Here is a 72,089-nt window from a genome sequence, read left to right on the forward strand (position 1 = left end):
AGTGGGTTGCCATTTCCTTCTCCAGTGCATGAAAGTGAAAAGTGAAAGTGAAGTCGCTCAGTCATGTCTGACTCTTAGCGACCCCATGGACTGCAGCCTACCAGGCTCCTCTGTCCGTGGGATTTTCCAGGCAAGAGTACTGGAGTGGGGCACCATTGCCTTCTCTGTACCTACACCCTACTCAAGGGAATATGCTTGCCCCCTGCCCCTTAGGCCAGAATGGCTCCGCCTGCTAGTTTATTAAAGGAAAACATACGCCCTCATGACAGTTGTTAACCTGCGGGGCGGGGGCTATGAGGGAACGTGTCTCAGCTTCTTGTTTCCCTGGTAACTAATGAGCCAACCTGACATCAATTCCCTTAGAAATGGTAGCCTCCTTCTCCCCCAGGTAGCGAAGACCACTGCCATAGCCTGCCTACCATCTACTGAGGGGTATTGCTCTAGGACCTTTTTGCTTCAAGTGTGTAAGATTTCATGTCCAATAAACTGTTGATGTCTCTCTGTCACTGTCTCTGGGCTCTTTCTTCCATCTTGAGGCTGGTCATCCACAAGGCTTGTAGGATGCTGCCTAGCACTACCTGATAGAACTTTTGAGAGCATTTGAATGAAATTATACCTGGAAAAAAAATAGTCCAGTTATTGGCACACAGTACGTGCTAAATAAATGTTAGCTATTAAGGAAATAACCATAGCTCTGACCCAGTACAGTGACTATCACAGCTGCACGTCATACCTGAGGTGTTTCTTTTCCAAAAATATTCAAGCTGAGGCCCAGCTGCAGACATTCTATGGTAATTGGTCTGAGACAGGACCCAGTTTAGGTACAAGTGAAGATGATTAAGAAGGTGATTCTGATGTGCAGCCAAGGTTGAAACCCATTGGCTTAGGAGGTCCAAGGATAAGGCCAGAAACTGTAAATTCTTATCACTGGCTAAATACCAGGCAGACGCAAAGAGAGAGGAAGAGGGGGAGAAGAAAACTCAAAATACTTCAGTAAGGTTTTAAAAGAAGCTTGAAAAATGATATCTTTTGTAAATAGCATGTGTGTGGGAGCCACAAAGGATAAATAAAAATGACCAACCTCACTGAAATGATTCTCACCTGTCCAAATGGCTAGGGAGACTTACTGCCATGGCTGAAAGATAGAAAAACACACCCAGATTAACAAGGAGGCAGTCATTTAATGCAGAGATCTGGTTAACATAAAGGGACAGGTTGAACAACAGATAGGACTTCAAACAATACTGCATAGTATTACAGGGTAACTCTTCCACGGTTGGTCTGTTTCTCTTATGATTTTGATTCCAGTACAAAGATGGAGAAGAGACTTCAATTAAAAATAAATAAGGCAACAGAAGAATCTTCCTGTGACAAAAAACATCAACAAATAATGCACAAATATTTGGAGCTGACACAAGACACCATTAGGACAAGTTCTGAAGGTGCGGCATTAAAATTTAACAAGCATGGTACAACAACAAGAAAATTATACTCGCTTTGTTATGAATCCTTTTGCAAATAGAAATGACTCTCGGGTAATTGTTATATACAAACTTTCTGAAATAAGTGGCAATCGTACAAATTTTTCCATTGCAGTTTCCTCTCTTTCTAAACTGAGAAATGTTCCATGGCACTGTTCCCTACTCCTCACAGTCAAAGCATAAATAGTCATTAAAGCACTTGAATCCACAGTAGTCTTGTCCTTAGAAAAGTATGGAGGTTTTGCATGATTTGATATCAGTCATCCACAAGGGGCTGGCAGGCAACAGACTGGAATGTCAAAGACGGTGTTTGTGCTTGGGATCCTGACTCAAACTCCGCTCCGTCCCCTTCAAGAGTTGTCCGCACTGTGGACGGGGCCACCAAGGAGTGAACTTGAGTGTGGACAGTCATACAGTGGAGTCCCTGCCAGACTTTAGATGTGCAATCTTGGTCCGGCTGATAAATGGGTAAGCAATGCAGAGACCTCCAGCTGCCACAATAAAGCCTAAACTGCACCAGGCACAAAAGATAGACCAGCTGTAGCCGTGTTCCACATCATCAGGCAGGCTATAAATTAGCTTCGGGAGCCGGTTCAAATCATAGGAGATGCTGGCAGCGTAAGTGCAGAGGGAAATGGTGCAAAATATTCCTATAAATAATACAAAGAGAGCAGAGTGATCCGTTACAGTTTTGCCGGCTACAGGCAAATGCCAGACAGGCCTTTGTGAACATCAGATCAACAGATGAGATGATGAGTCCAAATTAATAAAAGAACCACAATCCTTTCACTTGAATTACTTCATTCAACAAACATTGGCAAAACCTTTATGTGCCAGACTGTATGCTAGGTTCTGGAGACACAGGAGTGAAAAAGACAGATAGGGGAGAATTCTGGTAACTTGAATTATTCAGAATTATCTAAATTACACAGTATGTATATATGAATTTTTTTACTCTTAAAAACTTAGAAATTTTGATTATTTTTAAGGAAAAAATCTTCTATAATCACTCAACCCTAATACAAACAATTTTACTTTCCTTTGTATTATTTTTATTTATTTTGTTTTTGGCTGCACTGGATTTTCTTTGCTGTGTGCAAGCTTTCTCTCACTGCAGTGAGCAAGGGCCACTCCCTAGGTGTGGTGCTCGGGCTCTAGGGTGCCAGGTTGGTAGATGTGGTGCTCGGGTTTAGTGGCTCCAAGGAATGTGGGATCTTCCTGGACCAGGGATTGAACCTGTGTCCCCTGCATTGGCAGGCAGATTCTTAACCACTGGACCATCAAGAAAGTCCCAAGTCTCATGTCCCTCTGTTCTATACCTAAGTTGACGCATTTTTAGAGAGCTGCAATCATACCAAGTCTTTCTTTTTCAATTAACATTATCCTTGAAATTTATCCAGTTGTCTGTGAATAATATCTTAAATTAATTTTTACAAGTTTCTTTTAAGGCACAGAGCTTGGCACATTCTAGGGCCTCAAAAATCTTTTTTTTTTTTTAATGAATGGATAAAAAAATTTTAAATAATGTAAATTAAATCCGAGAAGCTGGAGTTGATGTAAAATAGCTGACATCATATATAGGAGATCTATAATTCAACCACTCAGAATGCAGGTAATTTGGGTGGCCTAAGGAAAACGAACAATTTAACTTCTTCATGTCAACACGTTATATACAATTGTCCTTTCAGAACACTAAAATCAGCATTCTGATAAAAATGCTGCAAAAGCCCAAAAGACAGGATTCTTAGTACTCAAGGATGTAGATGCTTCTATTTTACCACAGTGGACTCCTAAGGACGCTCCTTTCCGGTAGGCATGGGGTTGCAATAAGGCAGTTGCTGAGCTGAAGGTGGGTAATAAATACAAAAACCCTGTCAAGTATAAGAATGTTTCGTTCTGTTCTGAGTCCTACACATCTCTTTTTAGTATTTTGGTTTATCCCCGTGTACAAAGGAGGTTATATCCATTTGCTGGAAAATTGCTTTGGTAACCTTAGGGATCTCTGCAGCATCTCCGTAGGATTCGGAGACAGGTTTGGAACTGTAAAGAGAAGGTGAAAAGTAACAGATCCCCACATCCCTTTTTAATAGAGCTTTGGGGATCAGAAACACCAGAAGAAAACAAACTCAGAACAGGCACCAACAGGGAGGAAATAAAGATCACCTTAATGCCTCCTTTTTCCCCTTTAATGACATTTTTAAGTGCTAGAATGTGCCTGCACTTAAATCGCATAAGGACACATTGCCTGAATCCTTTTCCAAATGTGCATTTAGAAATGCTTTAAATTAAAAGGACACTTGATCTGAGGTGATTTAATATCTCCTACTCTTGGCATAATTCTATTTTTAGACTCTAAAACGATTACGTTTTATAAAATCTTGTTTTCTGACTTCTTGCTCCAAATTATTATGGTAAACACATTGCTTTTTGCGTTCACTAAAGAAAGATCATGATGGAAATAAGTCTTTCATAAAGGATTGGTCCAATTAAAAACAGACTACTACTCTGCTTTTTTCAAACCATATAAAGAGCAAATGTTCTTGCATCTACATGAATGTTTTCACTGGCAGCAAAACAAAGACAATGTTTTATACGTAACAAGGTCTGTCTAATGAGTGCTGGTAATAGGACAATAGGCAGAAGAATTGGATCTCTAGAGTATCAACAGGTAAAATATTAAAAATAGAACAGTAACCTTCTCACAGGAGAACAAACTCTAATCTGCATTTATCTGTCTGCACACAGCAGAGTGCTTGAAAGTGAAGCTTTTTACGAGTAACAAATTTTTAATGACCTCAGAAAGTATGAGTTCAAACTAAGACTCTTAAGCATCCTTTGATGTCCAAATGCACTGGGCTGGGATGAAGGTAATATGTATTCTGGTCCCCAGCTCTACTACTAATCACTGTGTGACCCTGAAATTACCTAACCTCTCTGAGTTTCATCTAGGAAAAAAAATGGGGGCTTGGTTCCTGAAGTCCCTCGCTGTGTCAATTTTCAGGGACTCTACTATTCCACAATATAGCATAGAGCCAGGTCATTTCCCAAAATTTCCTAGTGAATCTCGTACTCAATATTATACAGCTAAATAAGAAATTGAATGAGTCATGAATTTTTCTTTCTGCACATACTCCTTTTGATTTTATACTAAACTTATATTTTATTAGCATCTCTCCCCTGCCATCACCCAAAACTGCTTTGAGTGAAATGAACTTTTTTCCCCCTGGGTTTCTCCTCATTTTATTATATAAACAATGATCATACAACAATTAGAAATAATATACATAATACAATATAGTGATGGTTTTTGCCATACATTGACATGAATCAGCCACGGGTGTACCTGTGTCCCCCACCCCCCATCCTGAACCCCCCTCCCACCTCCCTCCTCATCCCATCCCTCTGGGTTGTCCCAGTGCACCAGCTTTAAGAGCCCTGCTTCATGCATCGAAACTTGGGCTGGTCATTTATTGAGTGAAATGAATTTTAGCATAACAACACCAGCTCATACTGAATAGAAAAAGATTATAACCTGAGGATTTAAACTCTCTCTGCCCTGAGTGTCATGCCCAGGGGACTTTGTTTGTGTTTACCTCATGGACACTGTGAATGATATCACTAATACAAGGTTTTGTTTTGTTTTGTTTTGTTTTGTTTTTTTCACCAAGTTGCCAGAGAGCTGAAACTCCCCTAAAAGGTACATTTGTACCCACGCCCCACACCCAGGAGCAAAAACTGGCAAATTCATGGCATGCTTTTCGGCTACTGACCTCACCCTTGGATCCATCTTGCCTCGCAGACTTGATTGCTCCTTTGTCTTATTTGTATTCCTTATTTTTATTTATCTTATCTTGAAATATACACATTTCTGTGCCACTTAAGTTCTTCCTGGAATAGGGCATCACCAAACCTTGATGAAAACCTGCTTTATTTCCTTCTGCCTTTACTCTCTCAGCTGAGAGGGGGTAGAGGAGACTCCATGAGCCCATAAACATGCCTGGTGTCTGCTCCTCTCCCTCCCCACAACTGTCCCCAGAGGCTGCTCTTCTGGGGACATTTTTTTCTCCCTCCAAGATGCTCTTGAAGTGGTTCTGAGTGAGAGAAAAGTAAAGACGAGCCAAAGAGCATATCTAGGAATTTCCCCTTTCTGGACCCTCACAGCTCTAAGGAAGTTTGCACATACATAGCTGCCATAGCTCTTCTTCATGGGCTGGGCAATATTATACAGCTTAAGAAGAGCTCTTAAGAAGAGGAAAGAAAAACCCTTCTAACTTCAAAGATGTTAAGGAAAAGTGTTTAAAGGATGAAAACATCTTGTGTGTAGCTAGATTAGTAGTCTTAGTCAGTTTTGACCCTGTTGAATTCTATTTTAGTTCCCTACACATGTCTTATAGTCTTCATGTGTGTTAGTTGCCTGGGCTGCCTTAAGAAAGCAGCAGCAGACTGGATGGCTACAACAACAGAAATTTACTTTATCACAGTTCTGGAGGCTAAAAGTCTGAGATCAAGGTCCTAGAAGGGTGAGTTTCTTGCAAGGCCTCTCTCTTTGGCTTAAAGCTGGGGGTCTTCTCCCTGTGCCTTCACATATGCTTCCTCAGGTAACTATCTGTGTCCAAATTCCTTCTTTTTTATAAGGACACCAGTCACCTTGGATTACGGTCCACCCTAATGACCTCATTTAGATTTAATTACCTCTTTAAAGACCTTGTCTCTAAATATACTCACACTCTGAGGTTCTAGGGGTTAGAACTTCAACATACAAATGGGAGGGGGGCCACATGATCTAGCCGATAACATTGTGTGCATGTGTTCAATGTATGAAGTACATTTCTATCCCTTTTAGAGGCCTAAGCAAAACTTTACTATTTTAAGAGTTATTTACTCAGTTTGATCCCTGGGTTGGGAAGATCCTCTGGAGAAGGGAAAGGCTACCCATTCCAGTATTCTGGCCTGAAGAATTGCATGGACTGTACAGACCAATTGCATGGTGCCTCAAAGAGTCGGACAGGACTGAGCAACTTTCACTTTCTTTCTCTTTCACTCAGTTGCTCAAGAGTTATTTATAAGTGGAATTCCCTGGAGGTCCAGTGGTTAGGACTCTGCACTCCCACTGCCAAGGACACAGGTGATCCCTGGTCAGGGAACTAAATTCCCACAAGCTGTGTGGTGTAGCCCAAAAATAAAAAAGAATTATTTGTAAGCCCCTCCTAGGTTCCAGACCCAGTTCTGATTATCATCAGAGGTAGCTGAGTTGAATGAGTTCTTGATGGTCACAGCCATCATTTTCTTGACACTGACATGATCATGAACCCCAAATGTTCTTTCCATTCACTTCCAAGCACGCATCTCAGGGAAAAGGAGTAGAGACCCCTCCCTACCCCAGACTTCCTGTAAGTTTCACACGGGGCCTAATAGCACTGAGGACATGGGAGTCAGCAAAACCTGCTGAACAGAACTGAGTTCTGCAATGCAGTGAGTTCGACACACTGAAGAACCAATTCATGCCAAACTGCCCTCTGTAAGATTTACCTTGGAGAAGGAAATGGCAACCCACTCCAGTACTCTTGCCTGGAAAAATCACATGGACAGAGCAGCCTAGCGGGTCACAGTCCATGAGGTCACAAAGAGTTGGACACGACCGAAGCGACTTTTAGCATGCGAGATTTATCTAGATAGCAAGTTATTTCAGATAATTTTGCTTTTTTGTCAGTAGCAACTTAGTTAATGCAAGATATGGGATGAGGACATTGAAAGATAAGGTACCAGCCTTGCATTTCAAAGTTCTAAATCAAATGATCCTTCTTAAAAAGCCACGAGAAGAGAGGTCACCTCTCCTCCCTCTTCTCTTAGACATTTCCTTCCTTTTCCCCTCTCTCCTGACCAACCAGGAGCTCCCTGGGGCAACCACCACTGATACCCTTCAGCCCAGCTGGTGGTGCCAAGGGAAAGGAGTTTATAAGTCCCAAGCCTCTGTCCTGGCTATTGCTGGTGGCATCCTCAAAAGGGTGAATAATTACTGGTTCTGAAGAGCCCTGTACGCAGTTACTTTTCTTATAAAATATTAAAAGGTTTTCTGCCAAAATTCTTAATTAGAAGATACGGTGATATCACAGAATTACAAGACACAAAGGGATAGTTTCGGATTGGGAAAGAAGTGAATGTATGCTGCATCCCAGATCATCAACCTAATTTCCTTCCTTAAACTCTTCTCAGTGCCCGTGGCCAGCCAGTACAGTGTAATTAGGGTAACTGGGCCCACTCTTCTGACCATCCTCCTTTGATGTGCTTGAAAGGCAGAAGAGAGCGGAAGTTGCTGCATTCTGGTTAGCCTGTTTGATAAATAACGTAGCTGCAACACCCAAAGGCATAAACATTGATTTTTTTTTTCACTCCTTCAAAAGATGGCCTGCCCATCATTCTGGTCTCTGCAATTCCACACACACACACAAAATGCCTCACGCTACTTTCACATAGATTACTCAAAGAGCCATTGCTAATTTGCCTTAACTAAATGACTGGGCAGGACTAAGAGAGACAGATGACACGTCTTGAAAAAATCAAATACATGGTCCACAGTCTGCAACTACTAAACCCAGAAAGCGTCCAATCTTCTTCTGAGAGAATGCAGCAATGTCACTGACCAGCAAATCTTGGTCTGATGTGACACACGGCTATTGATAGTCCTTATTGATCCTGCCTGGTGTGAATATTCATATGTTTGGCTGCAGAAATGTTAATGTATTTGATTTGAGACCCTGCCTAGGGTGTTAGATAATACAGAATACATGCACTATATTACCTTTCTAAAAATATAAAAAAAATATTTTTTATATCCTGAATTCCAAAGTGCACCTGGCCCTAAGAGTTTCAGATATAGCATTAAGAACCTATAGTTTTAGGTAATAATCAATGGATACCCTAGATAAGTCAATACACCTACAGAGGACGCCTTTTTTAAAAAAAAAAAAAAAAAATTGAATGTATTGAAGCAAAACAACGGGTTGCCTAATGTGGGTGTTACCCACCCCGAGCTGGGCTGGGGTGGCCTGGACTGCTTCTCCTTTCTCTGCTGTCCCAAAAGCCCTGTGTTGTTAGCAGTGGTCACTCCTGGCACAGCCTATGAAGGGGAATGGAGGCCCCAAAATATTTGCATTGAATAAATTAACTTTTGAAGATATTTATGTCTAACAAACGATAATCATCATTCTATCACAATGGTGATCTAATGAAAGCATCATTTGAAGCTGATGCACATACTCACTAGCAGTGCCCGAAGACAGTGCTGTCTGGTCAAGGGCAGCCCCTCACCCTGGATCATTAGTCTCATTTCCTTAGTCCTCTGCATACGCCTCGGTGACAGGGTGTGTAACCTCAGAGGACGCGAAGTCAGAAGGCTCTGTCTGGGGCCCTGTGCCCCTGGCCCAGCTGGAGGGCTGCTTGGGAGCCCCCAGGGAATTAGGATGAGAAGTGACAGTTACAGCCCTGCTGTTCCACATGTGGGTAATCAAGAGCTGTCTGTATGCAATACGGCAGAAGGAGAGATTGTTTCCAAGTTTCCATTTTAACATCTCAAACTGTCACATCACTGATGATCTTCATTGAAGGTTTGACTAATAAATTCAGGTAGAGTGAAGATGCCAGCGCCTTAGAAGAGGCTAAGATTAGCATCAGAAATCGGTGGGAGTGACGCTGACTAGGACTGCCGAAGACATTTCTGCTTAATTAAAATCAATTCTTTTAACCCTTATTTGCTCTCATCTCCCGCAGCTACATGCAAAGGTCCTATAGCTAATTTATCTCATGCAGTGGATTAACACAGCTATCTCAGTGTTTAGAAGGAAATGGAAAATTATTTGTAGTGGCAAAAAGGAAACAAACCTCCCTAAATCCCATAGTACAGCACAGCAAATCCCCTCCATGGAAGAAAATGCAGCTATTAAAATGGATTAAAAACAGAACACAGAACAATATAGGGACATGGGGAATGGATTTGGTATAATGTTCAATGGAAGCCTAGAAAACAAAATACTTCCCAAATGATGAAGGTTGCAAACATTTTTCTTCTTTTTTTTTAAACTTTTTCTTCTGAAATAACTGTAGACTCAAATGCAGTTGAAAGAAGTAACATGGTGAGTAGGATGGGGGATGAGTGGGACAGAGGCTCAAGAAACAGGAGATATATGTACACTTAAAACTGATCCATGTTGTAGAGCAGAAACTAATACAACATTGTAATTATAACCCAATTTAAAAATAACATATATGTAAGCAAGATCCTACACACCCATCACTCGATTTCCCCAAACAGTAATGTCTTATATGACCCTAGTATAACAGCACAACCAGGAAACTGACAAAGACACAGTCCATCCACCTGATTCAGATTTCACCATTTTTATACACACTCCCTTGTGTGTGTGCACACTTCGTTCCATGGAATGTCACCATGTGTGCAGATTATGTGACCACTTTCATGGTCCAGATACAGGGCATTTCCATCATGAGAATGCCCTGAATTATCTACCCTTTTAGAGCCACAGCCACTTCTCTCCCCTTTGTTTTATTTTGTTTTAATGAGACAAAGATGTGGGCAAGACTTCTTTAGGATAAGGAAAATATTTTAACAACCTAATTTTTTAGATGGTGACATCTGTAAGTAGATTTTCCCTTTAGTCCAAAAAAAAAAAAAAAAATGTCGTTTGGGCAGTCAAAATCAAAACCAAAAAAGCCAAACAGTGTTATGTGGTGTCTGTCTATCCTCCAGGACTGGTCATCAAACTTTAAGTTTACAAGTTTGGGATTTTGGAGGGGGGTTGCAGTGGGGTTTTGCTATTGTGGCTATTGTTCTGCTTGTTCTTTCTTGTTTAACAATTGCACAGGGACTTTGAATAATAAACCCTGCTGAGCCCTGAATCAGTCTGGCCCAAAGGTACACAACTCAGTTTAGGGTTGAGCAGAGGCAGGTGGGGCTGGCTCAAGAAACTCGGTTCCTAACTCTGCTCCGAGCTGACCCAAGACTGAACTCCCACCTCCTCTTATTTAAAACTAAACAAGCCCCTCCTCCTCCCAAGGAATGCTCACTGAGGCTGGCTTTTATGGTCCTATGATTTATTTTAATGCCAGCAATTGTTTTATATCTAAGAGCATCCTAAATTATTCATGCATTACCCACATTAAAAGTGTCCTTTAAAAACTAGTACTACTGAGGCTTTTGTCTGACCCTCAGCTCCTTTCATTTTCCTAAGGATACAACGTGGGGCCTTTTCAGGGCTGGGGATAGTGAATCTGTACTTTGATGTCTATGAGGACTGAGAGTTAGAAAAAGGAGGGCTCAGCTAATAAAGGGAGGGAAGAAAAGGGGGAAGATTTTTAGCCTCCCAGGGCTACAATCCTTCAGCCTCTGTGTAATCCCCTAAATTTGGAAAAGTTGATGTTCTGCTAAGAATTTTTCAGGACCCAGGTGACTTCTAAATGCTTTAAATGCTAAATGTTCACAATGATCATCCAGATTCTAGATCACTGCCAGTTACAGCCCCATATCATCAGGTAGAAAACACACCCACGGAACTTAGAAGGAAGGGCCTCTAACCCAGTGGCAGAACTGGGTTAGGCAGGCTGACTGGTTGACCATCTACCTGTCAGTCATGAAAGACAGAGACAATGCCAACACCGAGGGGCGCTGCTGCCTCGAGCTAACACCGGCCTGAGTAAGTGATCGTGATGGTGAGAAGTGTCAGAAGACCCAGTCATGCTCACTTGAGTAACAGGACTCCAGAGAAGCAAAAATAAGCTCATTCAAAGTGCCGGCACATCTAGAGTAACAGCGCCGTGATGCTAAGCGTACTCGGGTGAGACTGCTACCTTGGCACTCACTAATCACTATCACACTCATGTCCTGAGAAGAAGCAGGAGGAAAGGTTTTCTCCCCAAAGCCACGTTCAGTCAATTTCAGCCTTCAATTCAGCTCTTTTGGCTCCTTCTTAGACAAAAATGTCCGTCACCTGCTAATCAATAAGACTAGCTATGTCTCCACACACTCCCCACCCAACCTCCTGCTTTAAAATAAAGTGACTGCTTGGTTTAAAACCTTCTGGTGAATTCCATCACTCTTGGATTAAAATCCAAGCCACTGCCTGCTTCTCTGCCTCACAGGATGCTGTCCCTTCCCTCCTTGCTCTCCAGCCACACTGGTCTCTCTGTAGCTCAAAACACAAGCATCAACCCACCCCTCCTTGGGGCTTGGCATTGGGCCTTCCTCTGCCTGCAGCACACTCCCCATTTAGAATAGGGTCCCCTTTGCCAACTCGTTTCTCCTTCTCACAGCTTTTATGACTGTCACAAATGATCATTTGTGTCTCCCCACAACAGAAATGGAGAAGGATTTTATCTGCCTTAATCTCTGTGTGTCTTTATATGTAAAGCAGTGCCTGGACCATAAGAAGTCCTCAAAAAATATCTGTAGAATAAAATTAATGAATGCTTTTTGTGTGTAAAAAATGACACCAGTGACTCCATCACTAAGGATGGACTGAGCTGACTTGCCCAGAGGCGTGGACTGTGCTGAGCTATCATCCTCTGCTGGAGGGTTCCTGAGAACCAATGGTCCACTTCTGCTAAGAGTCCACGTCAGAGCTAGGGGGACAATATGAAAGAATGGGACAGAAAAACCAGATCTGCCTCATACGGAGATTAAACCTAAGACATCTCCATCTAATCTTGTAATGGACCACAATAGGGAAATCAGGCCCATGTTTTTAACATGGCTGTTTTCTTTAAATTCTGTATTGCCCACCAAAGCCAAAGAACCTTTTGGTTGCTTTTCTCACAAGTGAAAATAAAATTAACAGAGAGATAACAAAGTGAAGCTACATGCTGCAGAATAGCCTTCACTTTTTCTGGGAAAGGTGTCAGAGGGGCTCCACCTACCTGTCATGAGGAAAAGGAGTCCAGCCACGTGCTGGGTCAGGCTTTCCTCCCAGAAGAAGCTGACCGTGGCCACAATGCAGCCACAAAGCAGGACAGCCACAGCCATGCCCAGGAAGCCAGCAGTGATTCTTCTTAAATCTAATCTCAAATACAAACATTCAAAATAACAAGAAGGAGAGTTATTGAAAATTAGAGAATGAAGAGCTCTGTATACATTGTGAAAATTAATAAGTTGCATGGATAGGCATAGCGTCTACAGGGCCAAGGTGATTTAGGAAATAAACTTCCCAAGTATTTAGTAAGAGGACAGATGGGGTATAACCAATTGAGGTATCAACATCTGCCTTCTCTAAATCCATGGAAAAAGTCCATACCAAGTAGAACTCAGACCAGAGGACACCAGGCAAGCAAGAGTTATAGATAACGAGTTACTTAACAAACTAAGAGTTTGTTTGCAAACAAACAAGGTTGTACTGAACAAACTGAAGAAGGTTTACAAAGGATCTTTATTATCCTGCAAAAAGCAACAGAAACCTAGGTCACCACCAACTGCAGTGACTGTAATTAATTTGACTTTGGGGAAAAAGTCTAAAAAGTCAGCTACAGTGAAACATGGTTTTACCCTATGCAGCAAGGATGCCAATTATTTTATTTTTCAGTTATATTTCCTCCTGCCTATTTTCAAAAAGGATTTGAGAGAGTGAAAGCAGTTGTACCTAAAATGGGACCCAAGATGCACATATAAGACATCTGCTCATAAAGGCCCTCTCCCCTTAAACACAGGTCCTACCACCCAAGCATCCAAGTACTCAGGTTAAAAAAGGGCTGTTTTCATGGCCAACCCCACTGTATATGCAACTGTCAAGTTTGGTCTATCACAAAACCACCATGGTTGTGATCACTGGGCCAGGAGCCCAGCCCCTGCCCACCTTTTGGGCCATAACCAAGAGACTGACTGACTTCATGTACTTGGGTACACTGGGCTTCCCTGGTGGCTCAGATGGTGAAGAATCTGCCTACAATACAGGAGAGCCAGGTTCAACCCCTGGGTCAGGTAGATGCTCTGGGGAAGGGAATAGTAACCCATTCCACTATTCTTGCCTACAGAATTCCATGGACGGTGAAGCTTGGTGGGCTACAGTCCATGTGGTTGCAAAGAGTCAGACATGACTGAGCAATGAACACTTTGAATACTCTGATTGCCCACCCTCCTGTTATTTTCTTTTTCTATTTTCCTCTCTCCTTTTTTAAATTTGAATGAAGATAATTTTTAAAATTGTGGCTAAATTTCTTTGACCCCTCTTAAAGCAATAGATCCCAAACATAAGGCTGACCCTGAGACCAGTCAACAGTGCTGGGCAAGGTAGAGCACGCACACCTATGCGCATACAGAGCCCAGACAATAGGCACACCCTGCTGCGTGAATGCGGGCTGCTCTGCAAAGGTGCCCAGGCAGATACCACCTCCCTGTGTGTTCCTGGGGCTCCTGGGCAACTCAGGGTGGTGTATACAGGGTGGATTACGGTAGCTTCCAGTCTTGGCCTTGTCACACATGGTTCATCCCTTTCTTTCAAAAGAATTTCTTATTTCCAGCTCAGAGCATCTATATTGAATCAGGGCATTGCAGCCTAGAAGGGAAAGTGTATACATCACAGAGCTAGGGGTCACAGACACAGTTCATTTAAAGGGGCTGTTTAATATTACAGTGTAAGTCATTTTGAGACATTCGATGTCATCATAGCTCAGCCACCATAATCTCACAACCTCCTAAATTCCCTGTGATTCAAGTTTTATTTTCTATGGCCATTAAAACGTACACACACAAGCTTCAGATATAATCCACATGGGATTCGCATTAGTACCAGACATGTTAAGCTTATCTGCTTAAACATGGTACAGATCACCAAGTATGACTGTCCTGGAAAGAGCCACACCTGAGACCGCTGAAAGCATCTTTCCATGAGAACCTCAAAGAGGATGAGGAGGACAACGCTCAACATGGTCTTGCTGGGCAGTGACAGGGTACAAACTCTTAGAGTAAAGAGACAAGGTTCTTTTTCAGGACCCTGTAATGATCTTTTCTCACCTAAAACCAATGACTATGTGGCTTTCTGGATAGATGATTAAGGCAAAAAAACCCTAAACATGCTCAAAAGTAATTTTAAGAACACTTAGATAAGGCTCTAACTAAGGTCTGTTGAGAAATGACCATTAAGATCAGCCAGCCAAAAATAATTTTTAGGAATTTTCAGATTTATTAAGAAATAAACCACATTTAAGCCAAGGACTTTCCAAGTTCTAAATGTGCCAATCACAATATTTATAATATTATACCACTGCTGTGGGCAGTATCTTAAGAGCTTCCATTTATGTGTTTGAGATTCAAAATAGAGCCCTTTGATCTGCAGAGAGATTTTACTTTGCAAAATGAAACTCTGCCTTTGTAGTGACTTTGGTCGCCAAACAAGATCACTGAAGTCCTTGCACTGATTGCACTGGAAATGACAATGTCAACCTCTGAGTGGGGTAAACACTAAAAAGAATTAGGCCTAGCTGGTGTTTTTGTTTTTGTTTTTGTTTTGCTTTCCTGGGTTATCTATCCCTAGGCAACGTGAATCAATAGTTTTCAGGTAAATATCAGTTTCTTTGGTGTCACATTGCATGATCCTTTCTAGACTTTCACATTTTCCTAACAGTAACAAAAGAGTTCCTGCCATCAAGATGTGGAGGTAACAGACATCTTCTGAGAAAATTATAACATACACTCATAAAGATATTTGAACAGACACACCAAAGTCCGAGATAGAAATGGTAACTAAAATGAATATTGGATAAACAAAACAAAAATAAGAGCACCTAAGGTATAATCTCCTGGGCTCACTGAGACAATTGCCAGATCAGGGCCTTGTACCCCATGACTTGCTAAAGGAAACACCCAGGATGTGGCTTGTATGCAGATGCCACCAGGACAGACAAGCTCGCTGCACTGTCTCCCAGAGCCCCACGCCTGACTCTCACACGTCCGATCTGCAAACAAGCTGTGACCTCGGCACGGTGAGATGACCCTCTGAGTCTCTGCCCAAGTCAGATGGGGCCCAGAGGCCCACGCAGGATCAGCACAGCATCTTTCAGTCCAGATCTGAAAGGGCTGGTGGGAATGCTTTTTGTTCAGAAAGACATCGCTTCCTCTCTGACCCTTTCCCAGAAATACTCACGAAGCAGGTGCCATTCATCTTGCTGGATTGTCTTGGTCAAATTGAAAGGGATGTTTCGTAAGCGGATTGGCTGAGAAAAGTGGTACTTGATAGCTGTACATCGCTGTGCAATACCTTGAAGGAAATAAGAAATGTGAGCTACTAGTTTGTGCATTTGTAATAGAATTCTGGAAACTGAAGGCAGGATAATGCCTCCTAAACTGGCTTGAAGGGACAAGGGAGAAGAATCTATTGATTACTCTCATTAATAGAGACAAGTCAAAGCAGGACAAACCCAAAACATGAAATCATTTTTAAATCATGTTTCTATATTTGAATGTATTAAATTTGATAAGAATCTAAACTCCCTTAATTGTTTTTTCAACACTGAATTTGTGTTAATTAAACACAAAACTCCTTAAGGAGAAATGGCCTAAAAGTATACAGAGGATTGGGGGAAATCAGCTTGGAATGTTAACACAGGTAAATTTCATGCATCCAAATCTGATCCAACCTCAAACTCTCAAATGGGCTGAATCAAAAAATACATCTGAAAGTGTGTTATTTGTAAACCAGAAGACATTTTTCCATCAAGAGCCTTCCACATGATGGTTTAAGTGGTAATTAGGTCTCCAGACAACCCACAAGAGCCTAACTAGCCCTAGAGTAGCTGATGTTAATTCCTTAATACAAATTTTATTGATCTGAATTCGAGGTCCTAAGAGAAAGGGTGATATTTAAAGAAGAAAGAAATGTGTTTCCTCCCTTTTCTGGTTGTTTGCATAATATTTTGAAAGGGGAAAATACCCACTACTTTATCTAGCAACTTCTACATTCCCTTCCAATCCATGCTTTTATTGCATAGATTAACACAGGCCTATTTTTCCCCTAAAATTTGCTGAATCCAACAAAAGTATCTATCTTCCTTTCAAATTAAAATAAAACAAAACTTTGTTCTTTCCTTGTAAATCACTGTGATCAGTTGTTTGGATAAATGCAAACTGATTAGATTAACTTTTAAAGAGCTGTGAGTAAATGTTAATCCTTTAACTCAGGCAGCTGTTAAAAAAAGTTCTCATAGATGCAAATAATCTCTAATTGGTAGACTTTGAGTAAATGTAATAATAAAGTGAAAATTTTTTAAAGATCAGACATTGAAAAGGGAGATTAATATTTGAGCATAGTTAATATCATGAGCCAGTTAGCCCCTAATATGAAGGCACCTACAGGATCATCTCTCATAAATAGTTTCTCAGTCATTAGTGTACATAAGAATCACCTGGGGAGATAGTTTAACATGAAGACCCTGGACCTCACCAAAGATACTCTGAATCAAAAGATTTGGGATGGAGCCACAAACCTGACTTTTAACAAACATCCCAAGTAATTCTGATACAGGCAGCTGAAAAACACTACCCAACACTATCTCTGCTTTTTGGAAGCTTATTTTTCTTTTCCTTATGAAACCACAGATTCTCCAAAAAGCTCAAAGCTCTCTTTTATTTTTCTTTTTGGTTGTGAGGTCTAAAAGACATATAAGTTCAGTGTTTATATATGTTATGTGTTTATAAGTCAGAAAATCCCTGTGCTTACAAAGAACAAATGATCTGGGCTGAGAATAATAATAGATAACAGACTGAAAATGTATTAATGGTTTACATTTATGATTTTCAAAATTATCATTCTACTTGATACTCATCCTTGGGCTAACTTTGAGGCTCTGTGTAAGCAGGAACTGAAGGGCTAGAGGAGGAGATGAACGACGTGCCCCAACACACCCGCGGCCCATCAGCAAAGACTGGGGACTTACTGGTTCTAGGCAGTTAAGGACATTTCTGTATAGTCATTAGCTTCCCACTAAGCTAGTCAAGCAGAGACTTCAGGGCCCACATATGACGAAGGATACAGACTTCACAGAATTAGTTCAGTAGAGTCACTAAACAAAAAAAAAAAAAATGACACAAAAAGTAACAACAAACTCTGAGCAGGAGGGAGAATCTGATTTCCAGAATTGCTATATAATTTTAAATGCCCAGTTTCAATTAAAAAGTACAAAGCAAACACAGAAAAGGAACATATGACTCATACGTAGGAAAAAAAAGTTAGTCAATAGAAATTATCACTGAAGAAGCCCAGACCCTGGATTTACCTAACCAAGACTTCACAATTCAAAGATTTGTTTCTTGGTTTTTGTTTTCTGTTTTTAACACACCGCCAAACATGTTAGATCTTAGTTCCCCAACCATGGATTGAACCTGTGCCCCCTGCAGTGGAAATGTGGAGTGTTAACCACTGGACCACCAGGGAAGTCCCTAACCAAGACTTTAAATCAAATGTTCTAAATATGTTAAAAGAATTAAAGGAAACCATGTCCAAGGAACTAAAGGCCAGTGTGAGAAGGATGTCTCACCAAACAGAGAATATCAGTAAAGTGATGAAATGTATGAAAAGAAAAATAAATAGAAATTCAAAAGTTGAAAAGTATAGTAACTGAAATTTTAAAATAGGGGCTCAACAAAGTTTTAAACAGGCAGGAAAAATAATCAGTCAACTTGAAGATAAATCAATTGATATTACCCAGTCTGAGGAATATAATGGGAGTCCCAGAAAGAAGGAGAGGGAAAAGGGACAAAAAAAGTATTTGAAGAAATAGTTGTCAAAATTTTTCCAAATTTGATAAAAAACATGAATCTATACATCTAAAAAGTTTGATGAAGTAAAAAAGGACAAACTCATATTCAGACACACCATCATCAAACTGTTGAAAGCCAAAGATGGAGACTTGAAAACCACAAGAAAAAAAGCAATGTATCATATGTAAGGACTCCTCAAAAGATTAGGAGCTGATTTCTCACCAGAAACCATGGAGGTCAGAGGGAGTGGAATGACATATTCAAAGCACTAAAAGAAAAGTTGTCAACCAAGAATTTTAAATGCAGCAAAGTTATCCTTCAGAAATGAACAGAAAGTGCAGACATTTCCAGTTAAACAAAAACTGAGAGAATGTGTCACTGGCAGGCCTGCCCTATAAGAAATAGTAAGGGAAGTCCTTCAGGCTGAATGAAATAACAGTAACTGAATCCACACGGAGAAACAAAAACAACAAAAACATCTGTAATGTTACAAAACAGGGACACATAAATGGAATTACATTAAATATAAATAGACCAAACATTTCAACAAAAGCAGAGATTGCGTTATAGATAAAACAACATGATCCAACTATCTGATAGCCACTAGAGACACACTTTAGAGTCAAAGACACAAGTAGGCTGGAAGTAAAAGATGGAAAAAGATACACCATGAAAATAGTCACCACAAGAGAGATGGAATAGCTATACTAATATCAAACAAAATTAGACTTTAAGACAAAAACTGTTACTAGAGACAAAGAAAGACAGTTTATAATGATAAAAGGGTCAACTCACTAAGAAGATATAACAACTTTAAACACATTTTATCCGCTTACCAACAAAGCCCCAAAATAGTCCAAAAAACTGGCATAATTAAAGGAAGAAATAGACAATTCAACAATAATAGTTGGAGACTTTAGTACTCCACTTTCAATAACGGTAGAACTGCAGAGAGTCAACAAATAAACAGAAGATTTGAACAACACTATAAACCAACTAGACAAAACAGACATCTACAGAACACTCCACCAAACAGCAGAATCTATGTAATCTTCAAGCGTACGTCAGACACTCCCCAGCACACACCATATTTTATGCAATAAAATAAATTTCAATGCATTTAAAAGTCATACAAAGTATGTTCTCTGACCGCAATATAATGAAATTGGAAATCAATAACAGAAGGAAATTTTGGAAATTCAGAAATTTTTGGAAATTAAGTAACACTTCTAAACAATGAATGAGTCAAAAAGGAATTACAAGGAAAGTTTAAAAACACTTTGAGATTAATGAAAACAAAATCACAGTATGTGAAAATCTATGAGATGCAGCTAAAGCAGTGCTTAGAGGGAATTTACACCTGTAAATGCCTACATTAAAAGAGAAAGTCTCAAATCAGCAGCCTGACTTTCTATCTGAAGAAACTAAAAAGAGAAGAACAAACTAAACCCAAAGCAGGAGAGATTACATAATTAGGGTAGAAGTAAATTTAGTAGAGACTAGAAAAATGAGGAAAGTTTTTTTTTAAAAATTGATTCTTTGAAAAGATTAATAAAATTGAAAAATCCTTATCTAGACCATTCAAGGCAAAAGGAGAGAAGACTTGAGTTACTAAATTCAGGAATGAAACAGAAGACATCACTTTACAAAAACAAAAAATAGTAACAAGAGAATACTGTGAAAAAATTATATGTCAACAAATTAGATGCTACAGATTATATGAGAACTTCCTAGAGAGACACAAATTACCAAAACTAACTCAAGAAGAGATAGAACATATAAACAGATCAATATCAACTAAAGAGCCTGAGTTAGTTATCAACTTAGTAAAAAAAAAAATTTCCACAAAGGAAAGTCCAGAACCAAAGAGCTTCACTGGTGAACTTTACCAAATGTTTAAAGAAGAATTAACCATGTTTCATAAACTCTTAAAAAAAAAAAAAAAAGAGGAGGGATAAATTCCCAAATCATTGATGAGGCCAGTTTTGCCCTGATACAAAAAACAAAGGCATTACAAGGAAAGAATATTACAAAACATTTCTTATAACTATGTATTCAAAAGTCCTCAATAAAGTACTAGCAAACCAAATTCACCAACATATAAAAAGGATAGAACATCATGACCAAATGCAATTTATGCCAGGATGGTAAGGTTGGTTCAACATAAGAAGATGAATTGATATAATATGCCTTATCAATAGAATGAAGTGTAGAAACCACCTCATAGATGAAAAAAAAAAAGCATTTGTCAAAATTCATTTAATACTCACCAATTCCCCTAAGAACTATATATAAAATAGGTATTATTAACTCCATTAGGTGGGAAGAAAAATCTGATGCTTACAAAGGTTAAGTGACTAGACCAAAGCAATAGTACAAAGTGCAAAGCAATAACCAAGCTTTAACATATACGATGTCACCCAAACTTTGCATAATGCTCACTCAGGAAAGTTAGGAATCCTTACTCTTTTAGAAATGCCTCTTAATTCTGTGGGTAGGGATATCTGTAGTTAGTTTGTTTTCATGGAAAGGCATTTTATTTTAAACACAGGAGTGTATACATGTCAATTCCAAACTCCCAATCTATCCTTTCCTCTCACCTTTCCCCCCTGGTAATCATAAATTCAAGAACTGTAGTTATTAAATGAACTGTCAGTTTGAAGTGAAAAACAAATTTTTCAGCTTAGTACAAGCATATGCTCTTTTGGAAACAAACCTGATACCTAAATTGAGGCTTCTGTCTGTACATTATCCATACCTTTCAACACACATTATTCAGAGACTGGATTGGCTCATGGCTGACTCAGTGGCTTCATCCTTCCTGCATCTCACAGAAGCTGCTTAAGGCTAGATATGGGGTTGGACTGGGAAGAAATTCTCTCAGACTCAGAGGGCTGGCCTTCTACCAACTCCTATGCTGAGGAAATGTTTGGTCCCTTGCTAAACATCATGACTAATACTCTCAGAGCCCATCTCCTCCTCCACCCCTGCTGGAAATGGGTGTGATCCCAGGGGGCAGAGGCATAGCAGAAAGGAGGCGGGCGGCCAGCCCAGGGTTCTTCTGCTCCCCACACGTGCCAGGAATGAGGTAAGCAGTGCACATGCAACCAAATTACCTTTCCTTCCCCAGGAGGCTTACAGGCTAAATTTAAACTGCCGAGAACTCTGAAATGAGAAGAAAAAGGAAGTGGGGAGAGTGACAAGGTCTGAATGGAGCATCTAAAATCCCAAAGATTAGGAGTATGATGGGGAACCCAGAGCAACTTCCTTGAGTCTGCAAGAAAATGCTCTACAGCCCCGGAGTTACACTCCCTTGAAAGATTATTTGAGATTTCAGGCAGAAGTCAGGGTAAAGATGGACTAAAGGACAGACAGCAGTAGGGTCAGAGGCTGCCATTAGCTCTTTTATATCCTTTAAACATTTGTTCCACCGTCACAGCAGAAAGTCAAATCGATTTGAAGAGGAAAGTATATTATTAAGTTCTGGCTTCCTATAGCACACACGAAAAACTGACAAAATGAAACTTCACAAAAATCACACAGGAAAAGACCTGTAGTTGCTTGATGGTTTGCTAAAGACAAACTAAGTTTCTTTTGATAAAAAGACAAGAATACGTATATACATAGAGGGTCAAGATAGAAGTTCCATGAGATATATTGAAGAGTGATACTCTGAAAATCCACAAGGAGGCATTAGATGCAAATTTTTTCAAAGCCATGCATGCAAACTTTGAAATTAACTGGCTTTCCGGGCTTAGAGAGCAATGAATCTTGTTCTCTGGAAAGGAACACAAAAAGCATGAGATCATAGCACCAGATGGCATCACACAATGGGGGGAAGAGACACGCAGGGGGTTGAAAAGAACAACTCGTGGTCTATATTTAGTGATTAATTAGCTTCTTAAAGGGCCAATAGAGCCACTCTAATGATGATACAAACCACAGAATAAGATATATAGACTATGCTGCACAAGGGTTAAAAATGGGGCTTAGGGGCTGGTGAATTTCTGTTGTTTCTGATGCTTAAGAGAAATGAATCAAATTCTGAGCTAAGTTACAGAAACTCACATTCTAGGTTAAATGACTGAGAAACAGCAGAAGATGCTGTAAAAAATCATCAGAGTCAGTGACGAGGCAGTACATGCAGTGGCTAAAGGCCTTGCAGTCAGCCAGACTCAGATTTGAATCCCAGCTGTATGGTTTTGGGCAAATTACTTAACCTCTCTGAGACTCAGTTCCCTCATCTGTAAAAGAGTGGGAGCAATGGCAGATATTTCATGGGGTTATTGTGAGAAACAGAGAGATGTAGCACAGGATGTGGCCCACTCTGAGTATGAGGAAACATTGGCACTGGATTATGAGTTCTCTCTCGGCATCCGCCCATGTTCACCACCAGAACAATCAGACACACCAGGAGTCTGAACCCTAAATGAGCATTGCACATCAACCCAAGTGCACAGAGGAATACACACACTCATGACACCTGACTCTACAATGGTCTAACCAGTGGCTCTCCTGTTACCGCTCCTCTTTCACCACCTCACAAGACTCCTATCGAATCTTCACTTCACCCCTGAACAGCTGGCTAACTGGCCACTTTGCGACTATTTCCCCACCTTCCACCCTATCCTGCATGTCACTCTTAGATAAACCTTCTGTGTGAAGGTATGGGGCCTCTGGAGCCTTAGATGCCCATCTGTAAGATAGGATATGAAAACCTTTATGATTATTGCTATATCCACCTGCCTTTCACAGTATCATGAACTTACTATGTTTCTTTAAATTGATAACTCTACCAAAGACTTTGACTGTGTGGATCACAATAAACTGGAAAATTCTGCAAGAGATGGGAATACCAGACAACCTGCCTGCCTCTTGAGAAACCTGTATGCAGGTCAGGAAGCAACAGTTAGAACTGGACATGGAACAACAGACTGGTTCCAAATAGGAAAAGGAGTATGTCAAGGCTGTATATTGTCACCCTGCTTATTTAACTTATATGCAGAGTACATCATGAGAAACACTGGGCTGGATGAAGCACAAGCTGGAATCAAGATTGCCGGGAGAAATATCAATAACCTCAGATATGCAGATGACACCACCCTTATGGCAGAAAGTGAAGAAGAACTAATGAGCCTCTTGATGAAAGTTAAAGAGGAGAGTGAAAAAAAAACTGGCTTAAAGCTCAACATTCAGAAAACTAAGATCATGGCATCTGGTCCCAACACTTCATGGCAAATAGATGGGGCAACAGTGGAAAAATGTCTGTCTGTATTTTTTGAGGCTCCAAAATCACTGCAGATGGTGACTGCAGCCATGAAATTAAAAGACACTTACTCCTTGGAAGGAAAGTTATGACCAACCTAGATAGCATACTAAAAAGCAGAGGCATTACTTTGTCAACAAAGGTCCATCTAGTCAAGGCTATGGTTTTTCCAGTAGTCATGTATGGATGTGAGAGTTGGACTATAAAGAAAGCTGAGTGCAGAAGAATTGATGCTTTTGAACTGTGGTGTTGGAGAAGACTCTTGAGAGTCCCTTGGACTGCAAGGAGATCCAACCAGTCCATCCTAATGGAGATCAGTCCTGGGTGTTCATTGGAAGGACTGATGTTGAAGCTGAAACTCCAATACTTTGGCCACCTGATGGAAAGAGCTGACTCATTGGAAAAGACCCTGATGCTGGGAAAGATTGAGGGCAGGAGGAGAAGGGGAAGACAGAGGATGAGATGGTTGGATGGCATCACCGACTCAAAGGACATGGATTTGGGTGGACTCTGGGAGTTGGTGACGGACAGGGAGGCCTGGTGTGCTGCAGTTCATGGGGTTGCAGAGTCGGACATGACTGAACTGAACTGAAGTGGGACACAGTTTTCTTGCCCACTGTAACACTGTATTTGTTTTAGAATCCTGTACTTATTTGAAAACAAGGTGCCTTGCGCAAGGTAGGTGCCATATAATTGTGTAATGAATAGCTTTGAAGCTGTGTCAATGTAGCAGCTTCCACATTTAGGCAAACAGAAGATAAGAACATTTCTAGGGGACTCTGAGAGCAATAAGCTCAAAGTTTTCATTGTCCAACTCTGTCCTGCTCCTTCCAAGACTATACCATACTCAGCTTCCCCCTGAGTCAAGCCCAGGTTACAAGCCCCTACCTTCTGTCCCTGACCCCAGCTCACTCACACTTACCTGTAACTGGTCCCCAGTGGCTCCCCTCACCCCTCCCAGACATGTCTCATCTCCTCCTATACCTGCACCCTTCCCCTTAGAACAGCCCACAACCCACTAAACCCTCCAGGCTCAAAGTCTTCATTCAAAAAGTCTTCTCTGAGCACATGGCCCATGCAGCTCACCCCCTTCTCTGGCTTTATTTTGATGTTCAAGGCTGAGCCACACAATCTAGCTCTAATCACTCAGTCTTTATTTCCTAACAAGTCAGCAAGTCTGCCTCTCCCGAAAATCTGAAATTCCTTAAGGGCCAGACTGCGACTTCCCTTCTGGGTCTGTGACGTTTAAGAGGTCCATCAGCCACAGCTGTTGACGAATGCAGTGTAACTGACACTTCGGGTCCTCGAGCAGGTGAAAGGGTTGCTGAACAGTGTGCATGGTTTCCTAAAACATTTCAAAAGCAACTTGGAATTCCACAATTGGCCCGTGGGCAGAAAAATGAAGAACTCTTTCCCCAACAGCTCTATCTACACACATCCCAGGTTAAAAGGAAAGATCAACTGTGGGGTCACAGGGCAGGGTGGCCACCATGTTCTTACCTAAGAGATTTAATTTCAGAGGAAGTCAGGCGCTAAACAGAAAAAAGGAAAGAAAGGTTTTCCTCATCACCTCCTTGAATCAGCATGAACAGCTCTCACTTAGATAAATAACTAAGTATGGTAAGCCAAGTAGCTTAAAGCTGACTTTTAAGCCCAAAATGACCAAAACCAGTCCTGAAGGGCAAACCCATCGTGAAGTGTCCAGAACTGAAGGGAGAAAGATATAAAATCAGTAAACCTATAGTGTTGCTGTCCAGTAGAAATGGAACGCAAGTCACATAAATAATTTTAAATTTTCTAATAGTCACATTATAAAAATAAACAGGGGATATTAATTTTAATATATTTTTACAAGTAATCAAGATTTTGAAAATTATGAATGAGATAACTGACGTGCTTGTTTTTTACACCAAGTCTTCAAAACCTGGTGTTTGCTTTTCCCTTATGGCACATCTCCTTTTCGAAGTCTTTCAAGCACCCATAAGTCTCGTGTGGCTGGTGCCTCTTGTACTGGAGAGAGGAAGTTTCCAGATGAAGGTGAATAAGACTCTATAAAAGCAACTAAGAGCAAGAAGGTTGGATACTGGAAGTGTCTGAAAGATGTGAATGTTACTCTTTGCTTAAACTCTTTCTCTACAATATACTAGCTTGTTCTGCTATAATTACTTATGATTAACACTAGTGGAGCATCAATTTCTTAGCAGTGTGGAATTGTCTTTGTGTTCACTCTATTGGAGCCGGACAGCCTGGATTTGTACTCTGGCTTCACCACTCACTAGCTGTGTGCCCTTGGCCAGTTACTTAACCTCTCTAGGCATCAATTTCTTCTGTTGTAATATATAGACAATGACAGTTCATCTATCTCACAGAGGATTAAATATATAGTACTTACACAACACTTAGGTAATACTATTAGTGCAGTTATTATTACTATTGTTAATACTACTACTGTTACTACTTCTACTGCTGCTATTTTGCACAAACCCAGGCAACCACACTATTAAAGGTAAGACTCAGGTGAGTTCTTTGAACTGTAGTAAACACAGGATCTCTGGGGTTCAATGCCAGAGGGAAGGTTCAGTGCCAAGTCTGATGGATTCAACCTACTGCAGAGATAGTGAACACCAACACAGGAAATTTTTTTAAAAAGTGACCGTGAGAAAACCAGAAATAATACTGGTCAAACAGGCCCAGTCCTGTGTAAAGGTGGACACTGTCACTGAGTTAGGGTGATGACTGGTCTGCTGACTTTAACTTTCCTTTAACTTAGTTATGTTGCTGGGTCTAAAACATAATAAAATATTTAAAACTTGCAAAACAGGGATTCTCAGTTTCGAACCATCATGGCACACCATCAGGGATGTGTCTGGTGGCTTGGGGATATACAATTAGAGGCTGAAGAGAGGATGTGATTTTCTGTGGCTTATGCGGGATGTTAGCCCAGCTGGACACTCTCTACCGCTCTCTCTTTCTCCCTTCCTTCCTCCCTCCCTCCCTCTTCTCTTCCCTCCTCTACCCTCTCTCTCTAGCAGCAGATGAGAGAACTGAAATGTAGAGACAGGTCCTGGCCTCTTTTTGTCCATCTCAGAGGTGCCAGTATGGGAAACGGGTGAGTGATTACACCACTGGAGAGAAGGCAGATGCACTAGTAACCGATACCCCCTCCCTCGCCCTGTTCCCTGAGCCCCGGCTCATGTGAAACCAAATACAGCCATCAACTAGTGGATACAGGAGCATCACACACTGTGGTCTTTTCCCTTCCACCCACAGGGGATACCATGTTGCAGGGACAGGCCAACAGTCATTTCTAGTTACTCTTGCTCCGGTCACAACATGCCGACCTCAAAGAGATCAATACAGTCTGGACAATAGCTGTCTTAATAGTACCTGGGTCTGTTGTTAATACATACTTGAAGTTAAAATCTCCTGGACTCAGGAAGGCATCCAAACAGTCAGGGTGGGAAGCAAATACAAGCTGTCTTCCCTCTGCAGTCCCCAGGACTTTTTCAATTCACGTGAATGTCAATGAGTATATATATTTTAATGAGAAGGTTAAACCTTTACACTCTAAATATTGGGAGAAACTTGGGAATATGCGGTTTTTTGTGTGTGCATTTAATACATGTGTATAAGAAGCAATATGTGCAGTACTATGCTCAGTCACTTCAGTCATGTCCTACTCTTTGTGACTCCATGGACTGTAGCCCGCCAGGCTCCTCTGTCAGTGGGATTCTCCAGGCAAGAATACTGGAGTCGGGTGCCATTCCCTTCTCCAGGTGATCTTCCCGACCCAGGGATCAAACCCACATCTCCTGCATCTCTGCATTGCAGGCTGATTCTTTACCTGCTGAGCCACCTGGGAAGCCCCACAAAGAAGCAGCATGCAAGAGTGAAAACCAGAATATCAGCTTTGGAACCAGCACACTGTGTAATTTAAACAACACACTTGACTACCCTGAGCCGCCATTTCCTCATTTGTAGAACAGAGGTGATACAATCTCACGGATCTGTTCATGAGGGTCAAACGGGGTCACATACAAGGAGTGCTCTAACACTGCCTAGCCCATAACTGATGCTTCATAAAGGCCAGTATCCATTCACACCCCTCTCTTCCTGCCCTCTTCATAAGCAGGACCATTACAGTGTGAGCCCTGACCTGAGAGATGGCAGGAATTTCATCCTCATCACTTGGGAAAAAAAATACTGGCTGAGTGTCAGTCACTACCTTTTGCCATCAAGAGTCAATCACCTCATCATTTATTCTTTATTTCACTTACTCATTCATTTCACAAACATTCATTTAGCAAGGGCCCTTTAGATGGAGAACCTGCTTTCTGAATCTAGAACATGGTTCCACAAAAACTGAAAACTAACAAAAGGAAACCAAACTACAGCTCTAAAAGGGGAAAGGGGGAGAGAGCAGAGGATGAACGGGGAGAGAGAGAGGGAGCAATCTCCCACCTGCCACATGATGACCTATAAATACTGATGACTTTAGCAATTCCCCAACCACTCAAAAAAGAGCAACTTTCTGGAGAAAAAGCTGCCTATTGTAGAGTGGGTTGGCAGTGTCCCAGGGCAAAATATCCTTAAAAACAATGCACTCTTGGCCCTTTACAGGTGCTTTCATAGAATTCTTCAAATTGAGCTACATTTTCAAAAGTTTGCTTCCTCCGTGAAGATAAGCCCTGGATCGAGCTGAACTGACTAATTGCTACTATACATGGAGATAAGGAAAGCAATGTTTGGTAGAGCTAATTTATGAAAATATAGACAAGGGCAATAGCTCAGCTCAGACTGTGAAAAAAATCTAAACACATTTACTACCATGAACAATGTTCTCATGTCCCCTTCACCAGATGGGCTGCTGGATTTATGCTGGGATGTGTCACAGACACACATCAAGATAAATGGAAATTAGAAGCCCCTTTAAAACCAGCCCTTAGGATCTCAAGAGAGAGCCTGTTCTATTACTGGCTTGATTACTGACAGGGTTGTACTCTTGGGCTTTGATAGATGATTGAAATCAATTTCAAAGAACAATACAAACTATTTTAAAACAATATTATCAACTTTTTCTGAGTAAAGATCAAGGCTAAGTGCTTGGATGTAATCTCAAAAATGACAGAATGATCTCTGTTCGTTTCCAAGCAAACCATTCAATATCACGGTAATCCAAGTCTATGCCCCGACTAGTAACGCTGAAGAAGCTGAAGTTCAACAGTTCTATGAAGACCTACAAGACCTTCTATAACTAACACCCAAAAAAGATGTCCTTTTCATTATAGGGGACTGGAATGCAAAAGTAGGAAGTCAAGAAACACTTGGAGTAACAGGCAAATTTGGCCTTGGAGTATAGATGAAGCAGGGCAAAGGCTAATAGAGTTCTGCCAAGAAGGCACTAGTCCTAGCAAACACCCTTTTCCAACAACACAAGAGAAGGCTCTACACATGGACATCACCAGATGGTCAACACCAAAATCAGATTGATTATATTCTTTGCAGCCAAAGATGGAGAAGCTCTATACAGTCAGCAAAAACAAGACTGTGAGCTGACTATGACTTAGATCATGAACTCCTTATTGCCAAACTCAAACTTAATTGAAGAAAGTGGGGAAAACCATTAGACCATTCAGGTATGACCTAAACCAAATCATACCTTATGATTATACAGTGGAAGTGAGAAATAGATTTAAGGGACTAGATCTGATAGACAGAGTGCCTGATGAACTATGAATGGAGGTTCGTGACATTGTACAGGAGACAGGGATCAAGACCATCCCCAAGAAAAAGAAATGCAAAAAAGCAAAATGGCTGTCTGAGCAGGCCTTACAAATAGCTTTGAAAAGAAGAGAATCAAAAAGCAAAGGAGAAAAGGAAAGATATACCCATTTGAATGCAGAGTTCCAAAGAATAGCAAGGAGAGATAAGAAAGCCTTCCTGGCAAAGAAATAGAGGAAAACAATAGAATGGGAAAGACTAGAAATATCATCAAGAAAATTAGAGATACCAAAGGAACATTTCATGCAAAGATAGGCACAATACAGGACAGAAATCGTATGGACCTAACAGAAGCAGAAGATATTAAGAAGAGGTGGCAAGAATACACAGAAGAACTGTACAAAAAAGATCTTCACAACCCATATAATCACGATGGTATGATCACTCAATAGAGCCAAACATCCTAGAATGTGAAGTCAAGTGGGCCTTAGGAAGCATCATTATGAACAAAACTAGTGGAGGTGGTGGAATCCCAGTTGAGCTATTTCAAATCCTAAAAGATGATGCTGTGAAAGTGCTGCACTCACTATGCCAGCAAATATGGAAAACTCAGCAGTGGCCACAGGACTGGAAAAGGATTGCATTCCAATCCCAAAGAAAGACAATGCCAAAGAATGCTCAAACTACTTCACAATTGCACTCATCTCACACGCTAGTAAAGTAATGCTCAAAATTCTTCAAGCCAGGCTTCAGCAATACGTGAACTGTGAACTTCCAGATGTTCAAGCTGGTTTTAGAAAAGGCAGAGGAACCAGAGATCAAATTGCCAGCATCCACTGGATCATTGAAAAAGCTAGAGAGTTCCAGAAAATCTTCAATTTCTGCTTTATTGACTATGCCAAAGTGGCATAGTCAATAAAGCAGAAATTGAAGAGATGGGAATACTAGACCACCTGACCTGCCTCTTGAGAAACCTGTATGCAGGTCAGGAAGCAACAGTTAGAACTGAACATGGAACAGCAGAATGGTTCCAAATAGGAAAAGGAGTACGTCAAGGCTGTATATTGTCACCCTGCTTATTTAACTTATATGCAGAGTACATCATGAGAAACACTGGGCTGGATGAAGCACAAGCTGAAATCAAGATTGCTGGGAGAAATATGAATAACCTCAGATATGCAGATGACACCACCCTTATGGCAGAAAGTGAAGAAGAACTAATGAGCCTCTTGATGAAAGTTAAAGAGGAGAGTGAAAAAGTTGGCTTAATGCTCAACATTCAGAAAACTAAGATCATGGCATCTGGTTCCATCACTTCATGGGAAATAGATGGGGAAACAGTGGAAACAGTGGCTGACTTTATTTTGGGGGGCTCCAAAATAACTGCAGATGGTGACTGCAGCCATGAAGTTAAAACACACTTACTCCTTGGAAGGAAAGTTATGACCAAACTAGATAGCATATTAAAAAGCAGAGACATTACTTTGCCAACAAAGGTCCATCTAGTCAAGGCTATGGTTTTTCCAGTGGTCATGTATGGATGTGAGAGTTGGACTATAAAGAAAGCTGAGTGCAGAAGAATTGATGCTTTTGAACTGTGGTGTTGAGAAGACTCTTGAGAGTCCCTTGGACTGCAAGGAGATCCAACCAGTCCATCCTAATGGAGATCAGTCCTGGGTGTTCATTGGAAGGACTGATGTTGAAGCTGAAACTCCAATACTTTGGCCACCTCATGAGAAGAGCTGACTCATTTGAAAGGACCCTGATGCTGGGAAAGATTGAGGGCAGGAGGAGAAGGGGAAGACAGAGGATGAGATGGTTGGATGGCATCACCGACTCAAAGGACATGGATTTGGGTGGACTCTGGGAGTTAGTGATGGACAGGAAGGCCTGGCATGCTGAGGTTCATGAGGTCACAAAGAGTCTGACATGACTGAGTGACTGAACTGAACTGAACTGTTTTAAGCAAAACTGACAGGTTTGAACTTCATTCCCTTCTACTGTTTCAGTCCACCCTCTCATAGTTAGGTGGCCTGGTAGGTACCAGAGGCAGGAAGCAAAGGAGCAAGAAAATCTCCAAATTGGATGAATTATCAATGATTCACTCCAACAAGAGCTGAGGATGGCACTCACCACCTTTCAGTGGAAAGAACCTTATGGCAGAAGAAGCCAAATCTCAAAGTCATTTGTAGCAGCAGCAGGAAGACAATAGGCAGGGCAAGATCCCCTGTATCCAGCAGCTTTTACACTATTTGCCACGAGTTCTGGCTCCTCCAACAGCTCCATGGGCATTTCCAAATCATGACATAAATCTGCAGCCACATAACACACTGTTGAGACCCCCCAGAACTGCTATAGTGTAGTTACAGGAAAATGATAATCATGCTCTTATTTATTATATAGCCTGTGATGCTATAGTCAATGTGCCTTCTCGTGCATCCTTATAAGTTACATAAGGCACCTATCCTGTCCCTTTCACAAAGAGGGCACAGTGGTCTGCCTTAGGCCACACAACTAAATGGTGATGATGATAGTTTACCGTGGACTTGTTCTGTGCCAGGGTCTATGCTGAGATCTTAACCCACATTTCCCGCATGAGATGGGTTCTGTTTTACAGAGGAGAAAACAGAGCCTCAGAGGTTCAATAATCTGCCTGAAGTCCCACAGCTAACAAGTGAGAGCTGGCACTCAATCTGCATCTGCTTCCAAAACCAGTTCTTAGATATCTTAACAGACTCTGCCAGATGAGCGTCACTATGATCACATCTGATCACATCTGATCATAACTAATTAGTCCTCTTACATGAACAAGGACAAAGCAGGCAGGCATGGATGGACATATGGCATTGCTTTTATTGTAATATTAATTTGTGTATTTCCATCCTCTTTGCCCTCATACTGCCCTTTACCCACAAGGAAGCAGAAACAAAGACCAAAGGAAACCATTATCCAAAGCTCTGCAGGCAAAATTTCTTTCCCTGGTCGGTGAGCAGGTTTTCAGGTGCCTACAGAGGCAGAGGAAAAACAAAAAGGACACAGGAGTAGCTGGGGAGAGATAGGAAGGTGTAGAAAGGATGGGAGGGGAAGGAGGGCCATTTGAGGCAGAGATTCCACCTCAGATCCCTGGACACACAAGGGTCCCAAATCTGGTGGTGGGGGTGGGGGAGTGGGGGTATTGGGGTTCAATACCTAAAATGAGGATGGAAAGGATAAACTTCCCCCCTGACCAAGTAGAACTCACCTCTGATGGGAATCTCTGTGGGGGCTGGGAGGGGGAATAGGCAGAAGGAGGGAAGGCCCGAGCTCCCCACTCTAAATTGAAGTCCCCATCTTTCCTCCTACCAGAACTAACCACCTACCCACATAGTCCAAGCAGCCAAAATAACCATCGGATGCTTAATCCTGAAACATAAATGTACCTCTGTCCAATTCCAGTGACAGTGTGAAGGAGAGCTGTAATTCTCTTTCTGTTTCCACCTGTGCTTATCACATCTAGTCATCACAAGTCCTTACTGGAGGACGAGGACAGGACGAGATGACCTGAGTATAGTCCAGGGCTGTACCTTATTTACTACGGTTCTCACTGCACCTTATAACACACACACACACCACACACACACACACACACACTTATACACACTGCCAGATTTCAGCCCACATCTCATCCGAACATCCCCACCAAATGTTTCCAGCCCTAATTTTACATCAGTCAGAATAAAAGACACAGACAACTGGGCAAGGGGAAAAAAAAGTACCAGTAGGCAGTTCTGCCAAGTATCACTTCAATCAGCTATTTGTGGATATGGAGCTAAGAATCCAGGAAGTAGGCAGAGTTGATCAGAATGACAAAACCTACAGGTTAACCCTTAGCCCCCACTCACCCAGTCCGGTCAGCAGCCAAGCAATGAACCTCTCCTTTGCTCCCCACCCGGCCCGCCAGCCCTGTGCTCATTGAGTTCTCTCCTTCAGCTACCAGCTCAGCCCAGAGCTATAGCCCATTAGCATTCCTATCACTCTCCTCAACCCAAGGGGAAAAACTTCCAGCTGCCTCATACTTAAGCATCACCCTCAGCACCATAAGCCTGAGCCTGTGCATAATTGACAAGGAATATGTTGATAAGGAGTGGGACTGTTCCAAGTTTCTGAAGGATAACTAGGTAATTAAAAGAAAAACCTAATTTAAGAAAATTCAGAAGAAATGCTTTAAAACTCTCTGGCAACATCCTTTATGGATTATCTTCTTTTACAGAGACCTCGGTTTTGCCTTTGTCTGCTTTTCAAAGCCCAGGGCTAGATCGCCAGTGTTTGAGGGCATCCACAGCCCCCAGCCTCCTCTGGGGGTAACTTAAAAGCCCTGGACTAGAAGCAGAAAGGCCACTTCCATTCCTCCTCCAGGCTCAGAAGTATCTGAGTTTTCTGAAGTCTGAGCACCTGGAGACTTCTTGCTCAGGACTTAGCATAGTACCCTCTGAGGACCCTGGCAGCCCAGCCAGCAGTTGCCCCCACTTTTATCAGGCAATGCAAAAGGACTCAGAGAACCCCATGAACCCCCGGGAGCGCCAATGTGCAGAGATAAAATCAGCCTGTGCCATGCTCCCTGCTTCTGGCTGCACCACTTGGCTGCCTGGCTGGCTTAAAACCATAAACAGAGCCGGCCAGCTGCCAAAATACACCCTGACACACACACACAGACACACACATACACACACACACACACACACACACACACACACACACTCACCCCTGGGGCTCCACTACCACACACCAGGTGATCCAGCAGCTCCCAACAGACAGCCTGGGCCAGCACGGTCTTCATTCCACTCCGCGCCCTCTCCTCACAATTGGTTTAACATTAAATTACGGCCCCACCCCCTGCTACCTTTGATTTCACAGGCTATTCCAAGGACTGTAGGGAGCACAGGTACTTTTGCCGCTTGATCACCTGCTGCATTGCCCCCACCTGGGGGCATGGGACTGACCTGGCCTTATCTAGTTTGACGTGTTGGGGGCAGTTCTAACATCAGCAAATGAATCTTGTGACTTCCCCCCAATCCAATCCTACCTATAAGTGAAAACAAACACAAGTCTTACCCTCAGAGAGTCTAGTGAAGGACAGTGGCTCTGTTGAAATTAATAGTACAAGTAACTGCAAAATTATGACTCTGACATAAAGGAGATGCGCACAGTGACTGGAAACCACAGAGGAGGGTGTCTGAGTGCTGAGGACAAAGGGGAGACAGTCCAAGAACACTGAGGTCTTGAGGATGGGCAGGATTATCCTCGTGGAGCAGAAGGAAAGGCACACGTGAGGGTTTTGAAGAAGAAGGCCTGTGAGACTGGGGTGCAGAGGCTGAGGAGGTGTCAGGGAAGATGGTACCAGACAGGAGGTGGAGGCTAGATCAGAGAGAGCCTGAAGGTGGATCGAAACTCCACTGTGAGCCTCAGTGGAACCACCCCAGATTGGAAATGACCAGAATCGATGATGAGAATTGATTTTTTTTTAAAAAAAACAAACCAGCCAGAAAACACTTCCTTTTCCCCTAGTGTGGAGAATGGACTGGAGGGGATGCAGTCATTTGGGTGAAGGAGATACAAGCAGGTGTCTACAGAACTGCCCAGAGAAACAGGTTCCCGGCCAGGGGAAGGCAGAGAAGATCTCCTGCAGTGAATTTTAAAACAGAGCCAGTCAGCCAGGTCACAGGGGTGGTGACATCAGAGGCAGCAATGGGCATTCCAGACAGAAGAACAGCAAAAGGGAAGGCAGAGAGGTAAGGAATGTTTACAGGGACTGACAGGAGATTCAGTACTGTGGGAGATGGAGCATGATGAGAAATAAAAGAGCTAAGAGGGGAGGCTGTCAGAGACCAAACAGGAAAAGCTCCCTCCCCCATGATGCAAGGCCTCATCCAGCAAGTTATCAGGAAGCACAGAAGGGTTTAAGCAGGGAAGTGATAGGATCAAGTTTTCTCTCCGTAGATGATTCTGTCAGACAGACAAAAAAAGGGATAGGAGGAGAGACAAGAGTCGGAAAGATTAGTTACCTAGAAGGCTATGCATCCAGTAAAATACTCTGCAGATATTAAAAAAAGATGAAAACTGGAAAACTCTTGTGGCTCAATGCTGGATCCAAGGCAGTATATATCATATTATCTAAATATGTCTCTCTACTTATGGTTACCAGGGTGGAAGGGTGGGAGGAAGGGACAGCTAGGGAGTTTGGAATTGACATGTATACACTGATATGTCTAAAACGGATAGCCAACAAGGACCTACTGTATAGCACTGGGAACTCTGCTCAATATTATGTAACAACCTAAATGGGAAAAGGACTTGAAAAAGAATATATACACTTATATGTATAATTGAATCACTTTATGTATACCTGAAACTAACACAACAGTGTAAATCAACTATACTCCCATAGAACATAAAAAGTAAATATATATATGTCTTTATATATTTGCATAAAGACTGGATGAAAAGATATCAAACTTTCAACAGAAATAAATAAGTAAGTTGGAGGGCTACGGTTGATTTTTTGTTTTCTTCTTTGCAGTTTTCTGCATTTTCTATAACTAGTGCATGTTAATGAAAGTTCATAGTAAGAAAGAAAGATATAAACCACGGAGACAGCATGAACCATCCTATCACACTGATGGCAACAATTTACATTTTGTGAGTGCATGATGCTTAGTGACCCTAAATCTTAAGCCACAAGATAAATATCATTCTCTCCATGTTCACAGAGAGGAAAATGAAAAACAAGGAAGCAAAATGATTCATTTAACATGACACAAAGGGCTAGAGGCAGAAGCAGATAGGAACAAGGTAGACGCATGGACTCTTGAGCTGGTTCAATTCCTTTTTTGCTGAGAAATTATTTGAACACAACAGATCATGCACAATCCCATAATTAAGACAGCCAAAATAATTAGAACCAGCCCAACAGACTGCATGATTATCAGCCCAGATCAATAAAGAAGAAGCCAATGCAAAGCCGTGGATAGACAAGGCCACAGGCTACACTGTTACCAGGACTGTGATTCCAGAATCCTGAGTGAGATTATGACAGTGTTTTTCGAGAAGTGAGAAGAGGCCAGCCTTATAAGCGAAGACAGCAGAAGCTGCTTCCACACTGTGCCCATCCTCATGCCTCCCGATGGTGTTAAAAGAGAGGAAAACTCCAACACAAGTAGGACACAATGGTTGCTCACTTAACTCCCATGCCAGAAGAGGTAGCATGGTTCTATTTCTCTAATTACTGATCATCTCCTGGCTTTCCCCACAGCTCCAGGAGCCACATAATCCTGGCTGAAGCCACAGTGACATATATCGAACCCTCCTGGCTCCTTCCTCCCTAGGATGAGTTCCTATCCCCCTCCTGGGCCAGGCAGCCGTGGTCCCAGGACAGCACCAGGCCTGACTGCTTGCTGTTCTTCCATGAGTGCCCAGAAAACACAGCAAAAACAGCCTCATGGGAGACTGGCCCATGTGATCCTTATTTATTTATTGATTTAAAAACTTCAGAAAAGCTTAGAGAAGCCCAGTGGTATTTTTTTAATATAGTTCCTACAGCCTAAAATAACATTCTTGGCTTTGCTGGATGGGAGGGGTGAGGTCACAGGGAGGGAGAATGGGAAAGGGAAGAGGCTGCCCCAAACTGCCAAGCTTGCAGATTAAAGAAGCACAAATTAGTCAGTGTCCAAGTTTATGCTAAAATGGACAACACTGTATTTTGCAAGCTAATAAAGTGGTGTTTACATGTAAATATACAGAAAATGAATAACCAATTTATATTTTCTCAATCCACCTGGCAAGTGGTCCTGAAGATCAATAGAATAACAATTAACTGGAAGTTCAGAATCCAGGCGTCCTAAATTAACCTTGCCACAGTAGACCCCCCTGTACATACTTCAACTAAAGAAGGTGGAAATGGGAGGTCATGGTGGAGAATGGCTGGCAATTCAAGGCTGTAAACAGGATGACCTTGTGAGATGCCCTACAAACATGACTTAGCCCTGTCTGTCAGTCTCCTGGATACTCTCACAGACCCACACATCTGCCCTCTCAGTGACCTTTTTCTATTGTTGAACCCTTTTTAGTCCCTTGGGCTATGTCATTTCTGCCCAGCTCTCAGTCTTACTTCGCCCCCCGAAGGATGGTCACAAACATTAGATCATTCCATAAACAAGAAGAGCCGGACACTTTATCCAAGGGTCTCTTACTGCAACACAGAACATCCCAAAGGCCTTGGGCAGTGACCCAAGGAAGCCTCCAAACCTTCACACACAGGAGTCCCTCCAGCAACTTCACCTGTGACTATTTGCCCAAACTTCAGACCTAACTCCAACTTGCTTCACCTACAGCTCCCTATTCCTAGCCCATTAGAAGCAGCAAGGTGGAATACAGAAACGGGCAGCTCAAGACAGACAATGGAAACAGAAGGAAGTGATATTTAGAAAGCAGCAAGCATTAAAAAAAAAAGAGTCAGAACCAGCACAATCATTTTCTTGAAAAGTATAGTGTTACTGCGTCATTTGGTTTTGAGGCACATAGTTCCACATACCTCTATGCTCCCTTAGAGGAACGTATCATATTAATATGCTATATCCCAGTTATTATATCATAGTTCACAGCAACAACCTTGAGTCATTCAGCAGAAGTTAAATTTAGTGCTCTCGTTTCAGAAGGCAGATGAGAAGTGTGTAATGCATAGACTAATACATCCATCCAGTTAGACAAAAACAAGTTCCTGAGGCACAGAAAGGTAGGTTTTAGCTCTCTGGAAAACTCACCTTTTCCTTCCTGACACTAACAATAAACCATAAAAAGTAATAATCTGGAAAACTTTGAAATCATGAAGTTCAACTTTAAAAATGAGAAACTTGGATTTAGAGAGGTTTAAATGACTTGCCAAGGTCCCCCGGGTGGCACAGAAGCCAGAACCAGGCCCACGGTCCCCAGTTCCCAGGGTTCTTCATCTCCTCCCCACTCCACGTGGCCATCTACCCCTCCGTATACAAACAGTGATTAACAGCATCCCTATGTCATTCTCCTCAACGCTCAGTCAGAGAACACATCTCCTTTTTCTTGTTGTAAAAACTGCTGTGAGTTATATGGAAGGAATCTGCCATGTAAATGTAAGGTGTTTTTTCTCATGAATTCCATGAATATCACACTCTTCATCATATGGCTTCTACAGAGTAATTCCAGTTTCCTAGTGCATTATCTCCCATGGATTTTGTAAGAGTCTTCCTAGTGTTACTGCTTGTAAAAGGAAACAAACAAATTCCAAAAGAACGAAGAGACTTTCTAAGAAATCTATCCCCAAATCAACAGACCACACTGAAGACCATTACGTGATGACTCTTTCCTCCTTGGAATTTTGTCTCCCCCATCTTCACCATCACCAATCAAAACAGGTCTCTCTCTCTTTTTTTTTTTTTTCCTTCCTCTTAGATAAACTTCTAAATCTTCCAAATGACCCAAATGCTTATGATGGGGAAAGGTGAGGTGGCATGCTCAACATCCAGACCACATATGCACACTGTCCTCTGGATCTCACGCTCTCTCTCAGTAAGAATCAGCCTGACTGTGATGGGGATAACTCAGATGATTATCTTGTCTACCCATCTCTGCTTTGTCAGGAAGGATTTAAGTGAAACCAACTGGTCAAATCAAACATCAGAATGGAGCAACAGATCTACCATTATAATCATTGCCATAGATGCCTGAAGTTTAACTGGGCATATCCTTTCATCTACATAAAAGAGAAAATTTGGGGGCAAGGAAAGTCATCTCAAGTTCAAATTTTTTGAATAGAGCTTTCAGAAATTAACTATTATGCCAGTGAAATTAACTATTATGCCAGTTACAATATGTGGCAAGCCACCTAAAATATCATTTGAGGGGAGAAAAAAAACCAAGTGAATAATCAAGATTCATAGTACGAATTAAAGTGATCAAATATAACTTCCGGGTATTTAACACAGTGGATTATTAAATTCAGAGAGTACATCTCTAAAACCCTTGAACAAAATGAATCATAGTAGATAACTGTGGATTTCTCTGACTTCACGTGGCTTATGAGTATTAAATACTGTCACGAAGCAAAAAAGGAATAAATGTAGGATTTTTTTTTACCTGTAGTAACAAAAAAATGTGTATGATTTTTTTCTTGCATCAAAATCTTTCAAACTTCTTCAAAGAAGTTAAAAATGAGCAAGTAAGGCAAAATTTAAATTATACGATACAATTTTCTAAAGGGCACTTCTTTTCTGCTCTCTATTATAAACTCTAACTTCAGTTCCTAAGGCCGGGAATAACTTATTATTACCAATTCCCTGTGAAATTATCTAAGAAGAAAAAAAACTATACAGTTGAGTCCTTCCAACCAAATGGGAAACATTGCTCCGGCAGAAAAGAATTCCTGGAACAATATGGAAAGTCCTGCTTTCTCCTTTGAAACTCTCAGGAAATGAAAAAGAAAATTAGCAGAAAGAAAGCATGTCACATTCAAAAAGAGCAAAGGAAAGAAATGTGGGTGAACAATTGAAAAGAGAGAAAGGTTCTCAGATTTGGCTTGTCCTAATGCTTACCTGCTTCTAGAGAGAAATGACCTTTCTCTATCCTTACACTTTGCTGAGTTAATTAAGCTGCTGTTTGCTGGGTATCCTATAATCACTGCCACTTAATGCTGCAAGAGACCCAGCAGGTTACACGAATCCAACCCCTATATTCACAAACGAGAAAATGAAGATCTGAGAGGTGAGGTGACTCGCCCAAGGTCACATAGCTAGTTAATAGCAGAGCAAGGAGATGCCCCGAGTCTCTGACTCCTGTCACCTCAATAAACTGCAAAATAAACTCGCTGAGAGGGAGATGATTTCAGCATGCCAGAAAAGCCACCAGTCTCTTGGAGAGCTATCTCAGCGTGAAGAGCCCGAAGAGCACACTTGAACCCGACGTGGTCTTCTGGGCTTTTTGTCAGCAAACAGCCTCCTGCCTGAGACACCTGACACAACATTCAAACAGCTCAGAAAAGAGCCGATGAAGGGCAGCCACCAAGAGTCTCCGCGATTCATTCTCGCTCTTGTGCTTTCTGGTGAAAGGAAGTATGTAACTGGACTTGAACAGTGTTACTGAAAAACAGAACATTTAGTAAGCCCAAACTGTACAAGGAAATACTTAGAATAAACCTGGGAAAACACTACCTATCTATTGAGTTCCTAGTATCTGAAAAACCACCAAATCAGGTCCTGTGAGAGAATAAAGGAAAAGTTCCTTGAAGGTAGGGACTTCCTGCTATGGGGTATAAGCTGAAAGACAAGAAAATCGTAACAAAAAATGTAATCCTCTTGTTAAAGATTAAGAATATTTTGTGAGGAAAATCCTCCATAAAGAAGCACCCTGTTAGTTTTATAGGGTTTTTAAAATACATCAAAAACAAAAGCAGCCATACATGTTTTGTTTTACATAATACTATTACTGCTTTTTAAAAATGCCAATTGCTTTGCCTCCTTTGAATTATCAGTGTCCTAGTCTTTGAAAGCTCAGAATAAGTTTCTCTTCTCCCTTTCCTTGAATTGAATGAGTGGGTGAAAAAGAATGGACCAAATATGACAGTGATTTGAATCAATCCAGTGGAATTTTTTCAACAACTAGTCCATGGGAAGATAGTCATGTGCCAGATACTGAGCTAAGTGGCATCTGTTCCCAACCTAGGTAGGGAGCAAAGCAGGCAAGGAAATAAACCACAATATAATGTGCCTGCATGCTCAGTTGCTCGGTCGTGTCCAACTCTTTGCGGTCCCGTGGACTGTAGGCTGCCAGGCTCCTCTGTCCATGGAATTTTCCAGGCAAAAATACTGAAGTGGGTTGCCATTTCCTACTCTAGGAGACCTTCCTGACCCAGGGATCAAACCCACGTTTCCTTGTGTCTCCTGCATTGGCAGGTGGTTCTTTACTACTGCAACACCTGGGAAACCCCACAATACAATGTAGAAAGTAATAATATAGAGGTATATACAAAGCACCCGGGGGTCCTAACTAGTAAAGCAATTAATTCTGCAGGCAATGAGAGACTAAGGGGAGAGTCAAGGAAATCTAGAGAGGAAATAGCAATGGATGGACAAGGAGCGGTGGCGTTTCAGGCAGAAGAAACAAATTCCACAGTGACACAGAGTTAAGGGCATATGTACTGAAAGAAGAGCAAATGATCTGGTGAGGCCTGACCCCAGATTTCAAGGGGAAGCATCTGAGTACATAACAAGGAAAGGCGTTGGAGCCACAAGAAGAAGGCTTTTTTATGAACTTCGAAGAAGTTTAGACTTTTAGATATGGGCAGTGTAATGATTTTGTTTTGGTTTTGCTTGGTTTTGACCCCATTAGTCATTTTAAAGCATGCAATTCCTTGTTCTTTAGTACATTTTATTACCATTCCTACCATCTATCTCTAGAACTTTTCTGTCAACCCCAAAGAAAATCCTATATCCATGAACCAGTCACTTCCCCATTCTTCCCTATTTTTCTATCTCTATGGCTTATTCTGGATATTTCATATTCATGGAATCATATGATACCTTGCCTTTTGTGTCTGATTTCTTTCACTGAGCAAAGTATTTTCATGGTTCATCCATGTTGTGGCATGTATCAGTATATCATTCCTTTTTAATGTTTCATTATATAGACATAGCATATTTTGTTTAACCATTCATCAGCTCATGAACACTTGGGCTATATCCACCTTTTGCCTATTTGGAACAGAACTGTTATGAATATTCATATACAAGTTTTTGTTTGAGCCCCCGTTTTCCATTCTAGCATATATTCCATTCTAGGGTATATTCCTAGGAGTGGAATTGCTGGATCATTGGATCAGTCTATTTTTACCTTATTGGGGAATCCATCAGACAGTGATTTTTTAATCAAAGTAAAGGCATGATAAGATTGTATTTCAGAAAGATAAATGAACCTGATAGATATTTAAAGAAACAAGATCTTAGACTGTTGGTTCCCCAGAGATCTACCGAATAGTTGTTCATTTGCTCTTTCCTTTCCTTTATTTCCTGCCTCTCCACTTGCTTTTTTTTTCTTTTTGAACCTGCAAATTGGCATGCAATCTGGTGGTCCTAAAATATGTCCTCCCACATACCTTGTGGTTCTACACCATCTTTTGAGGCTTCTGGGCTGAAATCCTGCTAGCTCAGCCCATCTGCAGTAGTTCAGATTGTTTTCTTGCTTTGTAATTCCTGCTCTAAAGAGGTATCAAGCTTTAATAAATAGGCCTCTCAGTTTCAAATAAGAGGTCCAAGAGGAGCACAGCAATTCCATCAGGAAAGGTGAAGTGCCCTGGAGTGTTGTGACTTGAACATTCCTGCTGAGATTCTTGAGCTTTGTCTTAACACACTCTCCCTCCATCCCCCTCCTCCAAACACAGAATTACATGTTGCTGAACAACCACTTCCTCAGGTGACCTTCCAGGTTTGAACAACACTGACCTCATCAACCCCATGTGTATTAAATTTATAGCAACTGCACTATCAGATCTTAAGAGTGCATCAAAATTCTCTAAAATGTACAGTTTTGAAAATTTCACATTCCATTTTATTAAGTGCGATTATGACGAAGCCTCCATAAAAACCACCATGCAGTCCCTGGGTTACTAGAGGTTAAAGAGTCACCAACTGGCCTTTAGAAAAGCGAAGCACAGAGCTTTTAGGGTATTCGATATGCCCATGAAAAATAGAATATGCCGCTCCCAAATATGCCACTCTGATATAAGAATCATTTTGAGCTGAAGGCAATCGAGAAGAAGCAGATACAAGAAAAATTCTGCCCTTCTCCTACTTGCCTAAAAGCAGGACATAAATTTATAAAGGTGCTGCCTCCTTCTTCTACAAAGAAGGATAGAAGTTCATTACCAGAGATAACTCTAGATTCTCATCAGTGAAGAGATGGTAGCAGAAGAATCTACATAACAATCCTTGCTAATTCTAGCCCTGATTTACCACCAGTCTCTCCTAATATTTGCCTTCCCACAACCTGTCAGCCCTAGAAACTCAAAGTCCTTTTCCTTTGTCTTACCACTTCTCTAAAAATGTACTGTTCTTTCATTAAGATGCCATATAAACCTAAGTCCTAAACACCAATTTGAGCTACCAATCTCTGAGGGCTCCATATGCGTGAAGCACACGGTAACTTCTGTTTTTCTCTCTTCACCTGTCTTTTATCAGTCAATTTACAGGAACCCAACCTGAGAATTTAACAGACAAAGCTAGTGGAGGTGATAGAATTCTAGTTGAGCTATTTCAAATCCTAAAAGATGATGCTGTGAAAGTGCCGCACTCAATATGCCAGCAAATTTGGAAAACTCAGCAGTGGCCACAGGACTGGAAAAGGTCAGTTTTCATTCTAAATCCAAAGAAGGGCAGTGCCAAACAATGTTCAAACTACTGCAAAATTGCTCTCATTTCACACGCTAGCAAAGTAATGCTCAAAATTCTCCAAGCTAGGCTTCAAAAGTACGTGAACTAAAAACTTCCAGATGTTCAAGTTGGATTTAGAAAAGGCAGAGGAACCAGAGATCAAATTGCCAACATCCGCTGGATCACAGAAAAAGCAAGAGAGTTCCAGAAAAACATCTACTTCTGCTTCATTGACTATGCTAAAGCCTTTGACTGTGTGGATCACAACAAACTGGAATATTCTTAAAGAGATGGGAGTACCAGACCACATTACCTGCCTTCTGAGAAACCTGTATGCATGTCAAGAAGCAACAGTCAGAACCAGACATGGAACAACAGACTGGTTCCAAATAGGGAAAGGAGTACATCAAGGCTGTATACTGTGACCCTGCTTATTTAACTTCTATGCAGTGTACATCATGCAAAATGCTGGGCTGGAGGAAGCACAAGCTCACATCAAGATTGCTAGGAGAAATATCAATAACCTCAGGTATGCAGATGACACCACCCTTATGACAGAAAGTGAAAAACTAAAGAGCCTCTTGATGAAGATGAAAGAAACAAGGGAAAAACTGGCTTAAAATTCAACATTCAGAAAACTAAGATCACGGCATCCGATCCCATCACTTCATGGCAAATAGATGGGGATGCAATGGAAACAGTAACAGACTTTATTTTCTTAGGCTCCAAAACCACTGCAGATGGTGACTGCAGCCATGAAATTAAAAGACGCTTGCTCCTTGGAAGAAAAGCTTTTTAATACACAGTATTAAAAAACAGAGACATCACTTTGCCAACAATGGTCCGTACAGTCAAAGCTATGGTTTTTCCAGTAATCATGTATGGATGTGAAAGCTGGACCATAAAGAAGGCTGACCACTGAAGAACTGATGCTTTCCAACTGTGGCGCTGGAGAAGATTCTTCAGAGTCCCTTGGACTGCAAGAAGATCAAACCAATCAATCCTAAAGGAAGTCAGTCCTGACTATTCATTGGAAGGACTGATGCTGAAGTTGAAGTTCCAACACTTTGGCCACCTGATGTGAAGAGCCGACTCATTGTAAAAGACCCTGATGCTGGGAAAGATTGAAGGCAGGAGGAGCAGGGGATGACAGAGGATGAGATGGTTGGATGGCATCACCAACACAATGGACATGTGTTTGAGCAAGCTCCAGGACATGGTGATGGACAGGAAAGCCTGGCATGCTGCAGTCCATGGAGCCACAAAGAGTTGGACACAACTGAGTGACTGAACAACAACAACAATCTGAGAATTTAAGGATATACAGGGAAATGTTTTTTTACTTCCCCATTCCCATCAGGGCAGGTTGTAGAGAGGGAACGTGGTAAATCTGGAAGAGCCAGCAAGAAATCTGGGTTCTCTCAGTCCTGGTCTCCCTGTGGAGCAATCGCGGGTAGGACTGGACCACCGTTTGGACTTCGTGCTGCAGCAGCACGAAAGCAGCCACACTTGCTTTAGCGAACAGTCAGGCTTCGTTCAGGTACCAGGCAGGCAGGTGCCTCCTGGCGACACTGAAATCTTAGCCTCTGTCATGAGAAACTTGATTGGTCTAAGGGGATCATGACAATTCCATTCAATTCACTGGGGACGGGTTTCGGAATGGTCATGTGACATAATTCTAACCAATGGGGTCTGTGGGAAATCTGGGAGACTTCTGGGGCATTACATGCATTCTAAGAATGTTTTAGGAAAAAAAGGTTATGGCCTCTCTCCTGCTTTCGCCTTTGAAATACTGCTGTGTAAGTAGGTGACCATCAGTCCTGTTGGTGACCAGGAAGAGACAATCCTGAAGGCAAAGTTAAAGTTGCCCATGCTGCAACAACTAAAGCCTAACAGAATTCGATCTTCAATTGACCAGCCTAGGTACAGGCTTCCTCTACACTTCTTGTTATGGGAGAAAACACATTTTTCTTGCAGGTTAAGTCATTTTTATTTGGGTTTTCTATTATTCAGCACTAAAAGATCTTTAGTAAACCTGCTTATGCAAGTGGATAAATGTTTATCAAGCATTTTATTTATAGCATTTTTAAAAATTAGACTCACAACCAAAATTATAATGTTTCATACCGGCCTTTTCAGGAATTAAAAACTCCAGAAACCTACATATATGGGACAGTACTTAGCAGGGGGATGGGGGGAGGAATAGGTCTGCCATTTTAACCTGCAAATAGAACAGGAAAGGTGCTAAAACAAGAACCATGTGATAATTGAAAAAATAAAAACATGCTCTAAAAAACACCCATGCCACAAATTTACAAAATGAAAATCTGGGGCATATTAGTAAGGAACATTCAATTTCCCCCATGGCCTATTCAAATATGATTGCCAGAATCATCTGTATATGGGTTTACTGAACTCTGTTTAATGTCTCTCAGGGTCTCTTAGACAGATTTATTTCAATAACTCTGTTACACTTGGAGGGCAAACAAAACTATGAGCTTTTATGATTCCTCCTGTCATTTTTTTTTTTAACTTTCTCAAATCAGGTATGCTGGGATGGGTTCAGAAGACTAACAGGTAACAAGTTCTTAATAAAGTTCCCAATTCCCAAATCAGAGGTGGTGCCTGGGAATGACTTTGGGAGATTGAAGTACACATGCTCATGGTATCCATCAGCTTCCTGTACAAGCCTCACCCCTGAAAAATACACAAACTGGGTAAAGCCTCCACTCCCACAGCCAATCAGACTGCTTTCTCTAAGTTTCTTCTATAAAAGATCAAAGGGCCTCCCCTGTGCAAAAGCTAGAGTCTGTTTTTAAATTAAAACGGATTTGAGATTTTGCTGATAACAACATTCCCTCCTTCACAGACATTCTGAAAACACACTTTCTGAGCGAAAAACAGAGAGTTAGAGCTGGTATGCCAAGAATTACATGTTATGGGCAGAAGTGTGCAGCACACAAGAAAATTCTCTATTACGGCACCATAATAAAAAAACTGGGTGAGGATCACAGCTCAAAGTTCCTTTCAACTCTATGAATCTTTAATTCTACATGTGCTTATCCATTTTCCTCCAACCGATTTGAGTTTCTTTCAGAAACAAAAGGTAACCCTTGAGAAAAAAAGGAAAGAAATACATGACTTTGATGCTTCTTCAGCAGACATTTCTGGCTGGATGCTATCTTCTACTGCTGAATAGTAGGTGATTTCCTTGTGCCTTTTTGGTTTTGTTTGTTTCAAAAAACTGAACAAAAACACAACATTTTTCAGAAACGTTCTTATCGGCAGTCACTGCCGCTTCTACTGCCACTTGAGTTAAGCCTAGCTCTTTCTTTCTCTAGTATTTGTTAGTTTTAGCTTCCTTAAACCAACATTTCCATTGTCTGAACATCAAAGTTTCCCTAAAATACATTATATGTTAAGGATCAAACCACCAGGAATAAGTGACTAAGTATTAGCGGCATAAAACAAATACTGAACTTCTATTGACCTAGACTCCATTATTGCCGTTGGCCATTATATTTTTAGTTTCTTCTCTCCTACAATTTATCTTCTGCTGGGTCAAATTGTTGCTCTGATGATCAGTTTCATAATCTTTCAATTCCATGACAAGTGGTCAATTCTGTTGTTTTTCAGGATAACTTCCTTGAATACCATTTAATGGGATGCCCATGCTAAAAATTCCATGACAATTATAAACATTACTGTAAGGAGTTTTCAAAACTGTGAGAACATAAGGAATGGCATTCAAACTCAAATTAACCAAAAGCCCCAACCCACCTCCTCAGACCCTCTTCCTCACTAGTGAGAGTGTCCTTAGAGACAGCAAAACCTCACAGGGCAAGGAGGACACAGCACCCAAGTGTTTCACTAAGCAGCCTCTTATCTTCAAAAGCATTTCTTTTCAGCACTCAGTAACATTTGCTGACTGATTTCTGAATGAAGCAAATGCTTACATCCCCCACACGAAATAAAAATTCCTTAAAATATAGACAAAAGAGATCCAAGTCACATACAGCCTCCTACCCCTACCCCCACCCTCACTCTCTCAGTCTTGCCAGTTAAAGACCCTAAGAATATACGTCAGTGTTTTCTGGCATGGCAGATGGAAGCATTGGTGTTGATTTACAGTTGAAGGACCTACTGTAAAGGGACAGTAAAGTCTTCCAGAATTATCTATACATTCAAAATTTCTCACATATTTCTAGAATCACTTCCCTGTCTACCTGTATGGTACCAAACAACCTGGTGGAACCAAAAGGGAACATATTACATCCTTTTGGTCCTTAGAGGAGAAATGAGATGATTGATTTTTTCCCATGAACAAAATACTTAAAAGTCTGAACACTGGGGGACATCCAGCAAGTTGTAGAAAATAATCCACTGTATCCTCAGTCAGTCAAGATAACGGAAAATGAAATACGGTTTGTAATGTTCCCCTTTTTTCACTTGCTAATGCATTTGCTGATGGGTGTCCCCATGACATGATTGTTTGGTCTGCAATCAGCTTATCTGGCTGAGTTACAAGAAGGATGGAGTGCAGCCTGGAGTTTCCTGGTACTCTGCAGCAAACAAGGGCTGTCAGCTTCGCGAGGGCTGATGCGGACTCTCTCGGGCTCCAAGTTCAGTTACATCCTTTTAGTTAAAACTTGCAATAAAACAGATTAATCACTGCACTTTTAACCTCAGGTAAGCACTGTAAGAAAGTGAAAAAAAATAAACCAGCATCAATTTTACCAGGTTTTGAAGATAAAGTCCATTTTCCACTGTCAGATGCCTTTATTTTGATAAAAATCTTTACAACCAGTTGTGCAAAGCTTTAGACAATAGCAATGGTATGCTGTTTTTAAAATACATATATATAGTAGAAAAAACTAATTTGTTACACTTAAAGCAAGTCTACAGGGTTAAGATGATCTTATCTGAATTGCTCCCAAATTACTGAGCTAACGTTTTACTCCAAAGGAGATACATTTGCTACTTGTACTATTTGCCAGACCTCCAGCTTAGTTGTTTTCAATTTTTTCCTTCCATCTCACCAGTTGCTTCTGCAAGGGAGAGGGAAGTGAAGGGGATGACCAAATCAGATTATCTTTATTCTTTTAATCAGCAAATAATACAGGAAAATAGGCCTCAAATGGTCACATAATTGAGTATCAAAGAAGGACAATGGAATCTCTCTGAAAGATAAGATGGACACAGGAAAGATGAACTCAAGGACACTGCCAACCTGACATCACAGCTTGCTTGGCAGAGGTCACAGCTCAGTTACCTGGGGTATACTGCACTGCAGGTGCACTCAAAGAGGAAAGGAGAGTTCATTCTTGGTAACTGTTGGACCAGCCTAAATTCCTTCAATGTGGCCACTCACCATCGTTTCCCATTTACCACTGACACTCGGCGTCTCAGTTACTCCCTCAATGAAATGTAACTCCCGGATGCTCCCCCAACAAAAGCTATCTTCTCTTGCAATCAAGAACACTTGCAATTATGAGCAGTCTGCCTGATGGGGTTTAAGGGCTCTTTCTGAGCTTTGAAGAAGAGAAATCAGGAGCTAAGAAAAAAATCACAGCAACTCTAGTATGATTGGATGTGAACTTTCTGTAGCATAGCAAAAAAACTCTTCTGTTGTTCCCCTCAAGGCCACTGCTAAATGTAATCCACGAGACATGGTAGATACAAATGTCATTGACTCTGGCAATTTTGATCACAAACCACTTAAAGCACCATCCACTTTTGTGTTTATGAATCACTATTAAAAGGTGACTTTTCTGTGCAGATGGAAAGAATAGAAGCAAATGTCTTTTTTTGATATCAGAGAGGCAAGTAAGAATTTAATTTCTATGCAAGATAACCTTCAGGAGTGTTAGCAATAGGATGTGTTGAAGCATAGGATATCACACTCAGGTATGTTCAGCCTCAAGACACTGTAGCACAAAACTACAAATCTAGTCATTAAGAGCTGTGTAATATGAGCTAGCAGTTGTTTAATCATAAAGTTGCAGGTAATACTGTCTCATGTCAGAAATGATACAGAAATAAAATGCATCTTCTTCTCTCCCCTGTGCAAGATGAATATGTGATACAATGGTGCTGGGAGACCCACCACAGAGGTCAGCCACGATAGTAAAGAAACAATCCATCTTCTGCCCAGATGAGAAACTCGGGCTTTGTTGATGGGCCATGAGAGAAGCAGTCTTCCAAGAGAAGGGGGGATACGCCAGGGGTACATAAGCAGTCCTCTTATGTACCCCCTGGAACATAGATAAACTTTTTTTTATATCTATTTATTAATATTACCCCATCCCTTCAAAGTTTGTGTTTATTCATGTTTCATGATGTACTGGGTTGGCCAAAAAGTTCGTTCAGTTTTCCACACACGTGTATGAAAAAACAAATGAAATATTTGGTCAAGCCAATATATTTCAGTACAGAGTGTGCACGCATACTCAATTGCTCAGTCGTGTTTGACTCTTTCTGACCCCATGTACTGTAGTCGGCCAGGCTCCTCTGTCCATTGGTTTATCTTGGCAAGAATACTGAAGTAGGTTGCCATTTCCTCCTTCAAGGGATCTTCCCCACCCAGGAATCAAACCCACGTCTCCTGCGGCTCCTGCATTGGCAGGCAGATTCTTTACCACTACATCGTCTGGGAAGCCCATGTAAGTACAGTCCCTGTACCTGATTTTTAAATGAAAAATATAAATTACATAGAGTGGGGCTTCAGACAGTTTCAGAGACCACTGCCTTGAAAAGTAAAGTGAGAAAAATGAAGTCTTAATGATATCCCCAGCACTCCCAAAACTGAAGAATCCCTTTGCCAGCAGCATCTTCTGGTCCAAGAGAAGGTCCAAGAACAGTCTGTAAACTAATGGGTCAGGAAGGAGAAACAGTGCTCGCCTCTCAGATTTCCCAGATACATCTGCTCTTGGGAGATAATTATTCTAACACAAATGATACTTTGGTCTACAAATGAGCTGGAGAAAATCATCAATCTATTTTTGTGTCAGGTAGAACTTGGTGGGTCCTGTACAGACTATTAATTTCATGGAAAATAAGCCAACAGGGAAAACAGATAAATCATTAGCAGAGTGAGGAAGAGACCCAGTGAATTCCTACCAATCCTCCTACTTTCTCTTTCTTGCAGAGAGTAAAATGACAAAGTAGTTATGTCCCACTGTCTTTGATATCTCTGTTTATCTCATTAAAGGAAAAATGCTTCTGAAACCACAAGGACATGTTCTATTTCAAGTTTTAAAAATTCAATCCCAAATGATTTATACAAGTGAACAATATGACTACAGAATTGTAATCTTCACATTTCTAAAATTCTATCATTCTTAACTTCATAAAAACAAAACACTACAACATTCATTTCCCTTTTGTTTATTGTAGGCAATATATAACATTAGGATTCAGTTTACATAAACAAGGAACATATATTTGAAAAGTAGTGTGGATTGTTTTTAATGAAAATTTTTAATTAAAAATTTTTTTCAATTAAACTTAAGGCTAGTAAGAACAGTTGGCACTTTTGATATCATTTCAATGACTAATCCCTACTCAAAATTAATTTCTCCAAAGTTCCATATAATGTATTCACAAGAATCATCAATGTTTATTTATTAAAGTCAGTGTTTTCGGTAACTGAAAGAAGCATTATAGAATGTTTCCAACTGAGTCTCTTTCCATCTGTCCTCCTATTTTACTGTTCATCAAGTAGTTTAAACATAAGAATTGCACTTGTAACAGAATGGCTGGGTGCTACCCAAAGGATCCGGCTCTCCATCACTTTGCAGTGTTAGTTAGTTAGTTAGTTAGCTAGTTAGTTCAGTCGCTCAGTCGTGTCTGACTCTTTGCGACCCCATGAATCGCAGCACGCCAGGCCTCCCTGTCCATCACCAACTCCCGGAGTTTACTCAAACTCATGCCCATTGAGTCAGTGATGCCATCCAACCATCTCATCCTCTGTCTTCCCCTTCTCCTCCTGCCCCCAATCCCTCCCAGCATCAGGGTCTTTTCCAATGAGTCAGCTCTCCGCATCAGGTGGCCAAAGTATTGGAGTTTCAGCTTCAGCATCAGTCCCTCCAGTGAACACCCAGGACTGATCTCCTTCAGGATGGACTGGTTGGATCTCCTTGCAGTCCAAGGGACTCTCAAGAGTCTTCTCCAACACCACAGTTCAAAAGCATCAATTTTTCGGTGCTCAGCTTTCTTCACAGTCCAACTCTAACATCCATACATGACCACTGGAAAAGCCATAGCCTTGACCAGACAGACCTTTGTTGGCAAAGTAATGTCTCTGCTTTTTAAGATGCTATCTAGGTTGGTCATAACTTTCCTTCCAAGGAGTAAGCGTCTTTTAATTTCATGGCTGCAGTCACCATCTGCAGTGATTTTGGAGCCCAAAAAAATAAAGTCTGACACTATTTCCACTGTCTCCCCATCTATTTCCCATGAGGTGATGGGACCAGATGCCATAATCTTAGTTTTCTGAATGTGAAGCTTTAAGCCAACTTTTTCACTCTTCTCTTTCACTTTCATCAAGAGGCTTTTTAGTTCCTCTTCACTTTCTGCCATAAGGGTGGTGTCATCTGCATATCTGAGGTTATTGATATTTCTCCCGGCAATCTTGATTCCAGCTTGTGCTTCTTCCAGCCCAGTGTTTCTCATGATGTACTCTGCATATAAGTTAAATAAGCAGGGTGACAATATACAGACTTGATGTACTCCTTTTCCTATTTGGAACCACTTTCTGTCATTTACCTACCAGTGCTAGCAGCCTGCCCAAAGTGTTTATCCCACAGCCTACTAAAAGTAGTTACTCTATAACCTACTAGAAAATAACTACAGTACTTGATATAAACTCCATTGGGGCAGGCGTTTTTATCCATTTTTTTCACTTCTGTATATTGTATTTTTTGAAGTGAAAGTGAAAGTCACTCAGTAATGTCCGACTCTTTGCAACCCCATGGACTATACAGTCCATGAAATTCTCCAGGCCAGAATTCTGAAGTCAGTAGCCGTTCCCTTCTCCAGGGGATCTTCCCAATCCAAGGATTGAACCCAGTTCTCCTGCATTGCAGGCAGATTCTTTACCAGCTCAGCCACAAGGGAAGCCAAATTTTCTATACATAGAACAATACCTGGCATTCAACATATGTTTATAGAGTACATAAACTGGATGAATGGTGGAAAAAAAGAATCTATCTTTAGGTCACCTCCTCTCATTTCCTGGGCTCTGTACACAATCCATGCCACCTGCCTTCCTGGCTTTCTTTTATACATAAGGGCTTCTTTCCAATGTGGTATTCCCAGGGGCACAGAGGGGCCTGAGGCCCTCCTCTTTCAACCCAATCTTTCAAGGCTTCTTTAACTGTTCTAGCCCTCCTATGGCTGGAAGGAGGATGATTAGTTTGCAAACTTACCAGAGACTGTCTTTACTTTGAACAGCAAAGCTTTGTTAGCAACAAAAGCTAGCTGCAAGAAGGGTCTACAAGGAATAATAAGTTAGTCAACTGATCAACTCAAATACAAAAGAACCCTCACATGTGTAGCTGAAATCTTCCTACTATTAACTGACAATAGTGTTTTGATGGGCATCTATTTTTATTGGCTAGTAAACTATAATGCAGTGCGAACTTAATATCTCTACAGCATTTGTAAGTTCCCATGTTATCCCAGTGGGCAAGATAGTAAAATGTGGATTAGTCAATATAGTGAGAGGACCTGGTGCTGGAAAACCTATATTCAAATTGTGTTGGTGACTGGTCCTTTGTCAGCCTAAGAGAGTAGCATCGAGTTCTAATCTTGGTCCTCAATGGGTTTAATCAATAACTTTACCTCCATTCTTATTGAAGGTCCTGGTTGGAGGTCCAATCTAGACCTTCTAGGGTCACTCTGGGCTAAAAGTAAACTAGAATCACAATGAAAGGGTGACATTCAGAGTTTGACAATTTCCCCAAATACCTGTCCCAATAAGATGGCAGCTTTTCTGGCTCATATGATTTCTCTAAAGTAGATGAACATTCTATAGACTTATATGTTGCATTCCTAAGCCAGTCTCTTATAGTCCACATTGTCTGTTTATTTTTCCTCTACATCTCTCAGAAATACTTGACCAGCCTCTCATAACAGGAAACGGAAACAGTTCCAATTGTGAGAAGTCTTCCATATTAACAATTCTCTGCTTTCCCCTCTGCAACTTTCACCCAACTCCTGGCTTTGTGCTCTAAATCCACACAAAGAAAGCTGATCTCTTTTTCTCTCAAAAGTTCACTAAACAAGTCAGGTACTTCTTGTGGCCCTTCCCATCCCTCCCCTCTCTCTTATCTGAGTCTACTAAATCTTAGGACTCATAAGGTAATTCAGAGAAGAAAGTAAGGATGAAACATGGGACACTAGTGGTCCAAATTTTTAAATTAGATGTGATGTCAATTTCTAGCTATAGGGGGCTCATTTAAGAAATTCATACACCACCACAGATGCCAGCACATACCACAAACACCAAATTATACCACAGATGCCAAAACAAAAGTAATGTTTACCTAATAGAGGTGTCAAAATCATCTGTTCAAACTATTCTTGGAATCACAAAATTTTAAAGCTATTCATTTCACCCATTCATTTCACAGATGGTAAAACTGAGATCCAAAAGAGTTATGTAAATAGCCCAAGGTAGATGGGGAGCAATATTCAAAGTATTGCAGGCCCTTTTGGCCATCTCCCAAACAACAAATTACGATCCTACAATGTACTGAATGTCATTTTCTCCAAAGTCTTCATGTCTTAATAATGGCAGCTCATTAACTTCCTAGGAAGCTAAATTTACATTGCTATTAGTACAAAAGTGACAGATTTCAGAACTAGAAAAAAATCCCCTAAAGGATATTGAGCCTTCTTACAAGGAACAAGAAAACTGATGACCAAGGAGGCCTGGATTTATTGGAGGAAATGCTGAGATTCAGTGGTACGGGCAACAATGGTGCCCAGGTCTTCTGATGACAGCCTAGAACTCTTTAGTATTCCACACAAAGAATTAGCTAAACACCATCAATACTACAAAGCTGAGATCATTTTAATCTAAACTTGTGTTTATGATGAGAAAACTGTAATTCTTTAACTAGTACACAAGTTCCATCTTATGGAAGTGCTAGGCTGGACAACCATGTCAGAAAGATGTAGAAGGGAGTTCAAGTAATAGGTGGGAGGTTGGACTGAATGACGTCTAAAGTTCCTTCAGCCTCTAGGATTATTGGATTCTGAATTTCCCTGGAGCTGAACACCTCAGCTAGCCAGGGCAGATGAGGAGGTGGGGAATATGCAGGTGTCCTGTGGGGCATCCTCTCCTGCCCTTGGATTGAATGAACTCTACCCTGCTGTTTCAGGCATTATTCCATATCCAATTTACATGCAATCAAATACTCTAGGCACAGGAAGAGTGTAAGGAAATGCAGCTCCGTTGTTCATTCCCAAAGACAGACTACACTGCTTAGCTTTCAAAACTGCCTTGCCTAAATGAGCATTCCATAACTGAGCCTCCACTTTGAGCTTTTACAGTTTGTTCATGTACTATGCTACTATCAGCATTAATTATGCAGCATCTTCATGAGGAGAAACCAGATTTGGATGTGAGGTAGGAGAGGAAAGAATAAAGCGCAGTTTCCAAAAGAAGGTTATTGTATCTGCTCCCTGCTCCCCAAAGCACTGGAGTCCTTCCACCACAGACAGATTTCAGATGGCAGTCCCCAGCTGAGCTAGCCATGGGAAGAAGGAAGTTGACATGTTTGAGAAATGAGGAATACGCCAACTAACAAGACTCTGAGGCCAATATGTTATTAACTCCCTCATTTCTATGTAATTCCATTCCAAACCAGAATTCAACACAAATCTGCTTCTTTGCTTTCCTAAATGGCTACTAAAAATTTAGATGTACTGATTTTAGACATCTTCTCTTTTCTTTTGCAATAATGAGTTCAAGGGAAGAACGAAGGTTTGTTTTTTGTGTGTGTTTGTTTTTTTTTTTTTTCATCTCAGAGAAAAAGAATTTATCATAAGGGTCAAGCTCTGACAGCTAGAAGAAAGCTTCAGCAATAGGACTGTCACACTGAATGAGATTACAAAAAAAAAAATAAATTCAAAGGATCCAACACGCATGGGAGCCAGGTATCGCCTAGACTTCAGAAGAGCAAACTGATGTTCTACAACTCAGTGTCAAATAAGAAAACAACAACAAAACAGCCTAACGAGGTATCAAAATCTCAGAGAGTGATTCTGTACAGACTCCGTGTGCAAATACAAAAGCTCTACTTTAAAAGGCTTGGGCAGGTTTTCCACTCTGCCTGCCCTGAACTGAGTATGGTGTGCCCAGTCATCAGGAGGAAGGCTGCAAAACAGCCGATGTCCTAGCTGCCTTCAGCTGCCTCCACCAAGGCATTACTGTCGGCTGAGGTCTAACCCAAAGGAACCCCGCACTTCGGGGTTTAGAGGAAGGTTCCTCCGGCCTGCTGAGCTCCCCATTAGCCTGTCGGGCTGGCATGACCACATCAGTCCCGTCTGCTACCAACATTAAAGCAGTACAAGAATAAAGCCCTTTCCTCCTCTTCTGAGATTTGCACCACTTTTCTTCCAAACGTATTTCTAAAAGGAAAGCACAACTTGAGGGAAGGAGCCCAACTGGGCAAGGTCGGGTCTTTTGGACGGTTCCCTTCCTCGCCAGCGGCAATCGACACATGCATTCCAAGTCGGGCAGGTGTACAAAGAGAGCGAAGGACGAGAGAGGAGAGGAGAAGAGGGGGTGGAGGGAGGTCGAGGAAGGAAAGGAGACAGAGGCGAAGGGCTGAAGGGACTTGAGGGAAGAGGGGGAAAGGAAGAGGATGAAGAGGAAAGAAGAGTCGGAGAAAGAAGAGCGAGAGAGGAGGGAGGGACGGGAGAAAGAAAGGGAGAGGGATAAAGAAAGGAGGCGGCAAGGAAGACGAAAGAGTGTGCCGGGGACGCGGCGGGGAGGCGGCCGTGGGGACCGGCGCCCCTGGGGAGCCATGAGCTGCGCTCCGCGAGCGGGCGCCTGGGGCGCAGGGCGCGCCCGGCGCTCACCTTTCAGGATGAGGGTGTCGATGTCCCGGTCGATGCCCAGAAAGTAACACTTCCTCCAGAGGCCCGAGTAGGTGGCGAAGAGCGGCCGGCCGCACTCGGCGTCCAGCCCGCCGAGCCCCAGCAGCGAGCGCCAGGACTCGGGGTCGGCGCGCCCTGGGCCGCCCGGGAGCAGCCGGCGCCCCAGAGGGGGCGAGTCCCGCAGCGGCAGGTGCGACAGCGGCATCAGGCGGTTCTTCTGGTCCGGGGGGTCGGCGCCCGCGCGGCTACGCTCGCAGCTCTCCTTATGGCGCCGGGGGTCGGTCTCGTACCAGTGGTCGGTGAAGATGGCCGTGACCAGCAGCCCCAGGGAGCAGAGGCTGAGGCCGAGGCTGAGCGCCGTGACGAGCGCCCGCGGCTCCATGGCTGCTCGCCCCGCCGCTGGTGGGCCCGCGCGCAGCCGCCAGACACAATGCACTTGGCCTCGCTCGCTCCGCAGTCTCTCTCTCCCGCGCTCCCCCACCTGCCCCCTGCCGCCCGCGGCCTCCGGCTCCCGGCCCGGCGCGCTCCCTCCTCGGCTCCCTCCGACCGCGCGCCCGCCTCCTCCCGGGCCGCCGCTCCGCGCCACCCGGAGCCTCGAGCACTTTCTCGCTCCCCCCCAGCCCCGCTTCCACCGCCGCTCCCGCAGCCCCTTCCCCTCCCCCCTGGAGCCCCGCACGCTGCTCACCCCTAGCTGTCCACCGATCCTTCCGCCCTGCTCGCCCGCGACTCTTCTTCCCTTCCGAATCCTTCTCCTCGCAAACCCTCACTTTTCCCTTGTCTCCTCCTCGCTCCCCTTCACCCAGTCCCGACTTTGCCCCTACTTTTCTTCAACTCGTCCTCCCTCTTTTTCGTCCCTGTCTCCCCGCTCTCGTCCCTTTCTGTCCCTGCCCTGGACGCGACGCTTCTCCCCAGCTACCCACGAGCGCTCAGCCGTCCTCTCCCCTCCGACGACCTGAAAAGACATCCACCCACATCAGACTCAGTCTTGTCACTTGTCCAAGTTGATGTTGATCAGTGTCCCGTTTTGTAACCAGAAGCAAATCCCATCTGGGTCGGGCTGCGCGGTGATACTTAAACTCAGGAATCTCGATCTGGAGCCGGAGCCAAAGACCCTTTCTCCCTCCACCGAAGAACCCAGCCTCTCAGACCCCTGGGCGGCTCCATCACCCTGTCATGCCCCGCTTTCCCTCTCCCTCGCCCAGGGCAACCTCTCAGCGCTCTCTCCGCTCCAGACCCTCTTCTTAAAGAAAAGGCACCGAGTGTCACTAGAGCAATGGACCAGTGGTCAGAGATTTTTCTCCCACCCCAGCCTGCTCAGAGATGGACTTCTTTTTCGTTGACCACCTTCATCTCCCGCTGGAATGACGGCCTCCTGGAATTTCTACAAGTGTATAGTGATCAATAAGCCCTTGCAATGGCACCTGGTCTGTGAGGCGATTATTGTCCTTAAATAAAGAAAGTCCTTAGTAATAAATCAAGGGGATGATTTTTTATTTTTCCTCCTGTGCAACTTACATGGGCTGGGAGGGTCAGCAGCGTAGCAATATTACACATTAAAGTCAACATCTCAGCTTGCTTCTGTTTTCTAGGGCACTCAGAGGTAGTAATTGAGAATGGCAGGCAGATTCACATTTTCTAAAATGAGGAAACCTTAGGACTCAGGGTCCTGAAAGAGTTAATTGCTGTGTTGTGTGGAATCTGATGATAGAGAAGCAATACCCTCCTGCCACTTAATGCCCAGGGGGCCACATCACAGACAGAAAACCATGCTGCGGGAGCCCAGGGATACCAGCTCTTGTGTTCTTTTGCTATATTAATGATCAAAAGATGATGAGGCATTCATTAGATGCCAAATGTCATTACTCCACGATTTAATGGGACTTATTAATTAGTGCCCCACATCAGTTGGTATGAATATGATTTATATGTTTCCTCTGAAATGACATTTGTAAAGGTGGTATAAGAATCTTTCTGGGATTTGTTTTCATTGCTGTTTGTACTCAGCATCTTCAGAGGGTATATTGCCCATGAAGACTGTGTACCTCCCTTCACAGATAGATCACTGGAGCAAATCTTTCAGTCATATTGGGCACCCCCTGCCTGTTTCTGCTGACCTGACAATATGAATTATTACTTGGATTTTCTTAGCAAGATCTATGGTGAGCTTCAGTCTAATTAAGGAAGACAAAGAATTATAATTTTAGTGTTCCTCTCACCTATAAGCTTTTCCTTAACAGGAAACGCTAAGCTCATCAAAGGAGTTTTATCTGGATTTACACAAAAAAATGATAAGACTTGTGAAGTAATTAGCCTCCAACTAATAAAAAAATTAAAAAAAAAATGATAAGACTTAGAAGCTTGCTTTTATTTATACTCTATAATATGTGTAAAATCCTCGATCTTTATGGATACACAGAAAGAATCTTTCACTGTGAACCCACAGCTGATATCTGAAACTCACTCTAGTTGTCATATGTCCTTTTATTTTTTGAAAATGCCTCTTGAGATCAAGATATTACAAACCTTGCAAGTCCCAAGGATAGTCAAACCTTAAGCAACTCTTCCCTCCCTTTATAAATCCTGATGTACTCCAACAAATAAATATTCTGCCACATTTCAGAGTCACCTGATCATCTTCACACAATAACCATGTCCCCAACTGGAGCCAACAGAAGGAAAACTCTTTCTCAGGCACTTCTGTTTAACTTAAAAGAAAATAATGTTCTGCTTCATTTTCCTAACCAGAACCCTTTGATCATACCCTTCTCCGAAAACAGCATTATCCTTGAAGTTCATTTATGTCTATGTTTAAGACCAGTCTCAGCATATAATCCAAAGGTTACTATATGATGGATTACCCTTGACAGTATTTCATAAAAAATGTCACACATTACAAATATGGGCCAGCAGCATGTAATGAGAGCATTGCTTCTGCTGGTGCAGCATTAACAGCATCAGCGGGAATGTGACATATGATGTGTACACAGGTTTCGCTACAGTAACTGAGTATCGCTCCATCTATGTTCTTCAAATTTCTCTTTTGGATATTTCCAACAATGAACTATCATCCACTAGGCCCACTCTGCTGGGGAAGTGGGAAATACAAAGATGAATAGATGGTTCCCATCTTCTGGATGCTCCCAGACTAGTAGTGAGAGAGACACATAGCTTTTTCTATGCCCTCTAGTATAGAAATCAGAACAGTGTGTGGTAATGTGGACAATGAAAAGACTAACTGCCTGGGGGAGTCAGGAAGGTTACTTAGAGGTAGTAACTTCTGAGTAAGTTCTCAAAGGATATGTTAAGCTTTGCCAGGAGGACTAGATCAAAGATGCTGGCATTGTGGCCACAATATAATTCTGATTTATATATCTGCATGAAATATTTGGAGGCTTCCATATTTGAGGCCACTGTAAAAGAAGGATATTTTTCTACATTTTTAAATCATAAAGTTGACATCTTCTAATTCCTGAACACAAGCTGAGTAGTTGCAGACCAGGAAAAGCCTACCCTACCCAGAAGCCTAAGCCAGAATACAGCCAATTTAGGAGAGCACTTAGCCTGGCAGGGAGTCAAAATGATGGGAGATCAAATATCCAACTGGAACACCAAGGCATGTCTTGGCTGTGGCAGTGCTGTGCTCATAGTGCTTGCAAACTTAGCTTGTTCTTCGCTTGTCTTAAATTTCCCTTTGCCATCTCCAGATTTAACATTACCAGTATCTCCCTTGTAGAATAACAGTATCCTAAAATGACAGGGACAGAGCTAGAGAATTTCCACCTGGGCATCTCACTGTGTTGTGGAACTCAGTACATTCAAAGGTCAGTTCTTATATTTCCCCTATGGCTCAACTGCCCCTCCTCACTTATCCCTCTTTCTGGTGTTGACAAATCAGGCGATATTTTAGAATTTTCTATCATACTCACAAAGTGGTAGGGATTCTTCCTTTGAAACAACTTTCTAGCCAATCTCTCCTCTACATTTCTACCTCTTGCTATCAACTGTGCCTCATCATTCACATCTGGATTATTATTCCAGCTCCCTCCGTGGCTCCCATAATTCCAGAACATCTGGGTTCGTGGGCAGCTCTTCCTGAAGTTGTCCTGGACACTGTTGCCCAATGCATCTTCCTCCAGCATTGTCTTCATGACTCATTCTTCAGTGTCAAACTCTCCTTTCTAGGTTACAAAGAAATATCCTCTCTATTACTCTAGAACCTTCTTTGTTACTGTCAATATTCCCATAGCATTTAAATATACCAACTGATGTGTTGGCCATCTTTAAATATTTAGAAAACAAAACACTTTTGCCTTCTCACACTTATCATAATATCTAGGTGCTTTATGACATTCATTGCATTTCTCTATATAGTCAGGAAGTTCTTAAATTTTCTTACAAAAATGTATATATACACAGGGAGAGAGAGATACCCAATCATCACAGAGCTATGGCAATGATTTATTGACATACCCATGCTAAGTTAACCATGCTATAACCATGAATATTCTAAAAGGCCCTTCTGTCCCAGTGCTGAGACCAAAAGTAATATCTTTCCTCATTTCAAACATTTCAATTCCACAGATTTTAAACTGTGAAGTTTAACCAAAACCACACAGTGGCTTTCATAATGAGTAGGGGTTTATTCTTGATACTATCAGACATTTTTCCAGCATTTAATGTAAAGATAGAGTCAATATGTTGTTGATCTACAATATGTCATTTCTGTAAATAATTGAGGTATCTTACATTAATGTCATCATTCTAAACTGTTCCCCTGTAACAATTTTATTTTAATTCAATATTTATTGAGCACCCCCAGTGTAAGTTATTTTGCCAGGTCGTACTGGATTATGCTGAAATGATGAAAAGCATGGCCTGTGCCCTCAGGGAGCTTTAGGTTAGTAGACGAGGAGGAAGAGAGAAACGCAAGAGGCTATAAAGAGAGATGCTTGGACTGAGTGCTATCACAGAGGTGCAAACAATATTCAACACAGACAAATAGGGAAATCTGGCACAGACAGATCCATTTTCAGTGGGAAGAATATGGTTAAGCCAAGTGGAATACATGCTATCTCAGAGAGGCCTTGGAGGAAACAGGGTATTTTCTGTATATGTGTCAGTTGAGTCCAGGGCAAAGCCAAAAGTAAATTTTAGAAGTAGCACCTACTATGGTGCTCCTCTCTACCTACCCCACACATGTGGTAATTCATCTTGCCATTTTGTCACTAACTGGAAGCCTGGAACCAGAAAATACCACAAAGCCCCAAAATAGATGGTGCCTGATAAATTTCTCATTTCACTGACACACCACGGAATGTCACCATTCTTTTTCACATTCCTGGATTAAGCTGTTTCCTTTTTAGAGCCTTTAAGCACATATGGTGGGGGGGAAAAAAAAACACATTCAAAGAAACCCATAACCATGTTAAGTCCCACTCAGAGTGTGATGTTTTAGCAGATGGTGGCTCATTAATTGCCATACCTAACTGAATTCCCTGCTTTATCCGTGTGTATGGCTGCTGGGTTTCTAAGTTGAGGGCTAGTTCAGCTCACTCAGGCCATATCTGACAACCAAGGCAGAGATACCTAGTCTCTCTAGACTAGAGAGCAGCCAGAGATGCTGTCCAGGTGAACAAAAAAAGCTAGTGTCTCCAGGTGTCTCTCCTTTTTCTTTACCTCGAATCTCTTCTCTGAGTTTTACCCACCCAAAGGCACCAGGATTCGGGGAACACACAAGCACTAGAGTCAGACCACCTATAATTCCAGACCCGCTGCTTCTTACCCACTCATCCTTAGCCAGTTACCTAACCTCGCTGAGCCACACAAGTTCTGAAAAACAGGGATATCAGCATCTACCTCTCAGGATTAATGAGTCATCGTTAACACAAGCTAAATATGCTTCCTCCCACTCCTCCCTAAAACATGCTTCAGAAAACCCATAGCCTAATCATACTAAGCCCATATCACTTAAATGTCATGAATACTAATAATAGCCAAATGAGTAATTAATGACATATTTTTTTTCATGTTATTATTCATCTTATTCTTGTAGGAGAGGCAATCTATCAATACTCTTCTCATTTGTTCAGTTAACATGTAGTGAGCACCTGTGGGCCAGGGAGAGAGCATTCCAAGGAGAGGGAACTGCCAGTGCAAAGGTCCTGAGGCATGAAAGGGCTTTGTATCACTGTGGAACTGGAAAGACACCCCTGTAGCTAAAGAGCAGTGAATGAGGCAGTGAGAGGTATGAGATTCAGTTGCAAAGTTAGTCAACTGCCAGTTCATACATAGCCTTGAAGGACATTCTATAGAGTTTGGACTTCAGTCAAAAGAAAATCTTTGGAGAGTTTCGAGGGGAGGGGCCCCAATTGATTTATATTTTATTTTAATTGTATTTATTATTTTGAAATTGGTGACCCATGGGCGACATTGGACCTATAGGTATATGTAGTTGGTCCTTTTCTTCTTTCTTTTAAAAAGATATTTAGTAAATTCATTGGCTTGGCTGTGCTGGGTCTTAGTTTTGGCAGAAGGGATCTTCAGTTGTGGCACAAAGGATCAGTTCCCTGACCAGGGATCAAACCCTGGCCCCCTGCTTTGGGAGCATGGAGCCTTAGCCACTATGCCACCAGGGAAGTCCCTGGTTCATATTTTAAACATCATTAAGTGGGAAATGAATTGGGGCTGGGGATGGCAAGTATGAAAGCAGGGAAACCAGGGAAAGGAGGCTATTGGCAATAGTTCAGACAAGGGATGTTAGTAGCTTAAAGACACAGCAAGTGGAGGAAGAAAAGTGGGTCAAGGTTGAACTCACAGAATTACTGGGAGTCTAGATGAAGAAAAGGTGAAATCAAGAACCAGGCAGATACTACCAGTTTGAGTGTGTGCATGGTGGTATTATGTATTGAGGTGTGTGATGTTCTTGGAAAGGAAATAAAGAATTCAATTTGGGGCATGTTAGCCTTTGACTGTGTGTGCGCTAAGATGCTTCAGTTGTGTCCGACTCTCTGCAACCCCATGGACTATAGCCTGCCAGGCTCCTCTGTCCATGGGATTTTCCAGGCAAGAATATTGGAGTGGGTTGCCATTTCCAAACTGTGGAAAAGTCTTGAACAGATGGGAATGCCATACCACATTACCTGCCTCCTGGGAAAACTGCATGCAGGTAAAGAAGCAACAGTTAGAACCAGCCATAAAACAGTGGACTGGTTCAAAATTGGGAAAGTAGTACACATCAAGGCTGTATATTGTCACCCTGCTTATTTAACTTCTATGCAGAGTACATCATGCAAATTGCTGGGCTGGATGAAGCACAAGCTGGAATCAAGATAGCTGGGAGAAATATCAATAACCTCAGATATGCAGATAACACCACCATTATGGCAGAAAGTGAAGAAGAACTAAAGAGCCTCTTGATGAAAGTGAAAGAGGAGAGTGAAAAAATTGGCTTAAAACTCAACATTCAAAAACCTAAGATCATGGTATCTGTTCCCGTCACTTCATGACAACTAGGTGGGGAAAAAATGGGAACTGTGACAGATTTTATTTTCTTGGGCTTCAAAATCACTGCAGATGGTGACTGCAGCCATGAAATGAAAAGACACTTGCTCCCTTGGAAGAAAAGCTATGACAAACCTAGATAGTGTATTAAAAAGCAGAGACATCACTTTGCCGACAAAGGCCCATATAGTCAAAGCTGTGGTTTTTCCAATAGTCATGTATGGATGCGAGAGTTGGACCATAAACAAGGTTGAGTGCTGAGGAATTGATGCTTTTGAACTGTGGTGTTGGAGAAAACTCTGGAGAGTCTCTTGGAGAGGAAGGAGATAGAACCAGTCAATCCTAAAGGAAATCAACCATGAATATTCATTGGAAGGTCTGATGCTGAAGCTCCAATACTTTGACTACCTGATATAAAGAGCTGACTCACTGGAAAAGACTCTGATGGTTACAAAGATTGAGGGCAGGAGGAGAAGGGGGCCACAGAGGAGGAGACGGTTGGGTGGCATCATTGACATCAATGGACATGAGTTTGAGCAAACTCTGGGAGATAGTGAAGGACAGGGAAGTCTGGCACGCTGCAGTCCATGGGGTCACCAAGAGTTGGACATGACTGAGCAATTGAATAATGACAAAAGTTTGAGGCGCCATTTAGAAATCTCAGTTGGATGTATGAATCTGAGAGTCAAGGAAGGAAGTTTTGATTGTAGAGATGTCAGCAGATAGGTGTTAAATGCATGTTGATATTTAAGTTCACAGAGCTAGGTGAGATTGCTTAGGGGAGAGTGTAGCCAGGAAAACTAGGAGGTTCTGGTCAAGGCACACTCTAAGACTCTCAAGCATTGAAAGCTCCACAAGGAGAGGAGGAGCCACAGAGGAGACCACGAAGAAAGGTAGGAAGGAAACCAATAAAATGCATGTCCCCAAAGCCAAGCCAGGAAAGTCTAGTGATATGCTTTGATGACATAGCAACAAGACATATGGAGTTCAGGGTGTGAGGTCAGGGGGAATTGGGTTCAAATTCTATGTGATTGTTTTGTGGTGGTGGTGGTTTAGTCGCTAAGTCGTGTTGGACTCTTGCGACCCCATGGACTGTAGCCTGCCAGGCCCCTCTGTTTCGTGGGGAGCAGGATTTACTTAGCATCTAAAAGCCTTTGTTTCCTCATCTGTAAAATGGGGATCAGAGTAATAATATCCTTCTTAGAGCTGCTATGAGAACCAAACACATAATGAACTTACAGAGAATGCAAAGGCTGACCTGTAATAAATGCGCCATGTATATGGCAGCAGTTATGGCTTGTTATTTACCATCTCCAACACAAGTATCTGGTGGCTGTTCACATCTGCAGGCCACAGTCTCCATGGGGTACAGAACATTATTCTCCCAAGGACTGTGCCCAGTGAAAAGCCTGGGGTTTACCATAAAGCGCCAGCAAACATAAATCATCCATAGTATTAGTGGAATGATGGGCATTCAAAAGTATGAGAAAGCATGATGCTCTTTCAATAGGTTATTTTATTATGAACCAGTAAAAGAGGTTTAATGGTATTTTGTAAATAGCCAAAATAAGCTGCCAGAGTATGATAAGGTATCTCCAACCCTCAAGGTTTCTAAAATGGACTAGATAGAAAGGCCTCTGTAGAAAATGGATGCCCATTTTTATGGATACAAATCACATCAGAGGAGCAGAGGGAGAACCTGGGTGTCCCTTCCCCATGCAAGGAGCTGGGGAAACCCAGAGAGGACAGGGGAACATAAGCCACATATAAATAGCATCTGGATGAGAGGAGAAAAAGAGGCAGCCTCCTCTAAGAAGGGCAGGCAGAAAAAGACAAAGACTCAGAAATGACCCAAGACCCAGCCAAGATGCAGCTCCCAGAAGGCAGACGGCAGCTCTCCACAGGTGATGAGAAATCTAAACTTTACCCACATGATCAAAATTGACATCCCAGATTCCCAGGCTCAAGACCAGGGCACAAAAATTGAGTCAAATGTTCCTGAACATGGTGAATTCAACACAGAGGTATTTGCCCCCCTCCCCTCAGAGAGCAATGTCACCACCCTGGGTAACTCTGTTTTTTTCCTTCAGTCCTTGATTTGGATAAACCTCTTGAAAAATTATTTGACTCCAGGTAATCATTAGCCAGTACATGAAGAGCTATTATGAAGCAGATATTCTGAAGAAGACATAACAGTGTATCATATTCTTTACAGCTCTTGGCAGTGTAATCATCAGATGTGCACAGTGCTTGGAGAACCATCCTATTCCTTTGGAAGGACTCACCAGTTTGGCAGGACTTGGCACACACCTCTGCAAAGCTACACCTGAGCCCCTGTAACAAATGGGTGTCTGTGGACGCTCAGTTACATCCGAATCTTTGTGACCCCATGGACTGTAGCCCACCAACCTCCTCTGTTGATGGGATTTTCCAGGCAAGAATCTGTGTGGGTTGTCATTTCCTCCTTCTGGGGATCTTCCTGATCTCCTGGGTCTCCTACATTGGCAGGTGGATTCTTTACCACTGAGCCACCTACCACATGGCACTGATGGTCACTCAAGTGGAGAAGCAGATGAAAGCCTGAGGACAAATTACCATTTCACCTCTGACTATTGGTATGGAGAGATAAGACCTTGTCAGGGTCAGATTTATGAGGCTGATTGAAAAAAAAAAAGAGAGAGAGAGAAAAGGCACCAATGGCCAAAAAGGAGTCCAGGTAGGTGGCTTTGATGTATGAGCTCCATCTGCCTAATTTATTTGGTGTCTGCGATCTGCATGTGATCAAGAGCCCTGAATAAGTGGCAAGTCATGGAGGGGGCAGATGGTAGGGGAGATGTTGCTTAGTGTTTTCCAGCCAGGCCACCATGTGCCCTTATGAGGCCCACTGAAAAAAAACACAGTAGATTCTTCTCGCCAAAGAATCTTGGAATTTAGCCAAAAGAAATACCTGGAGTTTTAAACAGTGAAGTTTGATCCCTGCTTCAGGACTTGCTGAATATTTAGGGGAATTCTTTCATTTCTCAATTTCCCTTTCTGACAGCTACCTGGTTTTTTTTGGTCCTGAATAGTATGGACATGGTTTGAATTACTTGCTTTTTCCATCCTCACTCAGCAGTTAAGCCTTTTCCATATCAACCACTTTTGCAAAGAAGCCCAGGTTCTTTGTGTCAATAAAATGAGAATTGAAAATGGCTCTCGGGGCAGCATTGTTAACTGGGTTTATAGAACACGCTTTTAAATGTTATATTTGGTAGCAATGACAGCAAACTACATACAGAATCCTGAAAGGAGGAGGTCAACCCAGAATAGAGCCAGGATCAGAACTAAGGTTGTCTGGGATTCCTGGGAACTGAAAGGAGATTTGAAGAAGAGTAACATAGGAAGTACTCTCGAGACAAATGTAAAAGAGGTGACAATAGCTAATAGTTAAGCACAGCACAGTGTGATCAGATGTTCGCTACATGCCATCATTCTATAAATCTGTAGGTAAAAATTTCACAAAATAAGCGATATATCAAGCATTAGGCACAGTCCACAGAGTGGGTGGGAACAATTATCCCCCAGCCTAGTTCAGGAAGGGTTTGGGTATTTAAAGATTTGGGTGGCTGATGCTTAGGAGAATGGCCATTTTGACAGTTCCCCTTATCTTCTTGCCTACTATTTCCCACCTATGGTCATGGAGCTTTTATGGATTTATAGATAATACATACATAATGGTATGTAGCTGACATGTGTTGATCACCTTCTATTTGCCAGGCATTGTTCTAAGCACTTTATTACTTTTTTTCACTTAACCTTGTACGAATTATCATCATCATTATCCTTATTTTACAAATAAGGAAACTGAATCATGGAAAGGGTAAATAACTTGCCCAAGACCATACCCTCAGTAAGTGGCAGAGCCTGGACTGAAGCCTGCATGCTACGGCTCCAGGACCTTCACCCTTACCTGTTATCTGTGTCATTATAGAGAGATGACTTGGAGAAGGAAATGGCAACCCACTCCAGTGTTCTTGCCTGGAGAATCTCAGGGACAGAGGAGCCTGGTGGGCTACCATCTATGGGGTCACACAGAGTCGGACACGACTGAAGCGACTTAGCAGCAGCAGCAGCAGAGAGATGACAGTGTTTTAAACAGGGTGATAATAGTAGAATGATAAGTGGTTGGATTCCAGATCGATATTGAAAGCAGTACCAAGAGGATTTGCTAGTGCATACAATGTATAGTGAGAGAGAGAGAAAGGGACTGGATGGAGTTATCAGCAACAGACACAGGGAGGCTATGGAAAGTGTAGGTTGGAGCAGTAACAGTTTTGGTAGCTAGGTTTGGGACGCACTGAGATGCCTATTAGATGTCTAAGTGGAGATGCTGAATGAGCAACTGGATATACACATTAAGGCTCAGGGAAGAGGTTCAGGTAAAGATATAAATTTGGGGGCTAACAGAATTCACTTATAGATGGTACTTTAAACCATGAGACGAGATGAGACAAGAGGGGCAAGGACTGAGACATAGAAAACTGTTACAAGTTGAGGTCTAGGAGATGAATGAAAGTGAAGTCGTTCAGTTGTGACCAACTCTTTGCAACCCCATAGACTGTAGCCTATCATGCTCCTCCATCCATGGGATTTTCCAGGCAAGAGTACTGGAGTGGGTTGCCATTTCTTTCTCCAGAGGATCTTCCCGACCCAGGGATCGAACCTAGGTCTCCCGCATTGTAGGCAGATGCTTTACTGTCTGAGCCATCAGGAAGTCCAGGAGATGAGTAGGAACTAGCAAAAAGACTGGAGGGGCATGGCCAGAGAGACAGGGGTGTGTGAAGTCTGGGAAGCCAAGTGAAAACAGTGTTTCAAATAGAAGAAAGTCATCAAGGTTGCAACATTTCTGATGGGTCAAATAAGATGAGAAATAAGAATTTAGCATTGGATTTAAGAAAAAGAGGTCTTTGGTGACCTTACTAACAGCATTTTCAACAGACATTGGGGATGCAAGCTCGTCTGGAATGCATTCAAGACAGAACAGTAAGAGAGAAGTTAGAGCAGTACAGACAGACTACTTTTTCAAGGAGTTTTGCTGTAAAAGGAAAGAGAAAAAAATTAATAGAGGCAGAAGTGGGATTAAGAGAGGGTTTGTTTGGTTTTTAGAAATGAGATGAAAACAGCATGCTAGGTACTGATGGAAATTATCCAGGAGGGATGGATAAATTGATATAGAAAAGCAGAAATGCTGAAGTGGAATCTGGTAGATAAATGGAGAGGCTGACTTAGGTAGATACCTGCAGAGTTCATCCACAGTAACAGTGGAAAGAATTTAGGACATGGTGACAGTTGCAGAAAGACAGATGAGTGGTTGACTGTGCCTTATGGAAGTTCTCTGCTGATTTGCAATGTGCTCTGCAAATGTGAATGTGTTCAGAGGAAGAAAAAAGTCTTTAAAACAGAGATGGCCAGAGAAGTATTGATGGGGAAATTGAGGCTTGAGCTTTGAAAGGTCTGAGGGTAAACTAGTGAAGAAAGAGATTGAATTTCAGGAATGGAAAACCATGTGAACCCAGAGACAGTAATGAACAAGTTATGTTCATGGGAGAGTGAACACCCTGGTCCTCCTAGAATTTTTGTAATGAAAAGTTTAAGATAAGTGTAGAAATACTGATTAGATTTAGAGAGTAGAGGGTTCAAACAGCACTAAGATCTTAGGCAATGAAAAAAAGAAGGATGACATGATGGAAGAAGAGAGATTAAGAACTGATCTAGCAAGTGGTGGTGAAGTAAGTGCCAAGAAGGACTTCAGATCACCCAGGCATGTGTGATGAGAATCAGGAGGGCAGTACTGGAAGCAAAGGAAAAGATGCCAGAAACATTAGGAATAAAAATAGTGAATAAGTCAACCAGAGGGGATTAAAAGAGTCAGACACAAATGCTGGAGATTCAAGCCAAGATGACTAGGACCATGATGGATCTGTTGACTAAAATAAATGAACAACCTTTATATAAGTAAGTGGGTATATAAATCAGGAGGGAGAACAGATTTTGGAGATTTAAGCTCTGGACTTTTGGACATGAGAGGACAGAAGGATACCTGTATAGAAACGTCCGCCAGATAGTCAGAAAAGCAGATTTGGCAGATATCTACGTAGAGGCAAACATGTTGAGGAGTCTGTGGTTAACTGGGGTAGAAGAGCAGAGGTTGTGTCTGAAGGTTAGATCTGGGAGGAGGACAAGGAACCATGGCCTAGCAGCATGTTGTGAGTGAGTCAGGAGAGCCACACAAGCCAAGGATGGGGAGTTTCAAGAAGGGCCTTGTCAAGGGTGTTGAGAACCATGGGAATATCTAGCAGTAGATAGAAGAGTAAGAAAAGGTCTCAGTGACATGATACCTGGAGCCTTTGGCAACTCATCATCAATAGAGGAGTTAAGGCAGGAATCAAACTTCAGGGATCTGAGGGATGGATAGAAGATGAGTGAAAAAAACAGTAACACATGTTGATGAATTGTCAGAGAATTTTGGCAGTCAACTGTAGAAGGAATCATTCCATAGCTAGAGAGGTCAGGAAGATTAAAGATTTTGAAGGCAGAGAAAGCTCCTGGGTGTTCAAAGGAGAGACATGGAGAGGAGAAATGAAAGTTACACCCAAAACTGAAATTAAAGTAATAATTTGCATAAAGAAAATTATTATGGAATTATAATTTGCTTATATTGCTTGCCAATAATAAAATTTCACTTATCATAGACTAACTGGTCAAACAGAGAATTTTTTAAAACCTGTGGTTATCTCAGCACAGCATGCATGCTCAGTTGTGTCCAACTCTGCAACCCCATGGAGTGTAGCCCACCAGTCTCCTCTGCCCATGGAATTTTCCAGGTAAGAATACTGGAGTGGGTTGCCATTTCCTCTTCTTGGGGATCTTCCCAACCAAAGGAGCAAACTCCGGTCTCCTGCATCTCCTGCATTGGCAGGTGGATTCTTTACCGCTGCACCGTCTGGGCTGACTCTTTGGTCACCCCGTGGACTGTAGCCCATCAGGCTCCTCTGTCCATGGGATTTCCCAGGCAAGAATACTGGAGTGGGTTGCCACTTCCCACTCCAGGGGGTCTTCCTGACCCAGGGATCAAACCAGTATCTCCGCTGGGCAGATGGATTCTTTAACACTAAGCCACCTGGGAAGCCCCATTAGACCCAAAGGAGACAGAAAAAAAGGTAGGTCTAAAGGTAGACGCTTCCCTTTTCTATCTCAGTGAGGATATCAACTCTGTGGTTGTGGTGGTGGTTTAGTTGCTAAGTCATATCCAACTCTTGCGACCCCATGGACAGAGGAGACTAACAGGCTACAGTCCATGGGATTCTCCAGGCAAGAATACTGGAGTGGGCTGCCATTTCCTTCTCCATTTGTAGCTGTGGTAGGATAGAATAATCTGCCCATCCCACCCCCAAAACCTATGACTATGTCACCTTAGATGGCAAAAGGAACTTGGCAGATGTAATTAAGGGTCTTGAAATGGGGAGATTATCCTGGATTATTCCAGTGGGTCCAAGCTAATCCCATGCATTCCTAAAACCAGAGAACCTTTCCTGAGTACCATTAGAGACAGGTGGAAAATGGAAAATGGAAAAAAAGAGTTAGAGAGATGCATCATGGCTGACCTTGAAGATAGATGAAGTAAACAACAAGCCGGGAAAAGTGGGAAACCTCTCAAAGCTAGAAAAGTTAAGGAAACAGATTCTTCCCAAGAACTTTTTTTTTTTTTTACTATTTCAGTATTCAGGTTTATCTTTAATTTTTATTGAAGTGTAGTTGCTTTACAATGTTATGTTAGTTTCTACTGTATAGCA

The 72,089-nt window shown here is 42.0% G+C and overlaps 1 protein-coding gene across 2 annotated transcripts; it reads right to left on the minus strand.

The window, feature by feature from the left end:
- Positions 1–1,161: 1,161 nt before the first annotated feature.
- Positions 1,162–57,270, minus strand: TMEM178A (transmembrane protein 178A). Of its 2 annotated transcripts, none has more exons than XM_043918175.1 (4): positions 56,740–57,270; positions 15,623–15,736; positions 12,408–12,545; positions 1,162–2,131 (listed from the first exon to the last, which is right to left on the minus strand). In XM_043918175.1, the coding sequence occupies exons 1-4, from the start codon at positions 57,137–57,139 to the stop codon at positions 1,890–1,892; spliced, it is 894 nt and encodes a 297-aa protein (XP_043774110.1). In that variant the 5' UTR covers positions 57,140–57,270; the 3' UTR covers positions 1,162–1,889. The 2 variants fall into 2 exon arrangements, with proteins under 2 accessions (XP_043774110.1, XP_043774111.1); XM_043918176.1 differs by lacking the exon at positions 56,740–57,270 and adding an exon at positions 20,993–21,101.
- Between the last annotated feature and the right edge of the window lie 14,819 nt (positions 57,271–72,089).

The sequence above is a fragment of the Cervus elaphus genome, chromosome 11 (assembly GCF_910594005.1).
Source record: "Cervus elaphus chromosome 11, mCerEla1.1, whole genome shotgun sequence".
In the NCBI taxonomy this organism is placed as follows: Eukaryota; Metazoa; Chordata; class Mammalia; order Artiodactyla; family Cervidae; genus Cervus; species Cervus elaphus.

Coding starts and splice junctions, on each gene's coding strand:
- TMEM178A (XM_043918175.1), bottom strand. CDS start 57,139: ATGGAGCCGCGGGCGCTCGTCACGGCGCTCAGCCTCGGCCTCAGCCTC. Junction 15,737..56,739: donor CGACACCCTCATCCTGAAAG/GTGAGCGCCGGG, acceptor ATTTCCTTCAAG/GTATTGCACAGCGATGTACA. Junction 12,546..15,622: donor AGATGAATGGCACCTGCTTC/GTGAGTATTTCT, acceptor ATTTGAGATTAG/ATTTAAGAAGAATCACTGCT.